This window comes from Pelmatolapia mariae, linkage group LG5, assembly GCF_036321145.2.
Source record: "Pelmatolapia mariae isolate MD_Pm_ZW linkage group LG5, Pm_UMD_F_2, whole genome shotgun sequence".
Lineage (NCBI taxonomy): Eukaryota > Metazoa > Chordata > Actinopteri > Cichliformes > Cichlidae > Pelmatolapia > Pelmatolapia mariae.
In genome coordinates this window covers 3,974,541-4,046,629 of record NC_086231.1, presented here as the reverse complement: position 1 = coordinate 4,046,629, position 72,089 = coordinate 3,974,541, and the positions used below count along the sequence as shown (strand labels likewise).

General features: G+C 39.8%; 1 protein-coding gene and 1 long non-coding RNA gene across 2 annotated transcripts; both read left to right on the top strand.

Annotated features, from left to right (window-relative positions):
• Positions 1-38,763: 38,763 nt before the first annotated feature.
• LOC135933077 (granzyme B-like) lies at positions 38,764-41,164 on the top strand. Its single transcript, XM_065470981.1, has 5 exons — positions 38,764-38,821; positions 38,907-39,054; positions 40,276-40,408; positions 40,618-40,872; positions 40,988-41,164. Exons 1-5 carry the CDS (start codon positions 38,764-38,766, stop codon positions 41,162-41,164), a joined length of 771 nt encoding a protein of 256 aa, XP_065327053.1.
• Positions 41,165-49,044: 7,880 nt separating this feature from the next.
• Positions 49,045-55,102, top strand: LOC134626894 (uncharacterized). Its single transcript, XR_010573679.1, has 7 exons — positions 49,045-49,406; positions 51,857-51,999; positions 52,275-52,485; positions 52,602-52,735; positions 52,842-53,007; positions 53,197-53,490; positions 53,787-55,102. It is a non-coding gene; the product is annotated as an uncharacterized LOC134626894 (long non-coding RNA).
• The last annotated feature ends 16,987 nt before the right edge of the window (positions 55,103-72,089 follow it).

Here is a 72,089-nt window from a genome sequence, read left to right as displayed (position 1 = left end):
TTACGGTGAAAGAATGATTTTGATGCTCCTTATAGATTTAGAGTTACCAAACGTTGTTTGAGGGCAGGTCAAGGCAGTTTTGCTTTGCCTCTACTCAGTTACAGTGTATTACAAGTCATATATCTTCAATAATTTATATTTTATCTCTGAATTATGAAGACCTGCTGATTCCCCCATCTCTTCTGAACAAAACGGTGTCAGAATGAGCGTTCTAGCCCCTACGGTTAGGAAATTATGGCCATTTGTTCAAGGGGAATCCTGAATGTGAGAAATACACTGCAGAAAACTTATACTTCTCTGTGTGTCTGTGTGTGTAAGGGCTGATTACAGCAGGTGCAGCTAATTTAGCTGACCTAGATATACCAAGCCCAGACTCTTAACAGCCCTGTACACTTTGCTCTATGTGTATGTGTGTGTGTGTGTATCAATATTTCTCCCATGTTAAAGTATTACTCCTCCATAATAGTATTTGTGCTAAATCAAAGTACTTCTACTACATCTTAATACTTCTGCTAAATCATGGTATTTCTGCTAAATCATAGTATTTTTGAAAAATCATGGTATTTGTGCCAAATCATGGTTTGGGGGCAAAACCATAATATTTATTTTATGTTATAGTATTACTACTAAGTGGAGGAATGTCTGTTATGTTATAGTATATTTGGTGAATACAGTATATCTGCCAAATTGTAGTATTTATCCCAAATCATGGTATTTATGCAAAATTACAGTATTTCTGCTAAAAAGCAGAAATAGTACCTTTTAGCAGAAATTTCTGTCAAAAGATATTATTTATGTTAAAACATAGTATTTCTGCTAAATCATAGTATTTTTGCCAAATCATAGTATTTATAGCAAATCATAGTATTTATACCCAAACATAGTATTTCTGCCAAATTGTAGTATTCCTTCAAAATCATAGTATTACTGCAATTTCACAGTATTTGAGCAAAATCGTAGTATTTGTGCAAAAACATACTATGTCTGCAAAATCACAGTATATCTGTTATGTTATAGTATTACTACTAAGGCATAGTATTTCTACCTAATCATAGTATTCCTTCAAAATCATAGTATTACTGCAATTTCACAGTATTTGAGCAAAATCGTAGTATATCTGTTATGTTATAGTATTACTACTAAGGCATGGTATTTCTACCTAATCATAGTATTCCTTCAAAATCATAGTATTACTGCAATTTCACAGTATTTGAGCAAAATCGTAGTATTTGTGCAAAAACATACTATGTCTTAAAAATCACAGTATATCTGTTATGTTATAGTATTACTACTAAGGCATAGTATTTCTACCTAATCATAGTATTCCTTCAAAATCATAGTATTACTGCAATTTCACAGTATTTGAGCAAAATCATAGTATTTGTGCAAAAACATACTATGTCTGCAAAATCACAGTATATCTGTTATGTTATAGTATTACTACTAAGGCATAGTATTTCTACCTAATCATAGTATTCCTTCAAAATCATAGTATTACTGCAATTTCACAGTATTTGAGCAAAATCGTAGTATTTGTGCAAAAACATACTATGTCTTAAAAATCACAGTATATCTGTTATGTTATAGTATTACTACTAAGGCATAGTATTTCTACCTAATCATAGTATTCCTTCAAAATCATAGTATTACTGCAATTTCACAGTATTTGAGCAAAATCATAGTATTTGTGCAAAAACATACTATGTCTGCAAAATCACAGTATATCTGTTATGTTATAGTATTACTACTAAGGCATGGTATTTCTACCTAATCATAGTATTCCTTCAAAATCATAGTATTACTGCAATTTCACAGTATTTGAGCAAAATCGTAGTATTTGTGCAAAAACATACTATGTCTGCAAAATCACAGTATATCTGTTATGTTATAGTATTACTACTAAGGCATAGTATTTCTACCTAATCATAGTATTCCTTCAATATCATAGTATTACTGCAATTTCACAGTATTTGAGCGAAATCGTAGTATTTGTGCAAAAACATACTATGTCTGCAAAATCACAGTATATCTGTTATGTTATAGTATTACTACTAAGGCATAGTATTTCTACCTAATCATAGTGTTCCGTCAAAATGATAGTATTACTGCAATTTCACAGTATTTGAGCAAAATCATATTATTTGTGCAAAAACATAATATGTCTGCAAAATCACAGTATATCTGTTATGTGATAGTATTACTACTAAGGCATAGTATTTCTACCAAATCATAGTATTCCTTCAAAATCATAGTATCACTGCAATTTCATAGTATTTGAGTGACATCGTAGTATTTGTGCAAAAACATACTATATCTGCTAAATCATAGTATATCTGTTATGTTATAGTATTACTACTAAGGCATGGTATTTCTACCAAATCATAGTATTCCTTCAAAATCATAGTATCACTGCAATTTTATAGTATTTGAGCGAAATCGTATTATTCGTGCAAAAACAGTTAAATCTGTTAAATCACAGTATATCTGTTATGTTAAAGTATTACTACTAAGTCACAGTATTTCTGCCAATTCGTAGTATTTGTACTAAATCATGGTACTTGTGCCAAATCATACTATTTTTTGCAATTCATCGTATTCGAACCAAAACATAGTATTTGTACGAAATCCTAGTATTTCTTCTAAATCATAGTATTTCAATCAAATCTTAGTAGTTGTGCTGAAATGCAGTATTATTGCCAAATCATAGTATTTGTACTGAAACATAGTATTTGTGCCAAAAGAGTATTTCTACTAAATCATAGTACTTGTACCAAATCATAGTATTTCTGCCACACTGTGCTAGTTGTGCAAAAACATAGACTGTCTGCAAAATCATAGTATATCTATTATGTTATAGTATTATTACTAAGTCGTAGACTCTCTATTTTGTTATAGTATATCTGCTGAATACAGTATATGTGCCAAATCATGGTATTTATAGGAAATCATAGTATTTGTGCTAAAACATAGTATTTCTGCCACATTATAGTATTTGTGTAAAACCAGAATGTCTGCAAAATCATCATATATTTGATATTTTATAGTATTACTACTAAGGCATAGTATTTCTGGAAAATCATAGTATTTCAACTAAATAATAGTATTTCTGCCAAATCATAGTATTTGTACAAAGTCATAATATCTTTTCTAAATCATAGTATTTCAATCAAATCTCAGTAGTTGTGCTAAAATGCAGTATTATTGCCAAATCATACTATTTCTGCCAAATCATAGTATTTGTACTAAATCATAGTACTTGTGTCAAATAATAGTACTTGTACCCAATCATAGTATTTGTGCCATATCATCGCATTTGTCAGTTCAACTTATTTAACTCTTCTCAACAGCCCAACACCTCTTCTTCACCCCGTTTCAGCAGAATTGTGTTTTTTCACTCCTTTTCAGCACAAATCCCAGATTTTTCAGGTGTTTTCAACAGAAATCTCTTTTTCAGCAGACATTCTGCTGATTCACCTGTTTTCAGTGCAACTACTTCTTTACCTCTTTTCAGTAGAAATTCTGCTGATTCACCTATTTTAAGCAGAATTTTCAGCCTTTCACCTCTTATCAGTACAAATCTCAGTATCTTCTGCTCATTTCAGAAGGAACCTTTTGACCTCTCCTCTTTTCAGTACAAATTTGAACTTCTTTATCCCTTTTAAGCAGAATCATTGCCTTTCCACCTCTTTTCAGCAAAAGTTTCTGTTTTTTCACCTGTATCTAGCAGAATTTTTCAGTTTCTTTCCTGCCATACAATTTTTGCAGCATTTCATCTTTTTCAGTCATTTTCAGCAGACAGCTTCAGCGTTCCGGCATCCACACAGCATTTTCGCAGGAAATGCAAATTTTTCTAGTTATTCTTCAGTTTCCGCCTGAAATTTTGCAGCGAATCTCGCCTCGCAGTTTTGAGACAAGCTTCATATATGTTACCTCATTTTGTGCGGCTGGATCAGGAATGGTGTGCTATGACTTTTGGTGTTTATGACTATTATAGTTTTTTAAATATTAATATTTTAGTGAAAATTTTCCCGCGCTTCTCTGCCAAACAGTTTTGACAATAGGGTTACATATGTTAGATCATTTTGTGCGGCTGGAGCTGGACTAGTATGGTATACACTTTTGGTGTTTATGACTTTTATAGTTTTTTAAATATTAATATTTTAGTGCAAATTTAGAAAGATTCTTCTTTTGGCGCCATAGAAACAGACTTCATTTGTGGTGTGTTGGCTCCATCTTTTGGTCCCACTGATACAAATTTCAAACTTCATTTGTGGTGTGTTGGCTCTCTCTAGTGGTATGCCGGGAGTAGTACGGCCTGTCTACCCTTATTTGGATTACCGTAATGATGACAATATCAACGGTGCGCACAGCGTCGCTGCTTTCAGGAGCCATTGGAATTTTTAAGGTTGCGCAAATCATTCAAAAGTTACGGTAATGCTTGGTGGAAAACTCAATATCCCACAATTCATAGCACGCCTCTGCCGAGTCAAACAATGGCGGCCATCACTTAGTTTTTATTTTCCTCTTAATACTGTTTCTAGGTCACAAAATAAACTTTTAAGATATTTTCAGGCGAGAATATAGGTGTGTAAACTTCAAATATCTGCTCGTTTTGTCAAAACATCCCATATTAGCGACAATGTTCTGACGATGTCGTTTCTGCTTGAGGCTAGCTGGCTAGTGTGGCTAGCGCGGCTTTGCTAACAAGCTACAGCCGGCCTGGATGACAGTGAGAGCGGCTTACTCTGGTTTCACACCCGGTCCTTCGTAAAGTCTCGTGGTCACAGCTGGACTTATTTTAAACTAGAAAAATTTGCATTTCCTGCGAAAATGCTATGTGGATGCCGGAACGCTGAAGCTGTCTGCTGAAAATGACTGAAAAAGATGAAAAGCTGCAAAAATTGTATGGCAGTAAAGAAACTGAAAAATTTTGCTGAAAACAGGTGAAAAAACAGAAACTTTTGCTGAAAAGAGGTGAAAAGGCAAAGATTCTGCTTAAAAGAGGTAAAGAAGTCCACATTTGTACTGAAAAGGGGTGAAAAGGTTTCTTCTGAAATGAGCAGAAGATACTGAGATTTGTACTGATAAGAGGTGAAAGGCTGAAAATTCTGCTTAAAATAGGTGAATCAGCAGAATTTCTACCGAAAAGAGGTAAAGAAGTAGAACGTTGCACTGAAAACAGGTGAATCAGCAGAATGTCTGCTAAAAAAAGAGATTTCTGTTGAAAACACCTGAAAAAGCTGGGATTTGTGCTGAAAAGGAGTGAAAAAACTCACAATTCTGCTGAAACGGGGTGAAGAAGAGGTGTTGGGCTGTTGAGAAGAGTTAAATAAGTTGAACTGACAAATGCGATGATATGGCACAAATACTATGATTGGGTACAAATACTATAATTTGGCAGAAATACTATGATTTGGCAATAATACTGCGTTTTAGCACAACTACTGAGATTTGATTGAAATACTATGATTTAGAAAAGATATTATGACTTTGTACAAATACAATGTTTTGGCACAAATACTATGATTTGGTTCAGATGCCATGATTTGAAACAAATACTATGATTTGGCAGAAATACTGTTATTTAGTTGAAATACTATGATTTTCCAGAAATATTATGCCTTAGTAGTAATACTATAACATAACAGATATATGATGATTTTGCAGACATTCTGGTTTTACACAAATACTATAATGTGGCAGAAATACTATGTTTTAGCACAAATACTATGATTTGCTATAAATACTATGATTTGGCACTACACTGTATTCAGCAGATATACTATAACAAAATAGAGAGTCTACGACTTAGTAATAATACTATAACATAATAGATATACTACGATTTTGCAGACAGTCTATGTTTTTGCACAACTAGCACAATGTGGCAGAAATACTGTGATTTGGCACAAGTACCATGATTTAGTAGAAATACTACTAATTGGCAGAAATACTGTGACTTAGTAGTAATACTTTAACATAACAGATATACTGTGATTTTGCAGAAATAGTATGTTTTTGCACATATACTATGATTTTGCTCAAATACTATGAAATTGCAGTAATACTATGATTTTGAAGGAATACTATGATTAGGTAGAAATACTATGCCTTATTAGTAATACTATAACATAACACATATACTGTGATTTAACAGACAATATGTTTTTCCACAAATACTACGATTTCGCTCAAATACTATGAAATTGCAGTAATACTATGATTTTGAAGGAATACTATGATTTGGTAGAAATACTAAGCCTTAGTAGTAATACTATAACATAACAGATATACTGTGATTTAGCAGACATAGTATGTTTTTGCACAAATACTACGATTTTGCTCAAATACTATGAAATTGCAGTAATACTATGATTTTGAAGGAATACTATTGGTAGAAATACTATGCCTTAGTAGTAATACTGTAACATAACAGATAAGCTGTGATTTTGCAGACATAGTATGTTTTTGCACTAATACTACGAGTTCGCTTAAATACTATGAAATTGCAGTAATACTATGATTTTGAAGGAATACTATGATTTGGTAGAAATGCTATGCCTTGGTAATACTATAACACAACAGATATACTATGAAACATAGTATGTTTTTGTACTAGTCATTTGTAATGAAAAAAATTAGCAATATAAATTACAGGTCTGTGATAGTGTATAAATTTGTAGCGAAAAAAACAAGTTGACCAAGGTGGGATTGAACCCACGACCTTTGAGCTGCAGAGCCATGTCATTACTGATTGCGCCACCTGGAAAGGGGGCGGGCGGCTGAAAAACAAAGACATCAGCAATCAGAAATAAAAGAGATTTCTGTTGAAAACACCTGAAAAAGCTGGAATTTGTGCTGAAAAGGGGTGAAAAAAATGAAAATTTTGCTGAAAAGGGGTGAAGAAGCTAAAGTATACCAAATCAAAGTATTTGTGCCAAAACATAGTATTTCTGCCATATTGTGGTATTTGTGCCACAAAAGTTACTACATTACAACATGAATACGGATTAAAGATGAAAGAAACTGGCAACAAATTCCTCCACTACAAACCAGTCTGATACCACTTCTTTGCAGTGTTCACGTTTACTAAGGCACTACCCAAAAGGTGCCACAAGAGGGCACTCCAACACAAGAGATGACCTATGTACACTGATGCACTTAGTAACAGTCAGCCTCCTTGAATTGGCAGAAATAATGTCATTTAGTAGTAATACTATAACATAACAGATATACTGTGATGTTGCAGACATAGTATGTTTTTGTACTACTCATTTGTAGTGAAAAAAATTAGCAATATAAATTACAGGTCTGTGATAGTGAAAAAATAATGTTGACCAAGGTGGGATTGAACCCACGACCTTTGAGCTGCAGAGCCGTGTCATTACTGATTGCGCCACCTGGAAAAGGGGGCGGGCAGCTGAAAAACAAAGACATCAGCAATTAGAAATAGGAGAGATTTCAGTTGAAAACACCTGAAATAGCTGGGATTTGTGCTGAAAAGGGGTGAAAAAACTCAATTCTGCTGAAACGGGGTGAAGAAGAGGTGTTGGACTGTTGAGAAGAGTTAAATAAGTTGAACAGATATGTTTGGGTACAAATACTATGATTTGGTAATAATACTGTGTTTTAGCACAACTCCTGAGATTTGACTGAAATAACATGATTTAGAAGAAATATTATGACTTTGTACAAATACAATGTTTTGGCCTTAATGTAATCCAGGGAGGACAGATTTCCACCCCTCAAACAAACGTAATTTATGGCTTAACAGTAAGATGACTGTAAAAACTGCTCTATGATTTACATGAAATACTTTGATTTAGAAGAAATTCTATAATATAGCAAAAAGCACTACAGCATAGCAGAAATTATATCACTGAGCAGAATTACTAGGATTTAGCACAAACACTATGATTTGGCTGAAAAATCTTTATTTTGCAGTTATATTATGATTTGGCAGAAATACTATGAGCAGTAATAATATAACAGTACATAATACTGTTATTTTGTGGAAATACAATGCTTTATCACAAATACCATGATATGGCAAAAATACTATGATTCAGCAGAAATACTATGATTGAGCAGAAGTACTAAGATGTAGTAAAAGTACTTTGATTTAGCACAAATACTATTATGGAGGAGTAATACTTTAACATGGGAGAAATATTGATACACACACACATACACAGAGAGCAAAGTGTACAGGGGCTGTTGAGAGTCTGGGCTTGGCATATCTAGGTCAGCTAAATTGGCTGCACCTGCTGTAATCAGCACTTACAAACACAGACACAGAGAGAGCTATGGGTTTTCTTCAGTGTATTTCTCACATTCAGGATTCCCCTCGAACAAATGGCCATAATTTCTTAACTGTAGGGGCTAGAACGCTCATTCTGACACCGTTTTGTTCAGAAGAGATGGGGGAATCTGCAGGTCTTCATAATCCAGAGAAAAGATATAAATTATTGAAGATATATGACTTGTAATACACTGTAACTGAGTAGAGGCAAAGCAAAACTGCCTTGACTTGCCCTCAAACAACGTTTTGTAACTCTAAATCTATATGGAGCATCAAAATCATTCTTTCACCGTAAGAAACAGCAGGCTTTGGTGAACAGTCATGGACATTTTCAGGTCTCTGTTGAAATCCATCAAAAAGATATGAAGAGAGAAAAAAGTGCCTCATTTCCAGAGTTTGAAATCTGAAGAGATCTGAGCGAGGCACGAATTTCCTACCCTCAAACAAATGTAATTCATGGCCAAACGGTAATAGGTGAGAAAACAATTCTTGAATTGTGAGCATCAGGGATGTCTGAAGATATATTGGCACAAGCGTCATGCCTCAACTTTGTTTCGTTAAGGAGATATGACGATTTGAAAATGCCTCTCATTAGAGAAATCCAGCGCTGATTTTGAACAAACTGTCCATTGACTCTCTATGGAAAGTTTTGAGACTTTATGTTACTCTGAGGAGATTTGCAAAACATCTATAAGTCCCACAACAATGATAGTGACATTTTCTGAAAGCCAGCAAAAATACCTACGTTTTAATGTATAATTTGTGGGGGTTGAGTGGAAATTGAGCGAGTAGCAAGAAGTTGTTCAGACATGAAGAGAAAATTCAGAATGGATGAGTGTACACTGTAAGTTAATTGCATAGCAACCATAGCAACGCATGTATTTTCTGAAAAATCACAATTTTGCAACTGAAAACTTAAAGAGGTAAAAGATTAAAATGGTAGAAGATCTGAAAAAACTGAATCATACAGGAATAGCCCAATAATCTGAGAACATTTTAAAGTTTGAATGGAGTTTCTAGGTGAAAGTATAAGGAAGTAGTTAAGTTTCAAAAACATGCAAGTTTTAGCCGAATTTCTGAAGATTTCCATTCATTTCAATGGGACAAAAAAAAGCATAAAAAGTGTAATATTTTAAAAAGTATAATAGTAATAAACACCAAAAGTCATAGCACACATTAGCAGAAATAGCAGAACAGTTTAGAGTTTGAACTGAGAAAATCGGCTGAAAACTGAGGAAGTAGTTAAGCGGCAAAAAACGTACGGAAACCCCCAAGAATAATAAAGAATAAAGAGAAACAGGAACTCAATAGTGTGGAAGCCCTTTGAGGGCATCCACACAATAAATAAATGATTTATTTATTTATTCATTTTAGTAACGGTATAAACAGTGAAAGGTGGTGGATTGGCCAGATGTAAACTTCAAATATCTGCTTGTGTTACCAAGACATCCCATATTAGCTCTGATGGTTTCGGTGCCTGCAAAGAGCTAGACAGCTAGCTAGCTAACTGGCTGTCTTTTTGACTCAGGGTCATAGCTGGACTTATTTTTCGTTTTTATGAGCTGATGAGGGGTTTTTTTTAGTAACGGTACAAACAGTGAAAGGCGGTGGATTGTCCAGATGCTGGTCGATGTGGAAAAAATAACTGAGTTGTTTGGTGGTCGCTGACACGGAGCTACAACCGAGGGCAGCTATCCACCGGTGTGTGTCAGACAGAGCATGCAGGGAACGAGACATAAGAGGCGGCGAGGCGACCGCCGATCGACCGGTGGTAGATCGTGGATCAGGGAAACCGAAGGCAGGAGAAGCAGGCGGCTGCCGGTCAGAGCGTGAGGTGAACTGAATTTCAGGTAAGAAGTTATGAACTGCACTCTATTTGGGTCAGATATAAACCGAGTTTAGGTGTAGTTTATTTTCGTTGTGCTGACTTTTTACAATCAGTTATAATAACTCGTACTGCGTGCTAGCTAGCACGACGGAGTTTCTATACAGCTGTGTGCGCGCTAAGTTACTGATGTTGAACTTTATGACAGCCTCCCCTGTCATTCTCTCGCCTGTTCAAACTTCAGTCATGAAACTGATCAATGATCGGCTTTTCTCTCTTGTTTGTTTATTGCGCTAAACAACAGCAGCACGTTTAAGCTTGATCAGCTGTTGTTAGAATTCATTTGATTTTAATTTCTAGTATCAGCTGATGTTTGCTGGAGCCACAGCTGTAGAAGCGGCTGGTGGAAACCAGGAGATGACCTTACCGAATCATTAGAGCTGAACTGGTGATGGAGAAACAGGTTTACCTTTTTTTTAGGTGACATGAATGAGTTGAAGGGAAGTTATGAACTATTTCTGAGAGAAATAAACACCAAGCTCCTTTTTTATTTAGCTGACAGCTGGTAACTGTGCAGGGGCGGATCTAGCAAAGCTTTTGCCAGGGGGCCAGGTAGGGCATCTTACAACCAAAGTTTGTATAATAATACACAAGATTGTCTGTAGACCATTGTTAATCATTCAGAACACTGTGTAAAAATAACAAAAAACAAAAAGTGAATGCAAAAGTGCATAAATATTTATTTTACGTGATTGATGTGTGTGGCGGGGCATGGTCTGCAGTGCCGCTGCAGGGGAGGTGGACCCACCTGAGCGGCATCTGCAATCACGCCTCTCTGGCGTAGTCTGTGCTCTCTCGGCTGTTTTTTGGGTGTGTGTCAGGCTGTGAGTTGAAAAGCTACAGCCGGCTGTGTGGGTACACCAACTATGTGTGAAAAGTGGTCCATAACGTAATGCTTCAAAGCGTGTTCATGCAAACATTGTCGGGTCTGCCGTGGTACAATGGGACTTCTGCTCATGAAACTATGTGCACAGCGTCTGCAAATCGGGGCTGTACAAAGTCACTTCATCTTTACCCAAAATTGTAAGCTGTCATCTGTGAGGTGCGAGCGGTGTTTGTTTTTACCATAGTTCATGGTGGAGAATGGCTGCTCTGCTGAGTTTTGCTCTCTGTAGCTGTATGAATGGCAAACTACACTGTTTACCAGCGGCATAGGCACACTTAAAATTTCTTCTGAAATTTTCGCTTTCTAGTTATTATTATTATTATTCTTCAGTTTCCGCCTGAAATTTTGCAGCGAATCTCGCCTCGCAGTTTTGAGACAAGCTTCATATATGTTACCTCATTTTGTGCGGCTGGATCAGGAATGGTGTGCTATGACTTTTGGTGTTTATGACTATTATAGTTTTTTAAATATTAATATTTTAGTGAAAATTTTCCCGCGCTTCTCTGCCAAACAGTTTTGACAATAGGGTTACATATGTTAGATCATTTTGTGCGGCTGGAGCTGGACTAGTATGGTATACACTTTTGGTGTTTATGACTTTTATAGTTTTTTAAATATTAATATTTTAGTGCAAATTTAGAAAGATTCTTCTTTTGGCGCCATAGAAACAGACTTCATTTGTGGTGTGTTGGCTCCATCTTTTGGTCCCACTGATACAAATTTCAAACTTCATTTGTGGTGTGTTGGCTCTCTCTAGTGGTATGCCGGGAGTAGTACGGCCCGTCTACCCTTATTTGGATTACCGTAATGATGACAATATCAACGGTGCGCACAGCGTCGCTGCTTTCAGGAGCCATTGGAATTTTTAAGGTTGCGCAAATCATTCAAAAGTTACGGTAATGCTTGGTGGAAAACTCAATATCCCACAATTCATAGCACGCCTCTGCCGAGTCAAGCAATGGCGGCCATCACTTAGTTTTTATTTTCCTCTTAATACTGTTTCTAGGTCACAAAATAAACTTTTAAGATATTTTCAGGCGAGAATATAGGTGTGTAAACTTCAAATATCTGCTCATTTTGTCAAAACATCCCATATTAGCGACAATGTTCTGACGATGTCGTTTCTGCTTGAGGCTAGCTGGCTAGTGTGGCTAGCGCGGCTTTGCTAACAAGCTACAGCCGGCCTGGATGACAGTGAGAGCGGCTTACTCTGGTTTCACACCCGGTCCTTCGTAAAGTCTCGTGGTCACAGCTGGACTTATTTTAAATAAATAAATGATTTATTTATTCATTTTAGTAACGGTATAAACAGTGAAAGGTGGTGGATTGGCCAGATGTAAACTTCAAATATGTGCTCGTGTTACCAAGACATCCCATATTAGCTCTGATGGTTTCGGTGCCTGCAAAGAGCTAGACAGCTAGCTAGCTAACTGGCTGTCTTTTTGACTCAGGGTCATAGCTGGACTTATTTTTCGTTTTTATGAGCCGATGAGGGGTTTTTTTTAGTAACGGTACAAACAGTGAAAGGCGGTGGATTGTCCAGATGCTGGTCGATGTGGAAAAAATAACTGAGTTGTTTGGTGGTCGCTGACGCGGAGCTACAACCGAGGGCAGCTATCCACCGGTGTGTGTCAGACAGAGCATGCAGGGAACGAGGCGGCGAGGCGACCGCCGATCAACCGGTGGTAGATCGTGGATCAGGGAAACCGAAGGCAGGAGAAGCAGGCGGCTGCCGGTCAGAGCGTGAGGTGAACTGAATTTCAGGTAAGAAGTTATGAACTGCACTCTATTTGGGTCAGATATAAACCGAGTTTAGGTGTAGTTTATTTTCGTTGTGCTGACTTTTTACAATCAGTTATAATAACTTGTACTGCGTGCTAGCTAGCACGACGGAGTTTCTATACAGCTGTGTGCGCTAAGTTACTGATGTTGAACTTTATGACAGCCTCCCCTGTCATTCTCTCGCCTGTTCAAACTTCAGTCATGAAACTGATCAATGATCGGCTTTTCTCTCTTGTTTGTTTATCGCGCTAAACAACAGCAGCACGTTTAAGCTTGATCAGCTGTTGTTAGAATTCATTTGATTTTAATTTCTAGTATCAGCTGATGTTTGCTGGAGCCACAGCTGTAGAAGCGGCTGGTGGAAACCAGGAGATGACCTTACCGAATCATCAGAGCTGAACTGGTGATGGAGAAACAGGTTTACCTTTTTTTTAGGTGACATGAATGAGTTGAAGGGAAGTTATGAACTGTTTCTGAGAGAAATAAACACCAAGCTCCTTTTTTATTTAGCTGACAGCTGGTAACTGTGCAGGGGCGGATCTAGCAAAGCTTTTGCCAGGGGGCCAGGTAGGGCATCTTACAACCAAAGTTTGTATAATAATACACAAGATTGTCTGTAGACCATTGTTAATCATTCAGAACACTGTGTAAAAATAACAAAAAACAAAAAGTGAATGCAAAAGTGCATAAATATTTATTTTACGTGATTGATGTGTGTGGCGGGGCGTGGTCTGCAGTGCCGCTGCAGGGGAGGTGGACCCACCTGAGCGGCATCTGCAATCACGCCTCTCTGGCGTAGTCTGTGCTCTCTCGGCTGTTTTTTGGGTGTGTGTCAGGCTGTGAGTTGAAAAGCTACAGCCGGCTGTGTGGGTACACCAACTATGTGTGAAAAGTGGTCCATAACGTAATGCTTCAAAGCGTGTTCATGCAAACATTGTCGGGTCTGCCGTGGTACAATGGGACTTCTGCTCATGAAACTATGTGCACAGCGTCTGCAAATCGGGGCTGTACAAAGTCACTTCATCTTTACCCAAAATTGTAAGCTGTCATCTGTGAGGTGCGAGCGGTGTTTGTTTTTACCATAGTTCATGGTGGAGAATGGCTGCTCTGCTGAGTTTTGCTCTCTGTAGCTGTATGAATGGCAAACTACACTGTTTACCAGCGGCATAGGCACACTTAAAATTTCTTCTGAAATTTTCGCTTTCTAGTTAGTTTTAACCTTTTAACTTTATGCACATTGCCTCAAGCAAAAATACTGCATACTCCAGCATATATAATAAAATAAGTTTTTCTGTTTACACTCACTCTTTCAAATAGATGCAAGTAAAACAAAGCGGAAAATAAATAAAATTAAAAACTCAGCGGCACTGAGTCCTGTCGCTCTTAAATCAATTTTCACCTGTTTAGCAGGAGTGGAGCAGGCGGAGGTTTGTCCGGTGCTGTAGCGGTCATGTCAGTGGGGGGGGGATCCGGGGGTTTCTCTGTGAATTTCACATACCCATGGCTGCGTGCTAGGAGCTTGCTCAGAGCAGGGGCGATTCTAGGATCAGAGCTTTGGTGGTGCTGAGCACCCAGAGAGCTGCCCAGCCAGGCAAGATAGACTTCACTTGTCACGATGAGACTTCTTCCCCATCTCTGTCAGTCCCTGCATCCTTAAATGTCTCCAGTTGTCCCGAGTTCTCTCTGACTGTCTCCTTGGTGCATTTAAACCCCTGTTCCTCCCTCTCCTCATCGTCTGTTGTCTTCATCTCCGTTATCAGTCATCATAATTTTACCATCTCTGTCCAAGTCTGCAAATTTCTTTATTAAATCATAAGATTCTTAAATTCATCAAGTCTCTCTCTGCCTGGGTCCTCATCACAAAACATGACATCACTGTTTTGTACATTTTAACACAATTTAATCCCCACATTTGTGAAAGAAAAGCAAAACACTTTGCAAGTCTGTAACAAAACCATCAAATCTGACAAAGGTTATTAAAATGCTGCAAAAGAAGAATGGATTGTACATAGTACATATCCTAACCTTAATTACTGGGGGAGAATAAAGAATAAGATAAGATAACCTTTATTAGTCCCACGCGTGGGAAATTTGTTAATGATGTTCATAGTGAGTAAAAAGTAAACAGTGCATTTTTTGGACAGAGATTCACTTTTAATGTGTATGTATAATAGAATACAGATACATAAAAAATAAACTCCAAAAATTGAAGCGTCCTTGAAATGTACAAAATATAATACATTTATACAATAATAAAAAAATTATAAAAACGGAGGCAACTTTGCCTATGGTACAATGTATAGATCTTTACTGCAAAGGGTCAGTTAGCTAGTTAGTACCTTGGGTTTAATATTGGCACATGTGACAAAATAACCAGCTTCTCTCATTCCATTTCAAACAGGACAGTGGTAACAACAGCAGGCTACAGACAATTTTAAGTTTTAGATTTTAAATAGGCTGTATAAATTTCAGTGGGTGTAATACGACGGTCAAATGCCACTGATTTTACAACAGAGTAGGACGGATTGTAGGGTTGCAAACATCGTAGGAAAACACGCAGGTTAGCTGGGTGTCATGTTTTTCAGCTAAAAAGAAAACATGGTCTGACTCCTATGTAACTATATAAAGAGTAACAAAAGGTTACATGCAGCTGAAATGTAATTCCACGCTTTTAACGCTGCACGGTCATACTCTCTCCCGCACTCTATATATTATCCATTGTTGATCTGCACTCATCTGTTACTGCGAACATCGCACGCGCTTACGTCATTGTCATGAGACACACTCTCAAACAAAATCACGGTTTAGTAATGCAGTAACACAGCGTGCTTACGGGAAAGTAACAGTAATCTAATTACTTATTTGCAGTAGTAATCCCTTACTTTACTCAATTTACGTTAATTTAAAAAGTAATTGGATTACAGTAATGCATTACTTGTAATTCGTTACTGGCCGTCACTGGTCTTGAGAGGTGAGCATTGTTATGCTGGATATGTCAGAGATTTAAGATTATCAGATGTTCATACCTATAGAAGAAGGCAAATTGCTCCCTGTGGGTGCTTCATCCTGCTGGGGCACTGAGATCCATCCTGTATAGACGAGTTTGGTTCCCCCAGTTGAAAAAAAAACAAAGAAGAGAAGCAGGGGGATGACAGCAGGAGCACTTTTACTGTCAGTTAGTCCCAGTGATTGTTAATGAGATTTTTTTAATTTGTTATGACTTACCTGTGTCTGTTGAGCTCTTTCAGAAATCTGTCCATTGCTCTGCCAGTGGGATCCCGCACTTCCATCAACACCACCACACTGTACCGAGACACAATCTACAAGAGACACATGAACCCACTCAGTAAAACCATAAATAAAGGAAAATATTCAATTCAAATCTGCCTGATGTTGCACTCTAGTCCCAACAAACTCTTATAATTAATTGTTTGACGCAGTGCTGCATAGAAGGACAAATAGTTCTGCTGCATTTATATGCAATTTATATTTTCTGAGGTTTGCGTGCTTTATTTATTTGAAGTTAACTAATAAGAATTTACAGTTTAGAAATTTCTCCCATTAAACAATTTTCAAAATATGTAAACAAAACATGACTTTGTAGTTTTCTTTATGCAAATAAGGGGGGGGATTTAGAATTTTTAACAAATAGGTCACCTGTAGGGAGTGGATGTCATTTTTGACTGCACAGAACAGGATGGAGTGAAGGTGACGTCACTCAATACAGCAAATCCATTTTTAGTTTAAAAAATGAAAAGCTAAGATAAGTTAATCAAGTTACAGTGCATGCGCAGTGCTTTCTTCCTCTGCTCATATACGTTGGTGTAGCTCAGGGGTGGGCAATTCCAGGCCCCGAGGGCCGGTGTCCTGCAGGTTTTAGATCTCACCTTGGGTCAACACACCTGAATCACATGATTAGTTCATTACCAGGCCTCTGGAGAACATCAGGACATGTTGAGGAGCTAATTTAGCCATTTAAATCAGCTGTGTTGGTTCAAGGATGCATGTAAAACCTGCAGGGACACCGGCCCTCGGGGCCTGGAATTGCCTACCCCTGGTGTAGCTCATTCTTTCTCTTGCTCTCAAAATAAGACTACTTAATTAAACTGTTGGAGTTTGGTATTTATGTGAATGGATAGCCTATATTAGTCTTCATAATCCACGGCAAAATCAATGATGGTTTTCTGTTAATCTATAACACAACTTATTGTTAAAAGATCGCAAGTTTAAAACTTCTGTAATTACAAGGCCCAGCCCAGATTACTTTCGCCCCTCCAAACGAGGAATTCTGGTGCTCACCAACCAATTATTCTAAAACAAAGTGTATGAAACAAAATGTTTTATAAAACACAGCTACAAGAATAGAAACAATACCATAAGCCAAAAAACCACATAAAACAAAGGTGAAATGGTAGTTTTATTTATACGTCACACTTCATTATGGGTTCATAAACTGAATCTGACAAATGAGGATAGAAACATCAAATTCATGTGTGGGTTTACAATAGCGAAACTTTCTGCTCTTTGTGAAAATAATAAAATTAAACTCCAGCAAAACAAGAAGCCAAACAAAAAAGTGAGTTGATTGTTTCCAGGGCTGACTTATTCTGGTTCTGTGGTGGGAAAAGGCTTCTGAATTTCCTGTCTCACATGTGGTCAGAGACCTGAACAATGGTGAGGTTGGTACTCCCAGTCACCGTAATAGGACATGGATCAAATCTAACACAGGGGCCATTGCAGTTAAGAAGATCCCCAAATTCTGATTTTGATTTGACAAAAAATCCTCCAACATATATTGATGCAACTGGGATTCCAAGGGGTGTGCCTGATGAGTATTAACAAAACCAACTGCAAATGGGTTTGAATCCATTCTTATTCTGGGTGTCACCTAATAAAAATGTTAATTGTTTCAATTATGTACATTATAATGTTCAAAGATTGGCCAATTTAACTAGAGATGCTATTGCCAGGCTCTCTGAGCAATTAGCTTCTACATCACGTGTCAAACTCAAGGCCCGCGGGACACATCCGGCCCAGCGTACATTTATATCCGGCCCAACATCATATTATATAGATTTATTATTATTGTTATGCATGGCCCGGCGATGTGAGGCGCTAATAACACACAAAGAACAGATCCCATAATGCAGCACTGCAGCCTCCATGCCGAACGCTAGGCTAACTGGGAACATTCCCGCGTCAATCAAGTCAAACTTCTGTTATTGCAAAGCTAGCTCCTCACAATGGTGGAGAGAAAAGTTGATTATGAAAACAGAGCCTTTCAGCACCGGTGGAAGACTGAATATATGTTTACAGACATTGCTGGTAAACCCGTGTGTCTTATTAGTGGAGCTAATGTGGCTGTAATTAAGGAATTTAATTTAAGACGGCACTACGAGACAAAACGTCAGGATAAGCTGAAAAACCTAAATGCAGACCAGAAAATACAAAAGGTAGAAGAGCTAAAGAAGAATCTGACATTTCAGCAGACTTTTTTCACCAGAGCAAAATCACAAAGTGAAGCTGTTGTGAAAGCAAATTTTATTGTAGCAGAGGAGATAACCAAATCAGCCCAGTACCACTCTGAAGAGCTGTATGATGAAGGTGTGCAACGTCTTGTGTCCAGACAAAATGCAGATTTTGGCAAATGTGAGCCTGAGGAGAAATACGATTGCTGATCAGGTTTGTGAGATGGCCACTGATTTAAGAACACAGTTGTGTGAAAGCAAACACTTTATTGTATACTCTCTTGCTGTGGATGAAAGTATAGACATGATGGACATTGCACAGCTGGCCATCTTCATCCTTGGAGAGGAAATATTGAACATTAAATCGATGCACGGAACAAAGTTTTGAAAACGTATGTCAAAGTGTAACCGACATGAAACTGCCCTGGGACAAACTTGTTGGACTTACAACAGATGGAGCGCCGGTGTTGTGCGGTGAAAAAAAGTGGACTAGTTGGCAGGATGCGAGTAAAGATGCAGGAGGAGAACCGGTGAGTTAACAGCCTATCACTCACTGATCATACACCGGGAAACGCTGTGTGGTGAAGTCCTAAAAATGGAGCATGTAATGATCACTGTAACGCAAACCGTAAATTTTAACTGAGCTAAAAGTTTAAATCACCGTCAATTTCAGTCTTTTATGTGGGAAATAGATTCAGAGTTTGCTGACATTCCTTATCATACAGAGGTCCGTTGGCTGAGTTGATGAAACGTTCTCAATAGAGTTTTTGAGCTTAGCAAGGGAATCTGTCAGTTCATGGACATGGCATGTATGATGCGGTGAACCCATATGGAAAAGATATAAATAAATCTTATAAAGTTTGTATCTGTCTTGTGTGAAACTTGTATGAAAAGCATACAAGAGTGAAAACAGATATAAGATCCCTTGAAAAATTATATAAATGAAACTTGTATGTTTTGGATACTTACTAAAACAATATATGAAAGTAATGAGAAAGTGGCCACTTTCATGAGTAAATCATATAAGTTTTTACTATTTCTTTTCCATATAGGAAGGCATTTCAAGTGAAGCTGTCACAAATGCACCAGTGCAACTTGCCTCACTTTACCTGTTGCCAAGTAATGTTGAACCAAGTCGGTGCAACAGTGTTCCCAAATGCGCACTTTGCTGATAAACTGAGCGCACTGCGCACTGTGTACGCCCGGCACTTTGGTGACTTTGAAGCACAAAAAGAGAATTTCGAGCTGCTTCGTAACCTATTTACGTGGAAACTGCACCTGTGCAGATTCAGATGGAGCTGCAGTGTAATGATACACTCAAGGCAAATTACCACACTGAATGGCCCGCACAGTTTATTAGTTCCATTCCTGAAGCAATGTCCCAGCTCCGTCTATATGCGGCTCCAACCTTGTGTATGCTTTCATTTTTTTTTCTGGGGTTTTTGGCAGCATGTTCATATTTCTAACTTGCATAATTTTGACAGGATATATTTTTATGAAGAGCTAAATATTTAAAGTTAAAGGTTTTTTTAAGATTATTTATTCTGGAATAATATTCCTGTCTGTTTTTATTCATATTTATGTTTTTAAAAAATTGTTTTAGTGTGTTCAATAAATGTTTATCTTGTTTGGCCCATGACCTAAAGTGTGCAATTGAGTTTGACACCCCTGCTCTAAATGATTGATGGCAGTCCAGAATAGAATGTCTTTAGACATGCTCCTGGCAGAAAGAGGAGGTGTGTGTTCAATGTTTGGTTCTACCTGTTGTACTTTATTCCTAACAACACAGCTCCAGATGGCTTAGTTACCAGGACTTTAGAAAGTCCTTGAACACTATCAAATGAGTTGAAGGAACATTCTGGAGCGGCTGACTCGTTGGGTGACTAGTTGACCAAAACGTTTGGGAAGTATAAGTATCTCACAACTACCCTCACCAATTAGCATCACACATTTGTTTTATACTTTTACTCCACACAGTTAAGTATTGTAGAGTAGTTTTAGAATTAGAATGCTTGTAGATGTGCCCCGACCCCTTTTCTCTTTCTCACTATCTGTTTATGCAGGTGTGACCAGAGGGTCAGGTGGTTGCCACGGTGATGGGTGAGGTGGCATCTCCACATAATGAGATGCCCCGAAAACTGCAGAAGAGGAAATGTGAGCTGAAGTGCTGGATCTCAGCCAAATAAGGAGAACTGTGGCTTTCATCCAATTTTTTAACAATCACCTTAGTGTCCTGTTTATCACACATAATAAAAAGCATTTACAGTCTGGGTATGGTACTCTTTGTTCTTTTAGGTCATCTACGGGGCAAAGAGATTTTTAATTCAAACCTTTCATAGCTTGAATAAAGAAAAGATAAAGTCATATTTAGTCTGGATCGTCTTCTCTCATAAAAGAACCAACACATGTCCTCTGTGTATAGTTCCTCAGTCATGTCTGTGTATGGCCTCCCTCTGTGTCCATGATTGCTCTCTCCCCCTCAGTGTCTCTCACTCCCTCGTTCTCCAGGTCCTAATCATGTCCTTATGTTTTGTCTCCCTTTTCTGTTCACATGTTCCCCTCCTTGTGTTTCATTCCATGTCTCCGCTGTCTGTCATGTGCATTCTCCCCAGTCCATCATGCTTCTTGCCCTCTCTATCTCTTCTGTCTGTCTCGTCCCCATGTCTGTTTCTTTCCTCTTGCCCCGTGTCAAGCCGAGCGTCTAGGTGTGCTTTATGTTTTAGTTTAGCTAGCTAATGCTAGCTCCATTTCTGCAAATGCACAGATTGTAACTGATTGGAGGATAACTGCACTCATGGACATTACATTTTATTTATACATCATATCTCTATTTATACTATAATGCAACCAACCTTCCTACCTCTGTAAACTGTATTTATTATAATAGCAACAGCACCACCCACCCCCCACTCAATGTGCAATATCACTGATCACACACTGCACCTCACAATGCACCTGCTCCACAGATGGCATGCATGGGTATGTGTATATATGTGTAAGTGTGAAATATGTGTGTGTATGTACGTACGCATGCATATATGTATGTATGTATGTGCATGTATGCAGAGATGGGCAGTAATCCAATTACTTTTTTCAAGTAACGAGTACAGTAAGGGATTACTATTACAAAAAAGGTAATTTGATAACTGTTACTTTCACCTAAGCACGCTGCGTTACTGCGATACTAAAAACGTGATTTTTTGCGAGAGTGTCTCATGACAGTGACGTAAGCGAGTGCGACGTTCGTGGCAACAGCTGTGTGCAGATCAGCAATGGATAATATATCGAGTGCGAGAGAGTATGACCGTGCAGCGTTTAAAGCGTGGAAGTACTGACCTTACTTTGAGTTTGATTCCGTAAAAAGTGAAAAAAAAATTAGCGTCTGCTGCTCACTGCGTGGGAAGAAAACCCCCCCCCTAAACTTCTGAGCACGCATCAAATACGCTGCCACGGGAATGTGAAATTCACAGAGAAACTCCCAGATCCTTCCACTGACCGCTACGACACACCTGCACCAGGGCAAACCTTCGCCTGCCCCACTCCTGCTATACAGGTGAAAATAGAGCAACAGGACCGCTGAGTCTTTGATTTTATTTATTTTCTGCTGTGTTTTACGTGCATTTATTTGAAAGAGTGAGTGTAAACACAAAAAACTATTTTATTTTATATGCTGGAATATGCAGAAAATAGGTTTAAATGTTAAACAAATTTCTTCCAGTCAGAGAATGTTGCATATAATTTAATGTTTGCTTCATGCGCAAAGTTAAAAGATTAAAACTAATAAAACTAGTTTCAAAAAGAAACTTTTTCATTTGATTACATTTTATATGATGGATTATGCAGAAAAAATAGAATTGGGCTGAAAGATCTATTGCTTTATTACCTATTCAGGTTTTAAATCTTTTTTTTAAGTAACTAAGTAGCTAATTACTTTTGAAAATAAGTAATCAGTAAAGTAATGGGATTACTTTTTGGAGGAAGTAATCAGTAATTAGTTACTGATCACTTTTTTCAAGTAACTTGACCAACACTGTATGTATGTATGGGTGTATCTGTATGTATGCAGGTGTATGACTAAGTTGTACATATCTTTCTTGTGTAAATGTAAATCTGTCTGTGTTATTATGTAAATACTTACTTACGCTATTGTGTATTTCACACGGAGAGATGCCAAACTGCCTTTCATTGTTCTTGTAACAGTGACAATAAAGAGTTATTCTATTCTATTCTATTCTAATTTCAAAGCATTTCTTGTTCAGTCCTCTGGGCTCACAGAGAGCATAAAAACATCTGGAAGCAAACCATAGCTTATAAATGAACTAAATAACTTACAGGCTGGAAAAAATAAAGTCCCATCAACTTTGCTTTTGCTGCTGGCTTCCAGAATGTCGCCATCATCAACACTGTTGCTGACCTTCTGCCTGGCTACTGGCCTCCAACACAGATGTAACTGACACTTTCCTGCTGACTTGATGGGCTCAGTCATTTTTCTTATCTTTTTTTTTTGTGGTCACATTGAATAAATGAAGTTTATTTCATACAACTTTGTCATAGAATGTGCAAGAAAGGAGGATTATCAGTGTTAAGCTCATTTGCTAATCGACAAGTCAAGCAAACAGTTTCACTGTCAGCTCGAGATCTTCTCATCAGGTCTGTTTTTTTTTTTTTGTTCTTTTTGCATCCAGGATGGTGAAGGTGATAATCTTGAAATTTCAAAAAAAGATTTCAGAAACTTGTGGTAGTTACATCGGCTTTTCTTGCTGTCTGTGTTTAGCACAATGGTTTCCTGTCAGTTTTTCATCAGACCAGAGATGTTTTCACAATGCATCTGTGCAAAAACCCTAAAAAAAAAAAAAAAAAAAAAGCTAGACTATAAGCCTGACAAGCTTCAACATCCTAACTTCCTTTACAGGCATCTTTAATTCCTTTCTTTAATTCAACAACCCTCCGTAAAGCTAGAACATCTTATTAATTATCACTGAAGAAAATAAGAACAACCCCAGGTTTCTATTCAGCACTGTAGGCAGGCTGACAAAAAGTCAAAACACTGTTGAGCCTTCCTTTAACGTTAACTAGTAATGACTTCTTGAATTTCTTCACAAATATAATTTTAACCATTAGAGGAAAAAAATACTCATAATTGTGTCTCACAGACGTGACATTAAGGACAGCTATTTTCAGTACCATTGCAGTGGTTTTTATCATATCTATCTAATAAATTCCAATTTGTTCATGCAAATGGAGAGTTTTCTTTACACTATAAATTTCTAATTATGGAGCTCCACAGGGTTCCTTGCTAGGACCAGTTCTACACCATTTTACATTATACATGCTTTCCTTAAGCAGTATCATTCAGAAGACATAGCATACATTTTCACTGCTATGCAGATTACACCCAACTTTATCAATCCATAAAGCCAGATAACACACACCAATTATTTAAACTGCAGGAATGTTTTAAAGACATAAAGACCTGGATGACGTCTAACTTTCTGCTTCTTAATTAATAAACCTCTCTGCATTGAATCATACATCATTAATTACCGCTGGCACTCTTCCACAGCATGTAAAGTAAGTAAGTAAAGTAAGTATGTCTTTTGTCCTGTCTTCCTCCTCTCACTCCAACTGGTCACGGGAGATGACCACCCCTCCCTGAGCCTGGTTGTGCTGGAGGTTTCTTCTATTAAAGGGAATTTTTCCTTCCAATTGTTTCCAAAGTGTTTGCTCACAGGGGGTCATGTGATTGGTCGGTTTTGTCTGTATGTTTTATTGTTGGGGGCGCCTTACAAGTGCTTTGAGAAGACTGTTGTGATTTGACGCTAATTTAAATAAAATGTAAGTGAATTGAATTGAATCAGTGGTGTGTGGTGACTTTTACAGAAAGACAAGCAGAGAAGATGGAGTCCTCATGGATCTCCCTGCACTCTGCATGGACATCTTCACCTTTCTGCTCTCCTTCCTGGCTGAAGACCTGTCTAACATTATGTGAGTAGTAATCATCAAAATAGTAACTTTTAGCATACAGTAATAGGTGTTGGAGGAATGGTTTTTATAATTGCTCCTTTTTGTGAAAGCAGAAATACAACACTAAGAAAACATCTAAAATTCACAGAAAAAATGTATAATTGCACTTAATTGTATTTAAAGTAGGTTACAGTAACATACTGCTAAACTGTCACGGTGCTGGGTAGGGATGGGTATCGTTTAGGTTTTATCCGATACCAGTACCAAACCGGTACTTTTGAAATGGTGCCGGTGCTTAAACAGTGCTTGAACCGGTGCTTAAAGAATGGAGAACACAAAATTGGTCCAAAAACCTCTCATGTTCAGCTGTTTTTTTGTAAAAAGATAACAATGTTAGCCTTTTCTGCAGCTATAGGGCATATATGGTATCACTCTTGGCTGGAAGCAGTGCTTAAACAATGGAAAAACACAAACTTTGTCCAAAAACCTCTCATGTTTAGCTGTTTTCCACTTTTTCTTTGGTCATTTTAGCCTTTTTGGCCAGGGTGAAGGGAGTATCTGCCATCAAACAAGAAGACAGCCGCATGTAACTACGAGGGTGTTTGCTAGTTCACCTTACATGCGTTAATTTAATAACGTGGTTAGCCTACTCAACGTAAATTACACACGAACAACATTAAGCTACTCACGCAGAGAAGAACGGCTGCTGCTGCCATCATCATCCTCATCATTTCTGCTACACTGGCAGGGCTAGGGGCCAGGACTCTACTCTTCGGGTTTTTGGGGGATGTTGCTAACTCCGGGTCCGATAACAGGCACCACACCCGCAGTAGATGTGCTCGGTGTGAGGTCTCGCAGCAAGCTATCAAATACGCCGCATTTCTCGGCTTTTAAAAAAACGCTATGCGTCGCCAGGTGTTTCATCGGATTCGAGGTGTTACCTCTTTTGCACAGTATCACCTTAAAGCACTTGTTGCAGGCTGCTGAGTTTGCATCTTTTGCTGTGAAGTACAGCCAGACTTTTGACCACTTCGTCTTGGGCATTTTTAATCTGTAGCGCTGCTCTAAAAGAACGTATGTACCTGGGCCCGCCTACTATCCTCAGAAACGTAAAATGATTGGCTAGAATCTAAAGTGTATCACATCTCAGGGAAAAAAAAAAGCACCGAAATAAAGCACCGAAATGTGCGCTGCTTTTCGGTCTGGTTACTACCGTTTATGTCAGAACCGGTGCCATCATGGCACCGGATACCGGTACCCATCCCTAGTGCTGGGTCTGTGACCCAGGGTTTTATGTTTGTTGGTTAATTTATATTCTTTGATTATTGTTACTTCCGTTCTCTTTATTGTGTTCCGCTTGTGTTATTATTAGTTCCTAGGATTTAGGTTTCTGTTACTTTGCCTTCCCTGTGTTCCTCGTGTAGTCACTTGTCTGTTCCCTCTGTCCCCCCAGTCAGTTATGTCTCTATGTCTCAGTGTCAAGTCGGCGTCTTTGTGAATGTCTCTTGTTTCCTCTTTTTCTTTGATAGTCTGTGTTCTGTGTCCTGTGTTCAGAGTTTTAAGTGTTGCTTCCCCTTTGTCTTGTCATGTTTGATTAGTCCCAGCTGTGCTCTCCTCCTGTTTCCCATCCCCTCGTTACCCCCTGGTATGTTTAAGCCCTGTGTTTTCCTCACATTGTACCTCCTCATGTGTTGTAAATCTGGTTGTGTTTCTGGTTTCCAAGTGGTTTAGTTTAGATTTCATGTTCAGGGTCTTAGTTTGTTTCTATGAAAGATTCTCCCATTTTAAGTTCACTCTTTGTGTTCGAGTCCTGCGTATAATAATGAATTATATTCTAAAATGGTTGGTTTTTAGTGGCTTTCTTGTGAGGACCATATATCTTTAAAAAAAATAGCTTTTATTGAATTCAGAAAAACAAGTCTACAAATATAATAACAAAAAGAACGATGAAAGCTGAATTAAAAGGTTAGAGCACATGGTTTGAAGTGAATCTTCAGGAGAATAAATATATTAATGGAAAAAATCAAGGTGGTGCTTGTAATTAATTTCCATTCACTTCTGTTTATGTAGTACCAAATCACAACAATAAAATATTGTAATATAAAACCCCCGAAACCTTATAAAAAATAGAAGCTAATCAATAAACAATCCCTTGGTGACAGTGGGAAGGAAAAACTCCCCGTTAACAAGAAGAAACCTCCATCGGAGCCTGGATGAGGAAGAGCTAATTATTTGCTGTGAGCAGCTGAGAGATAAGAAGAAAGTGAAAAGAAAGAAAGCACAGGGAGATTGGATAATCTGTTTAGCTTACCTGTTTTATTAAAATTGACATAGCAGGATTTGACTCTTATTAAAGCTTTCCTCTAAATTGGTTGTTAAAGGTTTCTTCATTTGTCACTCTAGGATGTACCTACTGAGTACTGAGTAACACTTTCCTGCTGAGTGGATGGACCCAGTCACTTTTTTGTGATCACATTGACAAACACATGAAGTTTATTTGATAAAACTTTGTCATAAAATGTATAAGAAAGGAGGATTATCAGTGTTGAGCTCATTGGCATGACTTGTAATTGACAAGTTGAGCAAACTGTCACTGTCAAACCCAGACCACCTCATCATGACTATTTTTTTTTGTTTGTTTCCTTTTTTTTTTTTTTTTTTTGCAACCAGGATGGTGACAGTGATCATGTTGAAATTTCAAAAGAAGATTTCAGAAAACTGTGGTAGTTACATCCACTTTTTATGCCATCTGTTTTATCACAATGGTTCCATGTCAGTTATTCATCAGGCCAGAGATGTATCCACAATGCATCTGTGCAAAAACCCTAAAAAAAACATCCATCCTTAACGTCCTTCACACCCACCTTAAATCAATTTGATGTGGCTCCATGTATAGCAGTATGCATGAAAAAATTTGAAAACAGAAAAAAATTCAATAGCAAAAACTCTAAATGCCCATTCCCTTTTCCAGCAAAAGTCACTATTTCCACACCCCACTCAAAAAAATAATTCATTGGATGAACGTAATTTTATCTTGCCACTTATATTCCATCTAAACAAATCATGTTATATTAATCCATCTTGAATGTGTTGTTTCAACCCGATATATGTTTGTAGGTTTAACATACTAGTAAGGATGATCTGATATCGTCGTGTTGGTGTTGTTCCCACATCATCATGAAAATGTTGTTCCAGGTTCAACATTGCAAGTGACCAATCACATTGTTGTGACGTTATTCTTTTGCGCGCCAAGCCATTCATGCATTTATGAAATTCCAATGTTGCAAGGACAATATCAGTTCTGCTTACCATTTATTAAAGGGTTAGGGTCCGTTGATCGGCGGACAGAGGCGGTTTCTTGCAGCTTAAGTACAGTTTTTTGTTTTACGGCGGTTTTTTCCAAAGGCGCAAAAGTATGACGTCACAACAATGTGATTGGTCACTTGCAATGTTGATCCTGGAACAACATTTAGTATGATGATCTGGGAACAACACCAACATGACGATATCAGATCGTGCTAATAGTAACATTAACATTCAATTAAGTTGACTTTTATTCAATCAACATCTTTGTACCAAGTTAGTCTAATTAAATTTATTTAAATTCATGTTATAGTGTTTAAACACTTTGGCACATCAAAAGTCAGTCTTGTTACATGACCTAGTAAAATATTTGTTTGTTACACCAATGATAATCTTGTTGAATGAACAAATGGAACTTATGTCTGTAGTACATGTTGTATTCATATTACATAATGTTCAACAAAAATTCAACAGATTTACAGCAACTTCCAGTCCACCCATCTTCTTATCTATCTGGGCTCCGGAAGTGATAGGGTAAGAGGGGCAGGGTACATGCTGGAGAGGTCGCCAGTCTACCATATAGAGTCAAACAACCATTTGCACTTTAACACCTTTGGATAATTTAGAATCACCAGTTACACTTACCCTAATATCGTGGCTCAAAGAGTTGGCAGTTCATCTTGTAACCGGAAGGTTGCCGGTTCGAGCCCCGGCTCGGACAGTCTCGGTTGTTGTGTCCTTGGGCAAGACACTTCACCTACCACCTACTGGTGATGAGGGGCCGATGGTGCGATATGCCCCAGGACAGCTGCGGCTACAACTGTAGCTTGCCTCCACCAGTGTGTGAATGTGAGAGTGAACGAATAGTGGAATTGTAAAGCGCTTTAAGGGCCCCGAAAAGCGCTATATAAATGCAATCCATTATTATTAATATCTGCATGACTTTTAACTGTGGAGGAAACCAGAGTACGCAGAGAGAACCCATTGCAAACTTGGCCAGATTGTGGATTTGAACCCAGGACCTTCTTGCTCTGAAGCAACAGCACGACCCACCATGACACTGAGCTGTTAATACAGACTTAACAAAAGTAGGAAACCTATGCTTGATGCAGAATTTTCTTCATGTTTTTGTCCTTAACAAGTTAAACCATAATAAATAGTAACAGCATACACGTGGTGTGTGTGTGGTTGTCTTTAATTAAGTGCTTTAGCCCACAACTACAATGAAAATTAAAAGAAATCTTGTTTATGACCTGTGTAGTATGTTAACACTATTGGAAGTAAAAATAACTTGAACTTCAATTTAGAAAACACAATTTTCTTTTTTTCTTTTTATAAAGCTCTGACTTGTATTATGAGTATGAGTCTGTGGTCTGGGAGAGAGTCCTGTAACTCTCTGTCTGCAAAATACAGTATATAAAGACCAATGTTGGGCAATTAATTATATAGTTACTTCTTAAAAAAAGTAACTGAGTTATGCAAACAACAAAGTTTTTGCAGCTGTTTACCTAAAAATGCAGCCAAGGGTATTTTTTAAATAAACATTTCAAACTATTTACAGAACAATCAGCTGTTCTGCATCAAATCTGAAGCCACACAAATTATTTGTGCCACTCCAAAAAATAATTTCTGTCCACTATGAGATAAAGGAGAACAACAGCCTGATACCTGCAGGCCTGACAACAGGAGATGTATCACTCCTGTAACACCTGTAACACTCAGCAGTCGCCTCATTGTTCTGACACACACAACAAAACTATTGACTACACTACACACTAACTACACAAGATTTGCGCTAAACGTCGCAAATCTTTCACATCTCAAAACACCGCCGTCACTCCTAAAACTTCCCCTCTTCCTAAACCACTAAGTGCGATGTTGCCATATCATTTTTTGATTGGTCGACATGGTACATTTTTCCACCAATAGGAAAGGGTGGGGTTTTTTGGTTTTGGTTTTGCTCACAGGCGGAGAGCGCTTGGAGCGTTTTCCTTATAAAACGCCGTTATTCGCGTTTCTTCCCGCAGTAAATATAAACAACGATAGTATTCAGGAAGAAAACCAAACATTGCAGATATTTTTTATCATAACTCTGGTTTTACGTGGCCTATCAACACAATTTAAAAACTGGTATAAAGTCCACACTTTTCCCGTCAATTGTTCCATCAGTCCTGCTCACATCGCTAATGGTTGTACACGTTGTCATTAACGTGGCTTCACTCCACATCAGCCACGCCGCTTTGCTAGCTAAAACAGCGGTGTCGGCACATAAGGACGCTGTCATAGCCAGTCGACGTTGATTAGCTGCATATATACGAATGTGAATCGCATTACTGGCTGGACTATGAGATAAGGTGGCATCGTTCTAATCCCATACGGGAGCAGCCAGTTACTTACTGACTAACACTGCAAAACAGAATTGCTAAAGTATTAATTTTAATTTCAATTCAGGTTAGATTTTTTTTTGTGCGCAGATTTTCTGTGCGCAGAGACCGTGCCAGCAGTGCGCAATTGCGCATGCGCGCAGCTTAGAGGGAACATTGTATGTAGCACCCTGTAAGCTAAACATAGCTTTTTATCGATCTAAATAGTTTACAGGCTAGAAAAAAATAAAGCCCCATCGATTTTGCTGTTGCTGCTAGCTCCCAGAAGATTGCCCCCATCCACATTGTTACCAGCTTTCTGCCTGGCAGGACTCCAGCTTAGTTGCTGGCCTCCAACCCTCCGCCTGCCACACAGATTTACCTAACACTTTCCTGCTGAGTGGATGGACTCAGTCCCATTTATCTGATCATATTGAAAAAAACATGAAGTTTATTTGATAAAACTTTGTCATAAAGTGTATAAGAAAGAAGGATTGTCACTGTTGAGCTCATTGGCATGACTTGTAATTGACAAGTTGAGTAACCAGTTTCACTCCTCGTTGCAACCCTTTTTTCTTTATTCTTTGTTTTGTTTGCAACCAGGATGGTGACAGTGATCATGTTGAAATTTCAAAAGAAGATTTCAGAAAACTGTGGTAGTTACATTCACTTTTTATGCCATCTGTTTTACCACAATGGTTCCATGTCAGTTATTCATCAGACCAGAGATGTATCCACAATGCATCTGTGCAAAAACCCTAAAAAAAACCATCCATCCTTAAATCAATTTGATGTGGCTCCATGTATAGCAGTATGCATGAAAAATTTGAACACAGAGAAAATTCAATAGCAAAAACTCTAAATGCCCATTCCCTTTTCCAGCAACACTCACTATTTCCACACCCCACTTATCAGAAGATACCAGTGAGATCATGTGGCATTCAACTCACATTGATCAGTTTGTTCACACTGTTATCATAATGTTTCATGCACCACTCTGTATCTGTGTATGTTTATTAAGTGTCAAAGTTTGATGCTGATCTGATGCCCTGTGTCGATGAGCTCTTGGAGCAACATTTTGTCTCTAAACTTGATTTAACCAAGGGCTACTGGCAGACTCCCAAGAGTCTTCTTCACAACGTACGGTGTTTACGAATTTATCACACTTCTGTTCGGCTTGCTCAGAGCACCAGCCACCTTCCAACGCCACATGGAATGGGTACTGCATGTACACGTGGCTTATGCTGCTTTATTAGGATGACGTTATAATCCACAGCGACACCTGGGTGTGGCATTTGCAGCGAGTAGCCGTACTACTGGAGTCCCTGGGCCAGGCTGGAGTTAAACCTGGCACAGGTGGGGCGATCGTGGCTCAAGAATTGGCAGTTTGTCTTGTAATCGGAAGGTTGCCGGTTCGAGCCCTGGCTCCAACAGTCTCGGTCATTGTGTCCTTGGGCAAGACACTTCACCCGTTGCCTACTGGTGGTGGTCAGAGGGCCCAGTGGCGCCAGTGTCCGGTAGCCTCGCCTCTGTCACTGCGCCCCAGGGCAGCTGTGGCTACAATGTAGCATGCCATCACCAGTGTGTGAATGTGTGTGTGAATGACTGAATGTAGTGTAAAGCGCTTTGGGGTCCATAGGGACTAAGTAACGCGCTATAGTCCTCACACCTGTGGATGAAAAGTTTTTTAAATGTAAGAATATAACTATTAGGATTCAAATAATATTGATGTGACAGTGTTCAAAAAGTGTTGGGTGACAGTGCTGGGTGTAGTATGTTAGAGTGACACACTACTGTAATCACATTTCATTTTTCAGTAGTTTGATGTGTTATTGTACTAATTTCAGTCATTGAGAAACAGGTCTGGTGGTGGAATGAGGAGGTACAAAAAGCAATAAAAGCAAAGAAGCTGGCCTATAAGACTTGGTGGCGATCGCGAGCGCATGAAGATCTCACCCAATACGGCTCGCTGAAATCGGCAGCAAAGAGGGCAGTGGCCTCCGTGAAAAGACGACACTACCAAGATCTTTATGACCAGCTCCAAACCCCAGAGGGGGCCAATAACATCTACCGACTTGCCAAAGCCCGCCACCGCGTGAAGCAGGACTTTGATACGAACCATGTTGTCCAAATCAAGGGAGCCGATGGGCAGGTTCTGCGAGACCCCCGAGACATCCTTCAGCGCTGGTCAGATTACTTCGCTGGAATCAGCAATGAAAAATTTACACATCCGCCTATCCCGCCCGCGGACGCCAGACTCCGTGTCAACACAGCATGGATGAAGTGGCATCAGGTGAGTGGAGTCTTATGTGACAAGAGAATGCCAATCTATCTTAAGGCGAAAGTCTATAAGTCGATTGTGCGCCCACTGGCACTCTACGGGTCAGAGTGCTGGCCAGCGACGACCAAACACGAACAAGCTCTTCACACCATGGAGATGAAGATGCTGAGGTGGCCTCTGGGTCTCACACGACTTGACCGAGCGAGGAACGAAGATGTCAGGAAACAATGGGGAGTGACACCGATCACAGACAAGATGCGAGAGGCGAGGCTCCGATTGTACGGCCATGTTGTCCGTAGCAATAAAAATTCCATCGCAAAGACAGCCCAGCAATTAGATCTGGATGGAAACAGGCCACAATGAAGACCAAAAAAGCGCTGGATGGACCGAATCAAGGATGATATGAAGGCTGTGAATGTTACACCAGAAGACGCCCTTGATAGGAAGAAGTGGAGGAAGGCATGCAAGATAGCGGACCCTGCGTCGCGGGATATAAACCGCTAGGAAGAAGAAGACTGTACTAATTTCAGTAAGTACATTACAGCTATAATTATACCATAATTTACTTTACAACGCTTCAGTTATTGACATGGCAGAAAAAAAAACGAAAGAAAAATTGTCATGGAAACACCCTTTTTTCTCCCTGCGCTACAATCAGCTGATTTCAGTTTATGTACCGGAGATGGGTGGTGGATAGGTTTCAGGAGAAGATGGAGGAGATATGGACATTCCTTTTATTTTATTACACAAAAGGACAACAGTGAGATGGTAAAGTGGAACCTGCATCCAGGATAGAAACAACTGCATTACCATGCTAAAACGACAAGCATCTGCACAAACCGCATGCTAATGCAAAGCTAGCCAAGAACCCAGGCAGATGATAATCTCCTAATACCCAGCAAATCATTTTTGTCCTCTGTTAAGGACATGAGTCTGAGCCCTCTATATCAAGCACTATATATGCAATTTCTATGACTCCTGCTGTACTGTCAAGGATCATCCTGGGCTTTCTATTGATGCCACATTTATGAGGGCTGGGTTAATTGCAGTTTCCATATTTTATGGCCACTAGGAAGGTTATGTGATACATTTATTTTAGTAGACATTGTGATTCTGTTGCTTTAATTGAAATTGAAAAAAAAGTAAACAATACTTTTGTCCTGAATACTAGTGTCACTTTTGTGTGAAAGAAACATTTTTTAAAAAGCATTTCCTAATGACACCATGAAAAACAGTAAAGAAAGAAAAGAAAAAAGCCACCTCTTTCCTATTGGCGGAAAAATGTACCATGTCAACCAATAAAAAAATGGCAACAGATCAACATCCAAGATCTCTGTCCAGAAGAGCCCAGTCCTAGACATCTAAGATACTGCACAGGACCCTCAAGCTCCCAGACCTCTAGTAAAAAAAAACAAAAAAACAGCCAGAGTTTGAAGGATAAAGACCACCTGCAGTGGAGAGAGGGGAATTTTATTTTATTTTTTTATATACGATATCTTCTACGTGACCTGTTGTCCTAGCTCCCCCTTGCCATACTATTTGTGTTCTACCTCTTTGATCTCCAGTTCCTAGCTGTTCCTTCTTCTGATAGGTGGTACACTGTTATTTCGCTGTCAGTGTGGATGCTGGGAATCAGAGATTCCATAGGTCCCACATCCTTTTCATGTAGCCCCTTCCTTTGGGGTTACTTGCATAGTACCAAGTAATCCTAGTGTAGTAGTTAGTTGCTCAGTGGTCACGGTCGGTATGGCTTCAGGTATCTGTGTTTCGCTCATCCAAGGTAGGCTTGGTATATCGAGGGGCAGTGCGAGGCTGGCTGGCAGGGCAGCTGCTGCCACTCAGTAATCAGACGCTCCATATTTCACTGACGCAGTGGCTTGAGAAAGGAGCTGAGTGTGGAGTGGAGAAGCAGCTGAAAAGCAGCTGGTCCTGCCTCGTCTCCTGCGCCTGCCACGCCGCCATCGGGTCCTGCTCAGTTTGCACGTCCACGTCCTGTGACAGCACCTCGTCGGCACTGGCCACTTTCCAGGCCATTAGCTGGGCTTCTTTGCCATCATGGGCGGCCTTCTGAACTGTTTCGCTGCTGCCAGACCCGTGGCAGACCTCCCGAAGGATGTTGCCAGCATCACCACCCGCCGGGTCGGCCTCCAGAGCTGCTCCGTCACCACCGCTGGCATTGGGGTCGGCCTCCTGAACTGTTTCCACGCCACCACTGGATTTGCGTTGCCTGCACCGCCACTGCCTTCCGCTTGGTCGGCCTCTAGAACTGTATCCATGCCACTGCTACTTTCCGCACGGGTGGCTCCCTGATCTGTTGAGTCACCGCCACTTTCTGCAAGGCCGGCCCTCTGAACTGTTTCACCCTGGGCTCCTGGCTGCCGACATCTTGGTCAGCCACCTGAACTATATGGACTTCTGTGCTGTCGGACCCCGGCCCTCCCCCCTGAACTATGTTTTGAACAGTAATGGACATCTTGTTTGACTCCTAGGGCCCTGGTTTTGCTTTGGTCTGGAATCAGTCCTTTCTCACAACACCATACAGCTTGCCCCGCAAACCATGACAGTATGAGTCCTTTTCTGCCTCTCTTCAGTTTGGTGTCCCGCAGGGCTCAATTCTAGGGCCTCTGCTTTTTTCATTATCTTTACAGCCCTTGGGAACCATCCTTAGAAGGAATGGAATATCTTTTCATTGTTATGCTGACAATTGCCAGATTTATCTGCCTTTTGAAGCAGAAAGCCTTCTCTATTAAACCACTTCTAGCATGTCTGGAAGACATTAGAACATTAGAGAGGCCCTTTCATCATCCACTTTTAAAACATGTCCTAAAACCCATTTTTGCTCTTTGGCTTATGACACAGTTTGACCATGATTTTATTGTTTTAATGTAATCTAATGTGCTGATTTTATTGTTTTCAATGTAATTTTAATTATCATTTTATAATTTTTATTTTATTTTTATATTTTTACTTATTCAGAGTATCGTTTTTGGCATGTTGAGTGTACAGCACTTTGTTTTCAGCTGGGAGTTGTCTCAAATTGCTGTTTAAATAAACTGCTTTCTTGCTTGCTTGTATATTAACAACAACAATATCACTTGTTTACTCTTTCTCCAAGATCACAGCTCTGTAAACATGACTCTTGATTTAAAAAAAAAGAAAAAGAAAATATAACAAACAAATGTGAAAATCTTCAAGCACTCAGCAGAACTCCCATCCTGAAGCAGTGCACATTATAGCGGAGGACTTCAACCATACTGACTTAAGGTCAGTATTCCCCAGATCTGAACAGCATATTAAATGTGCAACAAGGGGGAAAAACACAATGGATAAAACCCACAGCAACATCCAAAAAGGCTACAGAGCAACCCCTCTACCACATCTAGGTTTGTCAGACCACATGTCCATGCTCCTGATCCCTGCATACACTCCTGTTAGGAGGAGAGCCCCCCCCCCCCAGCCACAAAGACTGTGAAAACCAGGCCAGAAGGTGCATCACATCAGCTGCAGGACTGTTTTGAAAACACAGACTGGAGTGTGTTTGAACACCAGGACCTCGAAGAGCACACAATATCAGTGCTCAGCCATATTAACTTCTGTGTCAACAGTGTAACTGTGGACAAATGTCTCTGTGTGTTTTCCAATCAGAAAACTTGGATGACTAAAGAGGTCCAGGTCCTGCTGAAGCAACGTGACGCCGCTTTCAGATCCGGTGATGGTATGCATTACAGTGCAGCCAGATCTGAGCTGAAAAGAGGTATCAGAGACACCAAGGCACCGTACCAGAGGAGGATTGAAGACCACGTCAGCAACAACAGCTCACAACAGGTATGGCAGGGAGTTCAGCACTTAACCAACTACAAACTTGGCAATACCACATTGACTGAGGGCAATGTTGTGTTTGTGGAGGAGCTGAACGACTTCTTTGCTGTACTCTTGCTGCAAAATGCTGCAGCAAGAGTCCTGACAGGGACTAGTAAGAGAGAGCAGATTTCTCCTGTTTTGGCTTCCCTTCATTGGCTTCCTGTTAAATCCAGAATTGAATTCAAAATCCTGCTCCTCACATACAAGGTCTTAAATAATCAGGCCCCATCTTATCTTAATGACCTTGTAGTACCATATCACCCTATTAGAGCACTTCGCTCTCGCACTGCAGGCTTACTTGTTGTTCCTAGAGTATTTAAAAGTAGAATGTTTTCAGGCCCCTCTTCTGTGGAATCAGCTTCCAGTTTGGATTCGGGAGACAGACACTATCTCTACTTTCAAGGTTAGGCTTAAAACTTTCCTTTTTGCTAAAGCATATAGTTAGGGCTGGACCAGGTGACCCTGAATCCTCCCTTAGTTATGCTGCAATAGACATAGGCTGCTGGGGATTCCCATGATGCATTGAGTTTTTCCTTTCCAGTAACCTTTCTTACTCCCTGAGCCTGGTTCTGCTGGAGGTTTCTTCCTGTTAAAAGGGAGTTTTTCCTTCCCACTGTCGCCAAAGTGCTTGCTCATAGGGGGTCATATGATTGTTGGGTTTTTCTCTGTATTTATTATTGTACGATCTACTGCACAATATAAAGCACCTTGAGGCGACTGTTGTTGTGATTTGGCGCTATATAAATAAAATTGAATTGAATTGAATTGAATTGCATGCTTTGAGGTGAAGAGACCAGAGGCAGCAGCAGCTAAAACATCGGAGGGCAGTTGTAGCCTAAGCCTCGTGGAGCAGGAATCTGAGGTGAGGCACACCCTGAGGGCAGTGAACCCCAGGAAGGCCACCGTTCCAGATGGGGTGACCGGAAGGGCTATAAAAGGTTGGCTGGATGTGGCCCCAGCCTCCGTCGGGCGGTGGGGGTGTGTAGCAGGGGTGTGGTCTCTGGCTCCGCTGCAGTGGAGGGGTGGTGCAGCGGGTTCGAGGGGCAGTGCCAAGGTGGCTAACAGGACAGCTGCTGCCACTTAGTAATCAGACTCTCCATATTTCAGTGAAGCAAAAAAACTAACATGAAACATAAAAACCAGAAAACACTACCCACAACCAAATAGGTGGTGCTCTGATTACAACAAAGAGAAACCTGGTTTTAGAAAGAAAATACGCACACAAATAAGAAAGAGATGGTCATTTCAGCATTTGTAACTGAACACAATCTGGAACCAAAGCATTTTTCAGCATATTTGTGATATTCTAAGATCGAAATTTACTATTTTCTATTCATAGTCAATTCAATAAGCTGAAAGAAGATTAGTCAGTACATGAAAGGACCAAATGTCACTGATATCAGTGGCAACAGGTCTGATGGAGTCATGAATCCAAATTTGAAATCTTTGGTTTAAATCATCCTCAATATAGCCAGAGGAGGGAGGTAAAATAAAGAGTGTCTACATCCATCCATAAGAAATGGTGGTACATTTCAGCCAGTGGTGTTTTTATTCATCTTGCACTACCATCTGGAAATCATCTGATTTACTCTTTCTCCAAGATCACAGCATGACAACATGACTCTTGATAATGAATAAAGCCTTTATTTGTCACTTGCAGTTGCCTGTAGTGAAAATGGACACCTTCCAACCATACATATATTACACAAACATCACATTGGTAAGACAGGTCAGAATAGGTAGCATTTTGGAAAAACAACGAAAATACACAACATCTGGGACAGGAGGAGAAAAAAAAAGGACTCTACTCAGACTGGGCTCCACTAGGAGAGCAAAAAAAAACCACCTCAGCACATAAAGCACATTAATCTAAACATTTTACACCATCAAAAGACATGACAAGCAACAGGGTGGGAGTATGGAGTGAGCCGGTGTAGACAAACAGCCATCCCGTCCTGCTGCCATCATACTGCGCTGGTCCAGACCTGTCACCTATGTCAGCTGGGAGAAGCGTCTGGGTTTTTTTGTGGGGTTTTTTTTTTTTTTGGGGGGGGGGGTCTGTGTCAATTACATGCATATGTGTGTGTATCCCGTGTTCAGCTGAGAGAAGAGGTCAACAAGTCTCCAGTGAGCCCAGCTGGCCGTGAAGAAGGGACAACGATCTCCAACAACAGTCTTGTTATCAGGGAACAATTGTTGTTGTTCCAGTCAGCTTCGACCTTGGCAGGCCTCCAGCTGATGCCACTGGGAGCACCATGAGTGAAGATGGTGGTTGTTTGGGTTTAGTGCGAACAACTGCAAAATAAAATAAAAAAAATTTTAAAAAAGTGAAAATTTTCAAGTATCTATTTGAGCCCTTCAGTTTGATTTTAGTTTTTCTAGTTCCAAGCTAAAGCATCTTGTCCACCTAAAGAAAAACAAAGGGAGCATTTCTGAGTAAGCAGAAGATTTAGCTGTAATTCGTTTGAAATTCAATACTGTTAATGAGAAAGGGGTGCACATATAACAGATTGTGATTGAAAGTGATAGTGAAGTATTTGCTGTGGAAAATTTCAAAAACACATTACTCACAGGAAGTGGTTAAAAGTCAGATGTTAGTTGGTACAAACTGCTTAAAAGGACTGACCCATCGGTCTCAACATAACAGATCGAGCATTTCACCACCGAGATGTTTGCTCTGCAACAAATTGTGGTTGTTCATGTGCTGACATTCCTCGGGCAAAATGGTAAGTTGCACCATGAATAATAGTGTGGAATATTAATATTTTTTAAATATTTTTTATTAATTTTGTTTCCTCCTAATGCAATTAGTCCTTGGAAGTAAAATTATAAATGGGAAAATAGCCCCAGACAACGAAATGCTGTATATGGCATCAGTGCAGGATCACGGAGGCAACCATGTTTGTGGAGGATTTCTTGTTTCTGAGGACTTTGTAATGACTGCTGCACACTGTGACGTGTAAGTAATCATTCCTCCAAGGAAATTTCTTATTTATTTCTCATATATATATATATATTAGGGGTGCAACAATACTCGTATCGATATTGAACCGTTCGATACAGTGCTTTCGGTTCGGTACGCATGTGTATCAAACAATACAAAATTTTTAATTTATTTTATCAACTTTTCTTCTGACGATGCTGTCTGCGTTGAGCGCTCAGTGGATCTGCGTTCGTCCACTCCGCCTAGGCTGCACTGTTGAGCGCAGATCCACTGAGCGCAGAGCGCAAGCTAGCAAGACAGAAGCTAAGCTCGTTGCAACATGGCAACTGCCTCAACGCTACCCGAAATTGAACCTCCCCCACCCTCATTCAGATCTGGCATTTGGAACTATTTTGGTTTTCATGTGAAGCATGACCCTGATGGTAAGCGCGTCATGGACAAAAGTAAAACAGTGTGTCGGATGTGCATACTGTGGCCAATGCTCAATTGGTGGGAAATAGTGCGTTAGCGCAGTTAGCTTGTTAACGTGTTGACGCCGTCCAGCCCCACGCACGGGGTGATCCGCGGTAGCTCTTTAACGGAGATTTGCCGCGTTGTGGCGTTAACGTCATTTCAACGAGATTAACGCTGACAGCACTAGTGGGAACACAACGAATATGACTGCACATTTACTCCGACATCATCCTAATGCAAAGACAAGTGGAAGCAGACAAAAACAACAAGCACACATGCTACAAACTTTACCCGAGTCATTTAGACAGCCGTTAGCACATGATTCTCCTTATGGGGACCTGATATGTTTAATATGCTGCTGAGAATATAGCCCAGAAGAAGCGTATAGTATAGCTTTTATTTTGCAAAGAGCCATTTCTCCAAACCGTGAATTTTGTGTATCGTTGCACCCCTACTATATATATATATATATATATATATATATATATATATATATATATATATATGTATATATATATATATATATATATATACATAAATTCTCCCTCTATATAATAGATATATGACATATATATACATGACATGTATATTTAGTACTGTATAATGTAATAATAATAATAATTGAAGTTCTTTAGTTACAAACTAAAACCATAAAAATTTTTGAATAAATTCAGTGAATACATAAAATTGACTTTAACTATAAAAATGTATTAATATTTTCATCATGTTGTTTATGTAACTGCAGAAAATCTACTGATGATCTTAGAATTATATTTTATTCAGGTATCCTAGATACGTAGTCCTTGGTAACCACCATCTGAGGAGGGCTGATAAGCTCGTGATACAGATTGCCGAGAAATACAAGCACCCATCTTATCGGGATGTTGGCCTTGGATACGACATCATGCTTTTAAAAGTAAGGTTTATCATTTTTGTTTTCTCACATCACACAGGAAGTTTTATATTTTGGAGTGTTTGAATTTACAATATGCTGATTGAAAAACAAATTTCTAGTTGAGGTAAAAAGTGCTTACTTAAAAAAAAGATAAATGATAGATGTTCTGTAACACTGCTTAATGGTTTTCACTTATTTTAAATCTTTACTCTTTAATTCTGTGCCTCTAGCTGTCTGCACCTGTCCGACCAAGCAAAACAATTCAATTCACTCGACTTCCCTTCCGTGAAATGACATTAAATGAAAATGAGAAGTGCCAAGTGGCTGGATGGGGTAAGATAAACACTCGTGGTAATGTTGTTGATGACCTGAGAGTGGTGGATGTCTCAGTCATCAGTCCACAAGTCTGCAGGGAAGAATGGGGTCATCTTCCTGCCAGTGTTATCTGTGCAGGTGGATACAACACACCAAAAGGAGTCTGTCAGGTATCTTTTCTCTCCTTCCCTTGAAAAGTCATTGCTAACTGCTCTGTTGTTGAGAAATATATGAGCACCCTGGATTAAGTATCACATGAACAAAATAAATTCTTCCTTCATACAGGGTGATTCTGGTGGTCCTCTGGTCTGCAAGGGAATGGCTGTCGGTATTGTTTCTTTCAACAGGAAGATTGATGAAAACTTGGGACAGTGTGACTATCCGGATCGTCCCAATGTCTATACGGATATCTCAAAGCACCTTAACTGGATCAGGAAGATTCTCCAGGGGAAAAAAAGTTAAATCTTACACAAAGCTTTGCATCAGCACACTGTAAGTGTGGAAGCTGTGCCTCTGTCAGCGTTTGCTCTGAATGCAGAATAAAGAAAATGTTTCAAATATTGTTTTCTTACACAAAGCTTTGCTTCAAACACACTGTAAGTGTTTACAGGAAACTGTGCCTCTGTCAGCGTTTGCTCTGAATGCAGAATAAAGAAAATGTTTCAAATATTGTTTTCTTACACAAAGCTTTGCTTCAAACACACTGTAAGTGTTTACAGGAAGCTGTGCCTCTGTCAGCATTTGCTCTGAATGCAGAATAAAGAAAATGTTTCAAATATTGTTTCTGTGCACGAATAATATTTTATTATGACTTTAAAACCTATCATCTATCTATCTATCTATCTATCTATCTATCTGATGTGGTTTTCAGTTAAATCTCGAATAAGTCAAAAAACTGAAGCTTTGACATTTTAATACTAGAAACAGCTCTAACTACAGTAACTCTACTTTTTAAATTTAATAGTAAGATCATGAACATTGAAGACCCTGACGTCTTCTCTTGGTTGTAGTGTTGGATGCCTGCCCTTGCTTCCTTTTTCCTCCCACATTCTTCTTCTTCTGTTGTATGTCTTTGGTGACCCTGCCAGTTTGGTCTTCTTCTGTTTCCCTGTTGTTTAATATTAGAAGGTGGATATTTAAAATCTGCTCTCAGAAGCACCCATAGAATACAACACTGCAGAACATGTTTGGTATAAATTTGTTACTGTTAGTGTATATCAGTTAAAATGAGATATGTCACATAACTTTGATTCCTAAATAAACAGCAACTCTACATAATTAATTAGAATGTAACTAAACTGAGATCAGCCCTGAGATTCATGAGGTATTTGCTCCTTTATAAAATAACTAAAATCGTACTGAAAAACATTTTTATTAAACTGTCTCAGACACCTTTCTTCTGAGACTGTTCTTCCCCAGATGTCATCTCTGTCCCGTCAGGCACAGCCATCCTTTTCTGTCTTCCTGCTCTGGTCTTCAGCTCCACCTCCACAGGGTAATGGTCACTGATGCTGAGTGCCTTACAGAGTAAATAAAGTTGAATGACAACACCGATGCTGTCCTTTACAATAAAATAGTCAAATCATTTCTATCTTTGAGCTCAGAAAACACATAAGTGAGTCTCACCTCCTCATCCATCAGCTTAAACTCTTGCTGAAAGTTGAAAGACTTGGCCGAGTTGGGGACGATGGCATTCGACATTGTCTCTCCATACACCACACTTCTGTTTGACAAAGAGGAGACACATAAAAAAAGTTATGAAGTACTTTTTTTACACTTTACAGTGTGAAGCCGCGATAATTTTATCCCTTCATTTTTCTCTCAATTTTAAATTCCTTCATGTCCCTAACATTAGACGTTAGCTGTGAGAGGCACTCTAAAAAAAAAAACGTAATCTTCCTGAAAAATAATAAAGAACACTTTGGCCATGTTGCAGAGGCTTTGTGATGGCTCAGCTCACAAAAAGACCCATCAGCACACTGCCACCAGTGCTCATCATTTACAAACAGTCCTTCACCACAAAGTAAAAATTGTACAAACGTTTCACATAAATCAGTGATTCATGAACATTTTCCTATGTGAATTAGTTTATCTGTTTCTTTGTGGGGATAGGTTAATTGATTAGTCTAAATTGCCCATAGGTGTGAATGTGGGAGTGAATGTGAGTGCAAATGGTTGTCTGTCTCTGTGTGTTAGCCCTGCGACAGACTGGCGACCTGTCCAGGGTGTACCCCGCCTCTCGCCCTATGACAGCTGGGATAGGCTCCAGCACCCCCCGCGACCCTGAAAAAGGACAAGCGGAAGCGAATGGATGGATGGATGTTTCTTTCTCCTGTTTTTTGTTTCAGTGGTGATTATGCAGATTGTATGAAGAATAATATTTTTACTCAACTTTATTTATACAATTATTTGTACAAGTATCTTCCTCTTTTTGAGCTCTCATTCAATTCAATTTCATTTATACAGCGCCGAATCACAACAAAAGTCCCCTTAAGGCACTTTATATTGTAAGGTAGACCCCTACAATAATGCATACAGATTTACATAGCAGAATTAACGAGAAGGGTCTGGCTGCAGCCACTGGGGAGCGCCATATTGTGACCTCCACAGTAGGCGGAAATACGTTCCCTGCATGGATACAGTGGAAACCTTGCAAGTGGATTGTAAGGTTGAGACAGAGTCTTTCATATATAATTTTGCCATTAATAATTTCATAATTCTAGGAGTCACCTAGTTTGCTTACACTAATTACGTTGCCACTTTGTTGGCGTTACAACAACGGTCATACCCCCGAGGTATCTAAACTTTAGTAAGGAATGTGTGTACTTTTGACACCTCTGGCTAGCATTTAGTGGTCAGTTTCAAAAGTATTTGTTTTTTGCTTGTTATTGAACAAATACACTTCACTACTTTTCACTATCTGTAACATCAATGCACATTTTGATGCATTCTCAATCATCCAGGAAAGTAAATCTCCAAAAGTTGAATCTGTTCATCTGGACGTAGCGTTTTGTGGGAGAAACGTTTCGTCACTCATCCAAGTGACTTCTTCAGTCTCAGCTGACTGCAGGTTTCCCCAATCTTATAAACAGTACATTTGCATAATGACTGAAACCAGCCCAGTGAAGGAACAATGGGCTGTGAGGTCAGTTCCTTAATCATAATTATGCAAATTCCTATGACCATTGATCAACAATCACTGACCAAAACCCACTGATCAAAGAACACTGATCAATGGCCATGAGTACCATTCACAGAGAGTTGGGGAATGGCTGCAATCACAGCATTGTAAGATGGCGAAAGATGTACCCTTAGGCCCCCTCCTCGATTCAGAGATGGTCTTTCCCTCTTCACGTAAATGGCCTCCTTGACTCCGCGCTCAAACCAGCGTTCCTCCCTGTCCAGGATGTGTACATCCTCATTGTTGAAAGAGTGTCCACTGGCCTGTAGGTGTAAATAAACTGCAGAGTCCTGGCCTGATGAGGTAGCTCTTCTGTGTTGTGCCATCCGCTTCGCTAGAGGTTGTTTGGTTTCCCCGATGTATAAATCCTGGCAATCCTCCTGGCACTTAACAGCGTACACTATGTTACTCTGTTTGTGTCGGGGGACCCGATCCTTGGGGTGGACCAGTTTTTGGCGCAGCGTGTTTTGGGGTTTAAAAGCCACAGAGACACGGTGTTTAGAAAAAATGCGTCTCAACTGTTCCGATACTCCTGACACATATGGGATCACTACAGGTTTTCGCCTGGGCAGCGGTTGTCCTTCTCTCCTGGATCGACTGGAGCTTTCTTTAGGTGCCTTTCCCGCTTTGACAAAAGTCCAGCTGGGATAACCACATTTACTCAGGGCCTTCTTGATGTGATGTTCTTCTGCTTGCCTGGCCGCTGTGTCAGTGGGGATGGTGTTCGCTCTGTGTTGTAGCGTCCTGATGACACCCAGTTTGTGCTCCAGTGGATGATGAGAGTCAAACCTTAGATACTGATCCGTATGTGTAGGTTTACGGTACACGTCAGCCTTTAGATGTCCCCCATTACTGATGGAAATCTCACAGTCTAAGAAGGCTAACCTGCCACTTTTCATATCCTCCCTGGTGAATTTGATGTGTCGGTCCACCGAGTTAATGTGATCCGTGAAATGTAGTACGTCCTGAGATTTGATTTTCACCCAGGTGTCATCCACATATCTGAACCAATGGCTTGGTGGTGTTCCAGGGTAGGATAGCAAAGCCCTCTTTTCCACTTCTTCCATGTACAAATTGGCCACGATGGGTGAAACTGGGGAGCCCATGGCACACCCATGTTTCTGCCTGTAGAACTGACCCTTGTATGTGAAGTAGGTGGAATGAAGACACAGTTCCAAAAGCAAACACACTTGGTCGATGCTGAGAGTGGTCCTGTTGCTGAGGTTGGTGTCATCCTGTAATCTCTTACGGACTACCTCCAATGCTTCCTTGACTGGGATGCAAGTGAAGAGAGATGTAACGTCGTACGAGACCATGGTTTCATCTGCCTCCATAATGACATCTCTCACCTTCTCAACAAAATCCAGGGTGTTCTGGATGTGGTGTTCAGAGCTGCCCACCAGCGGGTTGAGGATCGAAGCCAGAAACTTGGAGATGTTATAGGTGACCGAGTTGATAATGCAGACAATAGGTCTCAAAGGTGCACCCTGCTTATGTATTTTCGGTAAACCATACACACTTGGTGTAGACTCCCCTGGGTATAGCCTGTGGTATGAGGTCCATTGTTCCTTCAGTGGGCTGGTTTCAGTCATTATACAAATGTACTGTTTATAAGATTGGGGAAACCTGCAGTCAGCTGAGACTGAAGAAGTCACTTGGATGAGTGACGAAACGTTTCTCCCACAAAACGCTACGTCCAGATGAACAGATTCAACTTTTGGAGATCAATGCACATTGTTCCATTTACTGCATATTGCACTTCATGTCTTTCATTCCACCTGCATCAACGTTGTAAAGTTCGTCACAAAGAGATTTATATATTTATAAATACTAATATTCTCTATTCCATTCTGTTCTGCTTTGTTATTGCCCAGATTTTAGTTAGCCTTTGTTAATTTGTCTGTTATATGTCAATAAATACGTAGGTCACAAATAAAAGTGTCTTGTAAATTGTGTTTTTGTAAAGAATATTCCCCCCAAATCTCTTACATGCTAACTGTAACATGTTATTTCTGCTGAACTTAAATGTGTATATGGTGTTTATCTGTTTTTCTCTCTGTTTTAGATGCACATATCAAATTTGAATTCTGCCTCCAAGCCAGAATTGCAGGAATGCACAACATGTTGCAGAAGACTCTTTCACTGTCCTCTGTGCCCCACTTTCAGCCCTGCTGTCAGGGCAAAGATTGAGGAGCATATAAATGGACACATTAAAAATGCTTTGCCTTTCAAAGGTATGTTGGTATTAAATATACCTCATAGTTAAAGTTATAAATATGGACTTCTTTTCAGCACCTCTGCAGTCTCTTTGTTGACTTAAAAGTTGCTATTCACATTGTACAGTTCAGTGCATTCATCAGCAAGAGAAAAAAGTGTGTTTTCATTAAAAGAAATTTCCTGTTCACCACATTTCTTGACAGCTCTTGTGATCCATACCATTTTGCTTTCATTATTGAGGATGGCTTGGATGTTTTTGTTAATATGTACAATCTGATTGTTAGATAAACTGATTGCATTCAATACAACTACATTTAAATTACATGTGGGGGGGGGGGTTTCTCTCCTACAGACAAAATGATATGCTGGTGCAGGCTGCCATGTAGGACGACAGGACACTTTCCCTGCCCTGTCTGTAGCATGACAATCATACAGCGTGGGGATATGGCAAGGCATTTACTGTCATGTCACCACTATCAGGACTGCTCCCCACTGAACTCTCCAAGGAGCCTCGTCATCCTCCCGCTGCACTCTCCGTGGAGCCCCATCTCCCTTTCGATGTCTTGTCTTCAGCATCTAAACCAATTTCTGAATCTTCAGTAGAATATTCATATGCTCTACACTCTGTGCTAAATGAAACTGTGGCTGTTGGAAAGCCCATGAAAATGAAACGCCCTCACTGTGGTCTTCTTCTTTAAAAAAAACAACTTCAAGGCTCACATGATGAGGAGGCATTCAAACAGATCAATAGATGTTTGCCTGGCCTGTCATCTGCAGTGTGTTTGTGTAGAGGGACTTCTTCCTCTTTGTTTTTCAGTTTGCAGAGGACATGGAGTTCTTTTTAAAAGCATGTGGTGATGAGCAGGGACTACGGGTCGATGTGAAGTTTGACATTTAATGGACAGATGAAGGCACTGGCTGTTTGTTTGTGTTTTTTATGTGTTGTTGGGTTTTTTTTTTCCAGTGTACAGAATTCCAATTAAACTTATTTCAAAATGTTGTTCACTTGTTTCCATGTCCATACTTATAGTAAAAAAATTAAGTCTAAATGTAACCGCATTGTTTATACTTGTAACTTCAAAATAAAAAGCTTACAGTTGCTATTAACATTAATGTATTACCCTGTAATCAATAATATTTTCATACATTTTATAGATTATATTTATGTAAATTTGACAAGCTAAACACATTCTGTACTGTACAGCAGCGGTCCCCAACCTTTTTTGCACCACGGACCACTTTAATGTCAGACAATATTTTCAGGGAACAACCTTTAAGGTGTCGCAGATAAATACAACGAAAGACTAAAAAAGAAACTGTGGTATTTTGTAAATATAATAATAAACGTGAATTGAGCTGTGCGCCAACAACAATGACAGTGACATCCTCCTCTCTGCTTCTTAATGCACTCTGGTCGCTATGGTAACGCATAAATAGTTCTTTCAAAATAAGACACACAACTACAACCATACATTTCACACCGGAGCCTCAACTCTCACGGAACGGTACCAAAGGACTCACGGACCGGTACCGGTCCGTGGGCCTATTAGGGACCGCTCCTGTACAGGAGACACTGGACTAGATTGATTGACAATGGTCTACAGCAATCAGAACGCACAACACGATGTGCTGTAAAAAATAAAATAAAAATCAGCGAAACAGCGAGTGTCGCGGAAGGTGCGCCGCGTTATAGCGAGAGACCACTGTACACTTTTGGCCACGAACAATTTAGGGGATGGTGAATTTTTTTTGAACAAACCCAGAGTGTTAAAAAACCCACTTAGAACCATTTTTATTTCTCAGCAGCATCAATAGTAACAAAAACGCAGCGGGAGAGCTGCAGCCGTTGAATGTACTGTCACAGCACCCGTGTGATTACTGTAAGGGTGGACAGCGCGCGGCTCGGGGTGAGCCGGAGGCTAGCGCGCCAGCGGGACCTGCCAAAATGGCAAGCCATTAGTGCCAAAAATCGCCACTTTTCTAACCCGTTTGGTTAAGAAATGGCGTAAAAAACGCCGTTTAATTTTTCAAAACGCCGAAAAAAACGGCGTTCTGTTTCGACAAACGCCGTTTTTTCCGACTCTCACATGGCACCCTGAACGCACCATCCGAGTGACGTAAAAAGCGGCGTTCAAAGACAGACGGAAACGCCGTTTTTTACGCTACTCGGCAGAAAACGCCGTTCAAAGATGCATAAAAACGGCGTTTTTTACGGCGTTCTGTGCCAGCTGTAACAGCGTTTAAAACGCCGTTTTATTGAAATTATGCAGGGCACTCCCCATGGTTCCCTCATCCAATTACTTTCAACTTATTTCACCCAATCAAAGAAGAGGAAGTGCAGACCACACTAATGTATCACCGATTCACCTTGCTGCTAAGTGATTGCCTATTCGGTACCAGTGCTTGTTACCCACTATGCATTTTGATATGTTTAAAGCATAATCAAACAAGCAAACGACGGAATGCTTTTTCTGAAACAAGACCTTAACTTTGTGGCGCATGGGTCGCTTGTTTACTTGAGGGATCAACTATTAGTGCTGCGCTACCGCAGTGTAGCATTATGATGCTAACGGAGTCCTGGCTAACACCGCAAACTCCGGACATGAGTGTGGAGCTGCCCGGTTTCCAGATGCTGCGGGCGGACAGGACGAGAGACAGCGGTGAGAGGAAAGGAGGGGGACTGGGCAGTGTTTGTTAAAGACAGTTGTGGGACCCCTGGGCACATTGCTGTGAAAGAACAACTCTGCAACAGAGACATTGAGCTATTAGCCGTTAGCATCCGTGGAGGGACCTCTAATATCAGGGGACTTTAATCATGTCTCGCTGGACTCCACACTGCCCACCTTCACCCAGTATGTGACCTGTCCCACCGTAGGCAATAAAACATTGTACTTAATGTATGCCAATGAAAAAGTGGCATACAGTTCATCACCTCCCCCTGCACAGGGAAGATCTGATCGTAACCTAGTGCGCCTTGTCTCTGTGTGCAGCACTTAGTGTGCACGGAGCCCCTAATCACCCACGCAGTGCAGAGATGGTTCGCGGAGGGCATAATCAAGCAAATAAATGACAGAATGCTTTTTATTTCATGTTGACGTGCAATTTATGTATAGTTGACCGGGAAATTAAAGCAGTGATCACTTGGACTATTCCGTAGCACCCCTCTCACAGTGGTACATCCCTCCAGGTAACCATTCACAAGTCTTGTACAGTAGAGCGGGACATTACGTTTACTCTCAGCGGAATTCACCCGAGAAGGCATATAAGTTCCTGCACTGCACTGGCCTCCACCACGATTAGTATAAGGTAAGAATGAATCAATTTTATTCTATTCTTATTTCCAGTACAGTAAAAAACTCATTAATTTACAGTTTCTGACAAAATGTAGGAGCCTGAAATTGTGTCTACTTTCATCTTACAGTCCAGCAACAAAGAACACATTTTCGTTTCATACTTTTGTTATATTCCGTTACAAAGCTAGCCTTAGCCTTGCCGTCGCCTCGGCCACCATTGATTACGTGGCTCTAATATTAGAGCCACGTAATTGCGCATTGATTTTGCGGTATGGTTGTGTGTAAGTGCTGCATATAATACAATATGTTCAATGGGAGAAACTTAGTCATTTAACTCGACAGCCGAGTAATTATCCCAATAGCCTTTTTCCAGTAAGCAGGATTAACAGACTGTCAAACCATGAAGTCATAGTGCAACACCAAGTTGCAATTTCAGTAAACTCATCTGAATTAGATCGTGACAGATGTTCCGAATTTTCAGCTTTTGATGTTCATCCTTATAAGCACGCATGTGCCTTTTTAAACGCATGTATAGTTGTATCTACAATACCAGGATTTAGTAATACAGTGGGGTATACAAAGAGCCACATGAGACTGTTAAGCAGTCAGTAAACCCGACACTGTAGACTGAAAGACAAAATCCATGAACTGAAAACTGACCTTAAATATGAGTGCGAGAAATCCGCAGTGAAGACAGATAATAATATTGATTAGGGAGAGAGGACACAGCTGGGAGAAACAAGACACAGGTGAATTGAATCAAACAAGTATGACCAGTGGAAGCAAAAGCAAGTGCACAAAAGACTAGAGGTCAACAATATAAAGCAGTAACCAACTAAAGATAGGACACAGAAATGCAGACTTTGCACTAGGAACACAGAATGGCAGGAGAACAGCCTCAAAGAGTAAAGAAATGAATAAACAACAGTATATGCAGAAAATAAAGAATAAAGTTAAAAGACAGCGTGGTCTTCAAGAACCCAGAGTACGATACAAAAATGTCGTTTTATTCAAGTGAACAAAACAATGTAGACCATGATCATTTTTTTAATAAGTTGGAAAAAAATAAAAACTAATGACAGCATTTAAAATAAACAAAGATGAATAACATAGATGGGAACATTTAACAATGGAATTGTAACATTATCAAAACTGATTTTTCAGATATGCAGAGTAGAAGATGTGGAGATTCAAATTTTTAACTTGGGTGTGTGTTTGAAATATGAAAATATTGGTTGACATCGTTGACATACTGTTATTAAAGATAGGAATATGTATGAAGAGTAGATTCAAAAGCTCTATTAACAGAACTATAACCTGTTAGAATCTGACATTTATTTCAGATGTATTCTGTAACTGTTCACAGTCTCAATACTTACAGTGATGACAGATTGTTTCCAAAAGTGCTCAGTCACAATTTTCATAAGACTAACATGGAATTTTTGATTTATTTAAATATATAAACCTGTTGAAAGTAATAATTTAAATTTTTGTCTTTGTAGGATCACAGTAATGTATAGATTTCTAATATAGTCCAAGTTTGTCTATGAAAAAACACCAGCAAGCAGGGTATGTCCTACAACTATCGTATCACTGTCAATGACTAAGACTATAATCGAACTCTCTCCCTTAAACAACAAAAACATGAAGTGTACTCAGGAGCAGATTCGAGCACAGGCTCAGAGTGAAGTTAACAGAAAACTTTCTTTACATCATCATCATCATCATCATCATTTATTTATATATCACTTTACAAACACACCTGTTAGACCAAAGTGCTGTACAATAGAAATATAAATATAGTAATAAAATATAAAAAACCAGACAAGTACGTGTATGTGATGCAAAAGGTAAAATTAAAAACAAGGCTAGAATGCATGAATGTTAACTTTGAGTTCTACAACTAGGAGCAAAATGCTATGAACATGGACTATGGTAGTTCATACTCGAGGGAACAGTAACATGATCTGTGGCTGCCGGAGCTTGGCAAGTGAAACAGTGGTGTGAGAGTTGATGGTGGAGCGGCACTGTGGGGCCCATTTTTGTGTTGTTACCTTATGTGTGCCGCTACGGGTCACCTTTTGCGTTTTTACGTATGGTGTATTTATGGAAATGTATTTAAGATAAACGTAACTCAAGCCAGGTGTTTTTGGTCAGAACAAGCAGTTTGTAAACTCTGCGCTGTTATGATAAATGACATTGGATAAAGAGAAGCAAATAAAAATGATGAATACAAAACCAATCTTAACCGTACAAGACAAGTATAGCTTGAGTTGGGCTGTCACAAGTTTAATTCATAACAGTTACATTGCCTCACCCCTGCCATCAAACACTTCAGTGGCTTCAAGTGTAGGCATAGCCTCTACAGGTACTGCAAGAGAGGGAGAGCAGAGTCAGGAGGGTCTTGGAAGAAGTTCAGAAAAGATCCAAATAGGCAGTCTGAACAGTCTTACTTGTTTGCAGGTGGAGTAATGCACGAATGGATAAAAAAGAGTGAGAGGTTATCAGCTGTTGAGGAGCAAATGGAGATCCGTGTCCAGGGGAGTGAGGCTATTGCGAGTGTGAAAGGTTGTCCAGGAAGTAACTAAGACGACATGAACAGAGAGGTAAGTACTAGAGTACTAAACTTACTCTTTAAGTGTGCGTGCGTGTGTGCGTGTGTGTGTGTGTGTGGGAGGGTGGGTGGGTGGGGTGGGCTGCTTTTAACCATGTAAAGCACTTTGTGCTACATTTTTTTGTATGAAAAGTGCTTTATAAATAAAGATTGATTGATAGAGCTTTGAGCAACGTGAGGCCAATAACTAACATAGGTTAACAGGTAATATGGCAAAGACTGGTTGTGAACGGTGGTCTTAAATACAGCTGGCTTGATTTGTCTCAGGTGGTGATCCTCAGAGGAGCGATGAAGTAGAGCAGCCAGCACCCCAAGTAGAGCAGGCACTGTGGAAAAATAGTTGTGACTCAACCAGTCCATTACAAAGTATGGCCTGGAGGATTTTCATCTCAAGGTGCAAGAACATTCTTAATGACTGAACACGGCGGCTGCTGATGGACGATGTTGGGCCAGATGTGCTACAGTTAGCGTTAAGGAGGTATGATCAAAACAAGATCGAAAACATTTAACATTTAAACTTGCATAAAATGTTGTAGGGGAATATGGCCTGAGAATATAACATGAATTAAGAAGTCATATTTTGATATCTTTGAGGTTGGAGACAATGCAGAGAAGCCTTCGGTGGGCAAGAGGAAGACTGATCAATGTAACTGCGGCAGATCAACTTCTGCGTGACTTGGCTGAATTGATTCAGGAGGTCGAACTGTCTACTCAGCATGGCCAACAAGGTAAGCACATATTGTGTTGATTCCTTGACTCATCAAAAGTGTGAAATAAATTATGACTCTGTCTTAACCTATTTTCCAAATACACCAAACGCTTATATATTTTCAGGCTGTTTTGGATACCAGGCACCAGTGGTTTTCAACAGAGGTAGAGGAAGATCCCTTTACCGTATCACTCGGGAACAGCTTTCATTCCTGAAGTCATGTGGATTCACTGCACCTCAGATGGCTGATATTTTGAATGTTTCACTTCGTACAATTCGAAGACGTCTGCGGTCATTGACTTTTGAAACCATTGTGACTTTCAGTTCTTTGTGACACACACTCACTGTTTATTCAAATTAAATGGTATTGTGAATTTGTAAAAATAAGTTTATTTGAATGTGCACCACTAGTCAAGTAATGAAGTGTGTTGTTATGGTAGTGATTAAAATAATCATGGTTTTTTTTTTGTCTGATTTCAGACAGTATCATTTCACCCGTGCATCAATGTATGCGGAACAGACTGACAGTGCCTTGGATGAACATGTGCAGGACATTGTTGCTGGCAATGAACAAATTGGTCCTGAGGCTGTCAGAGCCTCCCTGCGAGTACGTGGACTACGTGTACAGCGAAGGAGGGTTCGAGCAAGCATGTTACGGATGAATCCTGGAGCAGCTGCCCTAAGAGCAGTTTTGCGGAGACCAGAACGAAGAACATATCAGGTTGCAGGTCCAAACTCATTGTGGCACATTGATGGAAATCACAAGCTGATACGGTAACCAACCACACTGATTTGTTGAACACCTATTTTGACCAAAGTGAAATTCAGCATTACATCAAATATAATTGTTGAACAGTAAGACGTCCAGTAGAGCCAGGCCCTGGGATGGGCAGTCCTCTAACACAACTGGTTATGTTTAAAGGGGAAGATGAGAGAACACAGACAGCGCAAGCAACATACAGAGAAAAATTCAAACTTGACATGTAATAGTGCCATGTAAATCAATTAAGAGTGTGTTTTCCATTGTTTCAATAACAAAGCATAAATAATATTTTTCTTCATTTGGACAGCGGTTTTAGGTGGAGGATAGTCATTCATGGTGCTATTGATGGATACAGTCGTCTTGTGGTCTTCCTTCATGCCTCAAACAACAACCGTAGCAGTACCATTTTATCAAGTTTCATCAGAGCCGTGGTATCCTAAGGTGTACCCTCGAGGGTCCGGACAGACAGAGGTGGGGAAAACAATGCTGTCTGCCTGATGATGAACATTTTCAGAGGCTTTGATCGTGGAAGTGCCCTACGAGGAAGGAGTACCCATAATCAGAGAATTGAGAGGCTCTGAGGTGATCTGTGGCGAGGAATGACCAATGTCTACTGTGATTTATTTCACCACCTGGAGGAGGAAGGCATCATTGACAATGACAATGAAATGCACCTTTGGGCTCTCCATTACATCTATCTCCCAAGGATCAACAGAGATTTGAAAGACTTCACTCAACAGTGGAACAATCATGGCTTGCGGACAGAGAGACACTTGAGCCCATTACAGATTTTTGTCCAAGGCAGCCTCCAGCAACAGGGCTGAGCCTCAACTGCCATGCAGGACATCTTTCAGACTAGAGCAGCTGCTGCTGATGGGACTATTGGTGGGACAGCTGATGGTAGTGTGACAGCCACTGAGAGTGAGATCACTGCTGCTCAGGGCTTAGGTACTGATTCTGGTGGTGGTGGTGGTGCTCATGGTACAGATGAGCTGGGACTGCTGGTCGACTGGCCTGAGAGGATTACTGTGCCAGACATTGAATTTACTCTGGACGGACCGATGATGGAGCAAGTGGTAGAACTATTTAATCCACTAACTGGCACCAGAGGGAGTCATGGTATTGAACTCATCTCTGGCTTAATATACTTTCTGGACTCCACATATCACTGAGACAGTTCAATTAATGACTGAAACATAATAGCAGCAAGTGGAAAGACTTCAAAATATCTAGGTGACTGGATACATATAATGTGAAAAGTTATAATACGTGTTTACTATGTACCATTGAGTAGTGGAGATACAAGAACGAGCTGTGTGACACTGAAAATAAAAAATGTTGAGTGATTTTTAAAGTGTATAAGATGGAAGTTGTGAAATGGAAAGTATACAACTGAAGCTGAATCTCGATAAAGTCAACTTGATTAATCTAAAAGTTACAGCTGTTGATATTGATAAATACAACTATAAAGCAGTGACAGTAAATAATTAAAAAATAAAAAACTGTATAGTAGGTCTTGAAGTGGCTCAGTATAGTGTAGTAGATATAAAGTGGTTTAGCGTGTGTTTGATGTTGTGACAGTTCACAGCGAGCAGATTATGTTTTGCTTTGTACAGATTATGCTTTGTACAAACATAGTTCTGAAAATACTGGACTCCAGTGTAAAATGTGAATAAAAAAGAGCAAGCAGTGATTTGCAAATGTCAAAGGCAAAGTTTGTTCACAGTAGAACATAGAAAACATGTCAAATGTTTACACCGAGACTATGTCGTTAAAAATAAGTCCATTTTAATTTGATGACAGCAATATGTTTCAAAACAGTTGGGATGGGGCAAGAGAAGGCTGGAAAAAGTGGTACTAAAAAGAAACAGCTGCAGGGATACTTTTTAAAAGTAACAGGTCAGTTACATGATTAGCTATTAAAAGATCATCTTAGAGAAGCAGAGTTGCTCTGGAGGAAATATGGGCAGAGGTTGATCAATCTGCAAAAAAACTCCATTAACAAATTGTGCAATTTCAGAATAATGTTCCCAAGTGTAAAGTTGTAAAGACTTAAAATATTCCATCCTTTAGAGGCATAAAAATATATTTTATCAAAAGATTCAGTGACTGGAGAAATCTCTTTGCAGAAACAATGAGGCTAAAAGCCATGATGTCAGTGATCTTCAAACGCTCACAGGAAAGTTATCATCATGGAGCATTAAACAGACACGATTCTGTCATGGAAATCAGTGCATTTCCTGTATCCTTTGGGGCAACAGACCTGAGTCACACTTTCAGAGGGGTACCTGGTGAGGTGGATTGAGAGGAATATCCATGATTCATGGCAGTTTGTTCACTCACTTCCTCTCCACCACAGCTTCCGGAGCGCGGCCAATCACAGAGCTTGCTTTCCTCCAAGAAGAACACATCAAAGTGCACTGCACTCACCTGAACTGACAGAACACCTGTCATTAACATTTTGGTGCACACACAAGCTTGCTCACAAAAAAACAGCCTGCCCATCCACTGCTTGTGTACAGCCTCTGTTTTGATCTTCCAGTTCAGAAAATGTATATATGTGTGTGTCCAGGTATTTGTATTCCTCCACCACATCATATCAGCGGGTTCGGTATCTTATACTTTTGTCAAGATAATGCACACTGCAGCCGATTTGTATCTACAGTTATTAGAAAGAAGCCATAACCAAGTTACATGGATTCTTTTTTTTAATTCATGTCATACAGGTAAACTAGTTATGTTATGTGCAACGCTGTCATGTGCCACTCTCTGTTTCAAATTTATGTAAGACATCCAGAGTACTCTGATGACATTGACAAGGACATCTCCAGTTTACATGGGAAACAATTATTTCATGTTCTTCAGATTATTTATTTACATCACTTTTCAGAAAACGTACATACAGGTCTGATTCAAAACTGCATATCTATTTTTTAATGCATGTTGATGGGGCAAAAATATTCCTGAGATACTGTTAACATTATTACATTTGAAGGCTATTATACAGTGGTATTACTTTAAACTGAGTAAAACGTTATTTTGATAAAAGTTAAGGTCTCCGTTTGTTTCAGAAAAAGCATTCTGTCATTTATTTGCTTTTATTATTTATTTATATGCCCTCCGCGGACCATCTCTGCACTGCGTGGGTGATTAGTGGCTCCATGCACAAGTGCTGCACACAGGGACAAGGCGCACTAGGTTACGATCAGATCTTCCCTGGGCAGGAAGGTGATGAGCTGTATGCAGTAGCGGTTTTTGATACGGGCGACACGGGCGGTTGCCCGGGGCGGCATTGTGGTGGGGGGCGGCATCACAGGCATCGGCAAAAAAAAAAAGTTGCTCGCACTCATGCTGCCCCGACATCAGCCAGCGTATTCTGGAGATGGGATAGGCACCGATCGGTTTTCTACCGCCCATTTGCTGGGAGTAAGGGCGCCCTCCGTTTGCTAGGTGAGCCTGCTGCTTGCGGCACAGGGAGGAGAGGGCGGGGCAGCGGGGGATTCTCTGACTGGCTGGAGCAGCATCTAATAACCAACTCGCAAAATAAAACAAAATAAAAACAAACCAACAAACACGAAAACACCAGACATCATGATACAGACTTATAATTTGCACCGATGTTTTTTCGAAATTCTGTAAGCGAAAAGTGAGCGCGAGAGCCCTCGGTGCGCCTGCTTGCTGCTGTGCTGAAGTCAAAGTAAACTTTATTGTCATCTCCGCTATACAGTCCAGTATATAGAGACACCAGACGACGAGGCTCCAGTTACAGCAGTGCAAGTAAACAAACAATATATATAAGAAGAGTAAGAAAATAAATATACACTTTAGGACCAGGGGTAAAGGGATCAATAACAATTTAAAATTTATAATTTACAGTTTGATGATTTAAAGTCACACACAATCTGTCGAAAGGGGGCCGGCTGCTTCCAAATAGAGCACATTTCATTCATAATGTTGTAAATCCAAGCCCATTATGTATTCATGATTTGAATCCTGGGTTGTGCGAAATCCCAGAAATAAACCCTAGACAAAGTGAATCTGTGAACTAAGGTGTAGGTCTATTAGGTTATGTTGTTGTGATCCTCGAGTTGGGGGATGGGTGTTCATACTGGAGTGCAAAATTAAAACCAATGGAAGATGGACAAGAAAAGTTCAAAGCCATCAGGTGCTCAGTTTAGAAAAAAGAGGAGGAGAAACGAGCAAAAGATACAGGTAAGCAGATGTGTCATTGGATAATGGCAGGTCATGTATCCTGAAACGATCAGAATCAGAATACTTTATTAATCTCTAAGGAAATTATGTGGGTTACAGTTGCTCCAAGAAGAAATGGTAAAAATAGTAACAGTAACAGACTAAACTCCAAACAATACATTATGTTACAGATTTTAATATTAATTAGTCATTGTCAATTGTTGATTTGTCCTGTTCTCATTGTATGACGTGTTTGGTAGCCGTTGGCATACTATGCATACTCTCTCTCTTCATATGTGTGTGTGTGTGTATGTTTCTCTGGTGAAATTCAGTATGGTTTCGACAACAGTTTTATGTTAATGTACAATCCTTAATAAGTTTTGTGTGTGTGTGTGTGTGTGTGTGTGTGTGTGTGGGCGCCAGAGGGAGTGTTCGCCCAGGGCGCCAAACAGGCTAGGACCGCCACTGACTGTATGCCACTTTTTCATTGGCATACATTAAGTACAATGTTTTATTGCCTACGGTGGGGCAGGTCACATACTGGGTGAAGGTGGGCAGTGTGGAGTCCAGCAAGACACGATTAAAGTCCCCTGATATTAGAAGAAGAGCTCTCGGAGATTGCGTTTGCAGTCTGCGGACCACAGAGAGTCACAGGCTGCCTCCATGGATGCTAACGGCTAATAGCTCAATGTCTCTGTTGCAGAGTTGTTCTTTCACAGCAATGTGCCCAGGGATACCACAACTGTCTTTAACAAACACTGCCAGCCAGCCCCCCCTCCCCCTTTCCTCTCACCGCTGAGTCTCGTCTTGTCCGGCCGCAGCAGCTGGAAGCCGAGCAGCCTACTCACAGAGGGAGTACCGGGCAGCTGCAGGGCGCAGCGCTAACAGCTGATCCCTAACGTAAACAAAGTAGCTGTGCGCGAGTGTCCAAATACGGGTGAAAAAAGTGGAGACAAAAGAAGAGAAAAGTCAACATAACTAGCACGAAGCGGTAATGCATGATGGCAGAATGGATGGCTAAGACATAAGTTAAAGGTTAAGAGAAGTAAAGAGGAAAATAAGAAAGAAGCTCAGAAATGAGCAGAGCTGCCATAACAGGTAACAAAGTTATGGTTTCAGAAAAAGCATTCTGTCGTTTGTTTGCTTGATCATGCCTTAAACACATCAAAATGCATAGTGGGATTATAATACAAGTCAATACTGTGACAAGCACTGGTACTGAATAAGCAATCACTTAGCAGCAAGGTGAATCGGTGATGCATTAGTGTGGTCTGCACTTCCTCTTCTTTGATTGGGTGAAATGAGTTGAAAGTAATTGGATGAGGGAACCATGGGGAGTGCCCTGCATAATTTCAATAAAACGGCGTTTTAAACGCCATTACAGCTGGCACAGAACGCAGTAAAAAACGCCGTTTTTATGCATCTTTGAACGGCGTTTTCTGCCGAGTAGCGTAAAAAACGGCGTTTCCGTCTGTCTTTGAACGCCGCTTTTTACGTCACTCGGATGGTGCGTTCAGGGTGCCATGTGAGAGTCGGAAAAAACGGCGTTTGTCGAAACAGAACGCCGTTTTTTTCGGCGTTTTGAAAAATTAAACGGCGTTTTTTACGCCATTTCTTAACCAAACGGGTTAGAAAAGTGGCGATTTTTGGCACTAATGGCTTGCCATAGAATGACTCCCGGCCTAAAGCGGGCGATGGGGGTATGTGGCGGGGCGTGTTCTGCGATGCCGCTGCAGGTGTGGTGGTGGCAGTGACGGAGCGGGGGGGCTGGCTTACTGGGCTTAAGCCCGGGTTGTTTTTTCAGAAGCCCGGGGTCTTTTGGAGTGTAATTTTTTGCACATAGTGCACACTGTGGGACTTTACGACTGTGCGTAAATCCCCCCTAATATTGGTATGATCCGAGCTCAGGCACTAAGCGGGGCGGGGCAGCTGCTGCCTGCCAGTGCGCTGTTGGGGAAACGGAGCGAGGCAGACAGACGAGAACTGAAGTTCGACCAGGTACCAAATCAAATCATTCATACTGTACAAATTATGTAAATATGACGGTGTATCACGAAAGATTGATGTCAAACTGATCACTTGACCCATATTACATTACTTGCTCTTCAAGTGAATCAACAAACGGCGAAATGAAAAGCCGAACAACAACAATGCTGTTTCTTTAGAGAGTCTTAGCTTACATGTGTGTTTATTTCATATTTTCAGTTGTTACCCTCCACAGCTAATAAATTGGTTTCAGTAATGTACTGATACAAGCATGGACATAAGGGGCTTCTTTCAAAGAAAAAACTCTGGTAGATGTATGTTGTTCAGTATATTCCTATGCAAAACAAGAGGAATTTCGATACACAGCAGTATATTCACAGTTGAAACCAGATATTTACATACACTTTATGGAAAACACAAGAACATTTTTTTTACTGTACAACATCAATTTAGAGTAAACTTGTTTTGTTTTGGATAAATAAATATTGAATACATATACACTAAGTTTATTGTGCATTAATAAGAAAACTCCAGACGATTCCATTCTGAGCTGAAAAAGCTTGTGATAGGTTAGTAGAGTCCATGTGAGTAAATTGGTGGCACACCTGTGGATGCATATAAGGCAAAACACAGAGCCTGTTTCTTTGAAATGGGAAAATCAAGAGATGTCAACAAAACACCAGGAAAAGAATTGTGGAGCTCAGGGGCGATTCTAGGATCAGAGCTTTGGGGGTGCTGAGCACCCAGAGAGCTGCCCAGCCAGGCAAGACAAACTTTACACGTCACAATGAGACTTCTTCCCTGTCTCTGTGCGTCCATGCATCCTTAAATGTCTCCAGTTGTCCCGAGTTCCCTCTGACTGTCTCCTTGGTGCATTTAAACCCCTGTTCCTCCCTGTCCTCATCGTCTGTTGTCTTCATCTCCGTTATCAGTCATCATAATTGTACCCTCTCTGTGCAAGTCTGCAAATTTCTTTATTAAATCATAAGATTCTTAAATTCATCAAGTCTCTCTGTGCCTGGGTCCTCGTCACAAAACATGACATCACTGTTTTTGTCACTGTACATTTTAACACAATTTAATCCTCAAATTTTGAAAAGTCTGTAACAAAACCATCAAATCTGATAAAGTTTATTTAAATGCTGCTAAAGAAGAATGGATTGGAATAAAAAAAATACATATCCTAACCTTAATTACTGGGGGAGAATAATGAATGATGCTCATAGTGAGTAAAAAGTAATCTGAGTGCATTTTTTGGACAGAGATTCACTTTTAATGAGTATGTATAATATAATACAGATACATAAAAAATACTCCCAAAACAGAATAGGTTATTACAAATAAATTATTACAAAATATTAAATAAAAAATATAAAAATGGAGGCAACTTTGCCTGTGGTAGAATGTATACAATGTATGAAAAAATCTTTACTGCAGATACTAATTTGACCAATTTAATAATACTAATTTTGTGTTGTAAGATTTATGAGTTTCATGCTTGGTACTTGGGAGAGCTTGACATTTTCTCAGGTGGTACACACTGTAAAAAGTCTGAGAAACACTGATAAGGTAAGTGTATGTGTGCTTTTGGAAAACATATAAAGCTGCAGTACAGAATCTTTGAAACAAGCTACCTTAAAACAGTTTTAGAATATAAACAGAGCACTCTGCTTCTCTTTACAGCTCCTCACTCCACCAGGGCTGTTTGGCACTTTCTGATAGTGTGCAAATGTGGTGCACGTACTGCAGCAGACATACAGACAACTGGACGGTCCAAAAGTTGGCCTACCTATTACTGGCTGAGGTTTTAGTAGAGTTGTGGCTGAACCACATAAAAATATATCATTAATTTTAATCTCCCCAATCAATGATAATGTTATGTTGGATTGTTGTTAAAGAGGGTCAAAAATGTTTCAACCCAGTTTGTTTTGCAGATTCTGTAAAGCAGCTTTAATATAGGGAGGACACAACTTCCAGACTGTATGAGTAAAATCAGGTTTTTTCTCTTTGTCAGTTTAATAGTTTCTGTTCTGCCTGTCACTGTTCCTTGTCTGTTTTCTTACCTGGTTCTTCCTGACCTTGTACTTTCTCCTCACGTTCCCCTCTTTCCTCGCTCCCTCTTTGGACTGACAATCATACACAAATAGATTGTATTCAATTAGATGAAAAATTGCATTAATATGAAAAAGAAAAAAACTATTAAGATCACTAATAAAAAACTCCTCTCTCAGTCTACTTTCAACCGAAAGGCAAATAACCAAACCACATGAACATCTAATAAAAGATATAAAATATTGAAACACTGATCCAACATTATCATTTATTGATCGATCATTTGTTCTTACACTTTTACCTGAATGTGGCTCCTTCTTTTGAAAAAAAAAACAACAACTTATATCCATTATGAACCTGGCTGTCTCTCTATACACAAACACACACACACACACACACACACATACAACAGGAGTTATAAGGTTAATGCGCATCCAGTCAGTTAGCTAGTTAGTATCCATTTCAAACAGGACAGTGGTAACAACAGCAGGCTACGGACAATTTTAAGTTTTAGATTTTAAATAGGCTGTATACATTTCAATGGGAGCAACAGGACGGTCAAATGTCGCTGATTTTACTACAGAGCAGGACGGATTGTAGGGTAGCAAACATCGTCGGAAAACAAGTTTTCAACACTGCAGGTTACCTGGTGTAATGTTTTTCAGCTAAAAAGAAACATGGCCTGACTCCTACCGAACTATATAAAGAGTAACTGAAGGTTACCACCAAGTACTGTATGCTTTTTATCTTTTTAGTAGTGTGTCACAAAAACAGCAAATGTTGTCAAAAAAGTAAGAAATCTTTGGGGGTGCTTTGATTCATTTTGGGGGTGCTGAAGCACCCCCAAAAATGGGCTAAAATCGCCCCTGGTGGAGCTCCATAAGTGTGGCTCAATTTTAAATACAATTTGGTGCCATTTACAATTAAGAAATACAGATAGTTTCTCTCTTTACTCTTAAAGTTAACAAATATGTTTTTTATATTTATCAATCTAAAAAAATAAACATTTAGTCTGATTTGATGTTACAATTAAAAAAGTGTTTGTGTTTTTATCTGAAGAGTGTGTAAATATCTGGTTTCAACTGTGTATTTGATGACTGTCAGCACAAAGAGGGAGAGAGAGGAGAACGAGGCCAGAACAGAGATGGAACAAGAGCAGGTGAGACAGACATGTTAGTCAAATGGTTGTTTACCAAAAGTATCACCGTATCATAGGTACTCATGTATCTTGTACCTAGTGTTTCTTTTTAGGTTTGTTATTTTTCAAGTTATATATTTATTAAGTTATGCAGGCTTGTTTGCACAACAAGGCTAAATAATTATATAAACTTTTCTGAATCTATATAGTGTACTTTGGTAGAATTAAAAAATAAGTGTAGTGCAGGTCTATGATGATTTTTAGTGCTACTATCATCTAGTTCTGATTCATGTTCTGTTTTGGTTGAGTCCTAAGTAGTCCTGATTTTGAACTGTTGTAGTCCTGTTTTTAATTCCGGATCAGTTCTGGGTCTGGTTGAATTGGGGTTTAGTCCTCGTGTCTTGATCCAGCCCTGATTTTGTTCTGCCTTGCTGCTTAATTAAAAAACTAGTTTAAGGTGTCCTGCATATGTGATATATATTTTTCCCTATATGAAGTCATTCTTTTTTGAACAAAACTCAAAACAGAGCCTATTAATCTTTCAGTCATTTAACCCCCCCCCCCCCCTTTAGGGCTAAGCCCCGGGTGTTTCAAATGTCTGGCTCCGCCTCTGGGTGGTGGTGATGTGTGCGGCTGGCAGCGGGAGAGCTGCAGCCGTTGAATGTACTGTTACAGCAACCGTGTGATTATTATAAGAATAAATGATGCTGCGAAGCATGAAAATGCCATCGGATCTGGCGATCTTTTTTTTTTTTTACTTTTTTGAAAAATCCTAAGTGCACGCAAACCAGTAAACAAATTAAAACAAATACTCTTGATAAACTGTAATACAAAAATTACAATTAAAATTCTCAACAACAAAAACAACTGGTAAAAATATGATTAATATGTAAACAACTTTAAAAAACCCAGTGTCTAAGTCACGTGACGTGATGTGACACCGAAACATAAGAGTGGGGGAGAGGGAGCAAAGTGTGCCTGCTCTTCGCTGACACAGGAACAGCGAGTCCAGCGATCTGGCTGTTTCATCTTTGCCGAAAGCACAGCGTTGTAAATGAGCAGAACTCAAAGTAAAGAATCGATCTCACCAGGCTAGAATCGATCCGATACCGATGCCGACTTGGTATTGATACTAGACTTCAAAAACACACTTCCGGTATGATGGCGCCTGTGTTTGGCTTTGCCGCTGCCGGCTGTGGTTTCTCTGTGCTGTTTTTTTCGGCCTTCTTGCTTTCGCTTTTTGTCACTAATGTGTTGGCTGCCCTTGTCTATGATCGCCTGACGCTATTATCCATCCGATCCTCTATGATAAGTCAAGATGCCTCATCCTCCTGCGGTATTTTCCATCCTCCGCTGCCGACACCGGTGTCTGAATCTTCGTTAGGCGTCATCAGTGGCGCCTTTCTGTGTCCGCGCAAGTCATGGAGGAGGAGAGGAAAAAGAGCAGGTGTCCAGGTAAAACTCAGACTGTTCTGGAAGCGGGGACTAACTGTGCCTGGATCTATGAGACGGCGCTACCTCAGGAGTGTTCATCCAGACTCTCCTGTTGTTTGGCCTTCCATCCCCGCGGTGAGTGGAATTTATGAACGTCGCGATCAAACTCTTTGTTTCTTCGTCCCCTAAGTCGGGCCGCTTCTGTTAATAATATGTCTTCTACTTCGCTGAGAGTGGCGCTTTTTAATGCTCGATCAATGACTAATAAAACGTTCCTGCTTATTTCTAACCGAAACCTGGCAGCGTGATGGTGACTTTTCATCCTTCATCGAACTCTGCCCGAGTGGGTACTCCTTCATCAGCCAGCCTCGGACGTCGGGTCGAGGAGGAGGTGTCGCTGCGGTGTTTGGAAGCCGGTTTTACTGTCGCGCAGTGTTGGTCGGACATTTTTCATCCTTTGAACTACAGCTGGTTAGAACTGGAAATAAAGATCCATTTTACTGCGCTGTAGTGTATCATCCACCTGGCCTAAACAGTATGTTTTTAAAGGAGTTCAGTGACTTTATCCTCGAATTTGAAGCTGTCCAGACTGGTTATAGTCGGGGATTTTAATATACACGTTGATGATGACTCTGACCTCTTTGCCAGAGGTTTCCTTAGCGTCATGGATTCTTTTCATTTCACTCAGCATGTGTCTGGTCCCACACACACCAAAGGACACACACTGGACCTTGTTTTTACTTTAGGTTTAAACATTGATTTTATTTGTACTGAGGACATTTTTATTTCGGATCATCATTGTGTTCTTTTTAATCTGTCTTTTCATTTGTCCCTCTCTCCTATTCGACATGTGGTTAGCTCTCGCATCTTAACTTCCTCTACTGCTGTTAAATTTTCCGATGCTTTTAATTTAGTTTTATCTCCTTATAAAGATGTTCATTTTTTAACAAATCTTTTTAATAATCATTGTCTTTCTATTTTAGACAATGTTTGTCCTGTCAAAACTAGACTAGCTAGTTTCAAAGTCGTCTCCCTGGATAAATGACAGCATTCGCTTCTTAAAGCGTTGCTGCTGTAAGGTTGAGCGTTTATGGAGGAAAACGCGTTTGCATGTCCATCTCCTTCATTTAAAGGACCTTTTAGTCTCTTTTAACACTTCAGTTCGAGATGTGAGGGCTGCCTATTTCTCAGACTTAGTGTCTAAGAGCAGAGGTAACCCCAAGGTACTATTCGACACCATTAGTGATATTGTTGCTCCTGCTCCACCTGCTGTCCCAATTTCATCAAATGAAGATTGTGAAAAATTTATTTCTTTCTTCGTTGAAAAAGTCAGTAACGTGAGGAACAATATCTCTCCTGTGTCTCTCTTGTCTGCTCCAACTCAAGCTAGGCCTGTAATTTTAGAAAGATTTTTACCTGTGTCCTTACCTGAGCTGGTCAAGTTAGTTAATTCAATGAAAGCATCCTCCTGCTCTCTTGATATTTTACCTGGATCTTTGTTTAAAAATGTCTTTCAGTCTATTGGTCCCTGTGTGCTCACAATTATCAATACCTCACTGGTTTCTGGTCAGGTCCCTGTTTATTGTAAGAATGCTGTTATTCACCCACTGTTAAAAAAAACCCCAAGCTTGATGCTTCTCTTCTCAGTAGCTACAGACCAATTTCAAAATTACCGTTCATTGCTAAGATTTTAGAAAAGGTGGTGGCTAAGCAGCTTAAAGCTGTTCTAGATGAATACAGCATTCTGGATAAATTCCAATCTGGCTTTCGTAGAGCTCACTCTACTGAAACTACACTTCTTAGAGTCTCCAACGACATTTTGATGAGATGTGATGCAGGAGAATGCTCCGTTCTGTTGATGTTGGACCTGACCTCCGCCTTTGATACTGTGGACCATCATATTCTGCTAGATAGGCTGAGATACTGGGTGGGTATACACTGTAAAATGTAATATTGTGTTTAATTAAAAATATTAAATAGGCTGAACTCAATTTTTATCAATTTGTTATTAGAAACCAATTTAAATAAGTTACCAGTACTTTTTATGCAAAAACGCTGATAAACTCAATTTATTTGAGTTGTCCTAACTTAGAAAAACTAAGTAAGCTGGACGTTTTGCTTCTCAGTGCACAGCTGGCCATCTTCATCCATGGAGAGGAAATATTGGCCATTAAATCGATGCACGGGACAGAGTTTTGAAAACGTATGTCAAAGTGTAACCGACATGAAACTGCCCTGGGACAAACTTGTTGGACTTACAACAGATGGAGCGCCGGTGTTGTGCGGTGAAAAAAAGTGGACTAGTTGGCAGGATGCGAGTAAAGATGCAGGAGGAGAACCGGTGAGTTAACAGCATATCACTCACTGATCATACACCGGGAAACGCTGTGTGGTGAAGTCCTAAAAATGGAGCATGTAATGATCACTGTAACGCAAACCGTAAATTTTAACTGAGCTAAAAGTTTAAATCACCGTCAATTTCAGTCTTTTATGTGGGAAATAGATTCAGAGTTTGCTGACATTCCTTATCATACAGAGGTCTGTTGGCTGAGTTGATGAAACGTTCTCAATAGAGTTTTTGAGCTTAGCAAGGAAATCTGTCAGTTCATGGACATGGCATGTATGATGCGGTGAACCCATATGGAAAAGATATAAATAAATCTTATAAAGTTTGTATCTGTCTTGTGTGAAACTTGTATGAAAAGCATACAAGAGTGAAAACAGATATAAGATCCCTTGAAAAATTATATAAATGAAACTTGTATGTTTTGGATACTTACTAAAACAATATATGAAAGTAATGAGAAAGTGGCCACTTTCATGAGTAAATCATATAAGTTTTTACTATTTCTTTTCCATATAGGAAGGCATTTCAAGTGAAGCTGTCACAAATGCACCAGTGCAACTTGCCTCACTTTACCTGTTGCCAAGTAATGTTGAACCAAGTCGGTGCAACAGTGTTCCCAAATGCGCACTTTGCTGATAAACTGAGCGCACTGCGCACTGTGTACGCCCGGCACTTTGGTGACTTTGAAGCACAAAAAGAGAATTTCGAGCTGCTTCGTAACCTATTTACGTGGAAACTGCACCTGTGCAGATTCAGATGGAGCTGCAGTGTAATGATACACTCAAGGCAAATTACCACACTGAATGGCCCGCACAGTTTATTAGTTCCATTCCTGAAGCAATGTCCCAGCTCCGTCTATATGCGGCTCCAACCTTGTGTATGCTTTCATTTTTTTTTCTGGGGTTTTTGGCAGCATGTTCATATTTCTAACTTGCATAATTTTGACAGGATATATTTTTATGAAGAGCTAAATATTTAAAGTTAAAGGTTTTTTTAAGATTATTTATTCTGGAATAATATTCCTGTCTGTTTTTATTCATATTTATGTTTTTAAAAAATTGTTTTAGTGTGTTCAATAAATGTTTATCTTGTTTGGCCCATGACCTAAAGTGTGCAATTGAGTTTGACACCCCTGCTCTAAATGATTGATGGCAGTCCAGAATAGAATGTCTTTAGACATGCTCCTGGCAGAAAGAGGAGGTGTGTGTTCAATGTTTGGTTCTACCTGTTGTACTTTATTCCTAACAACACAGCTCCAGATGGCTTAGTTACCAGGACTTTAGAAAGTCCTTGAACACTATCAAATGAGTTGAAGGAACATTCTGGAGCGGCTGACTCGTTGGGTGACTAGTTGACCAAAACGTTTGGGAAGTATAAGTATCTCACAACTACCCTCACCAATTAGCATCACACATTTGTTTTATACTTTTACTCCACACAGTTAAGTATTGTAGAGTAGTTTTAGAATTAGAATGCTTGTAAATGTGCCCCGACCCCTTTTCTCTTTCTCACTATCTGTTTATGCAGGTGTGACCAGAGGGTCAGGTGGTTGCCACGGTGATGGGTGAGGTGGCATCTCCACATAATGAGATGCCCCGAAAACTGCAGAAGAGGAAATGTGAGCTGAAGTGCTGGATCTCAGCCAAATAAGGAGAACTGTGGCTTTCATCCAATTTTTTAACAATCACCTTAGTGTCCTGTTTATCACACATAATAAAAAGCATTTACAGTCTGGGTATGGTACTCTTTGTTCTTTTAGGTCATCTACGGGGCAAAGAGATTTTTAATTCAAACCTTTCATAGCTTGAATAAAGAAAAGATAAAGTCATATTTAGTCTGGATCGTCTTCTCTCATAAAAGAACCAACACATGTCCTCTGTGTATAGTTCCTCAGTCATGTCTGTGTATGGTCTCCCTCTGTGTCCATGATTGCTCTCTCCCCCTCAGTGTCTCTCACTCCCTCGTTCTCCAGGTCCTAATCATGTCCTTATGTTTTGTCTCCCTTTTCTGTTCACATGTTCCCCTCCTTGTGTTTCATTCCATGTCTCCGCTGTCTGTCATGTGCATTCTCCCCAGTCCATCATGCTTCTTGCCCTCTCTATCTCTTCTGTCTGTCTCGTCCCCATGTCTGTTTCTTTCCTCTTGCCCCGTGTCAAGCCGAGCGTCTAGGTGTGCTTTATGTTTTAGTTTAGCTAGCTAATGCTAGCTCCATTTCTGCAAATGCACAGATTGTAACTAATTGGAGGATTGGAGGATAACTGCACTCATGGACATTACATTTTATTTATACATCATATCTCTATTTATACTATAATGCAACCAACCTTCCTACCTCTGTAAACTGTATTTATTATAATAGCAACAGCACCCCCCACCCCCCACTCAATGTGCAATATCACTGATCACACACTGCACCTCACAATGCACCTGCTCCTCAGATGGCATGCATGGGTATGTATATATATGTATATATAAGTGTGAAATATGTGTGTGTATGTGCATGTATGCAGAGATGGGCAGTAATCCAATTACTTTTTTCAAGTAACGAGTACAGTAAGGGATTACTATTACAAAAAAGGTAATTTGATAACTGTTACTTTCACCTAAGCACGCTGCGTTACTGCGATACTAAAAACGTGATTTTTTGCGAGAGTGTCTCATGACAGTGACGTAAGCGAGTGCGACGTTCGTGGCAACAGCTGTGTGCAGATCAGCAATGGATAATATATCGAGTGCGAGAGAGTATGACCGTGCAGCGTTTAAAGCGTGGAAGTACTGACCTTACTTTGAGTTTGATTCCGTAAAAAGTGAAAAAAAAATTAGCGTCTGCTGCTCACTGCGTGGGAAGAAAACCCCCCCCCTAAACTTCTGAGCACGCATCAAATACGCTGCCACGGGAATGTGAAATTCACAGAGAAACTCCCAGATCCTTCCACTGACCGCTACGACACACCTGCACCAGGGCAAACCTTCGCCTGCCCCACTCCTGCTATACAGGTGAAAATAGAGCAACAGGACCGCTGAGTCTTTGATTTTATTTATTTTCTGCTGTGTTTTACGTGCATTTATTTGAAAGAGTGAGTGTAAACACAAAAAACTATTTTATTTTATATGCTGGAATGTGCAGAAAATAGGTTTAAATGTTAAACAAATTTCTTCCAGTCAGAGAATGTTGCATATAATTTAATGTTTGCTTCATGCGCAAAGTTAAAAGATTAAAACTAATAAAACTACTTTCAAAAAGAAACTTTTTCATTTGATTACATTTTATATGATGGATTTTGCAGAAAAATAGAATTGGGCTGAAAGATCTATTGCTTTATTACCTATTCAGGTTTTAAATCTTTTTTTTAAGTAACTAAGTAACTAATTACTTTTGAAAATAAGTAATCAGTAAAGTAATGGGATTACTTTTTGGAGGACGTAATCAGTAATTAGTTACTGATCACTTTTTTCAAGTAACTTGACCAACACTGTATGTATGTATGGGTGTATCTGTATGTATGCAGGTGTATGACTAAGTTGTACATATCTTTCTTGTGTAAATGTAAATCTGTCTGTGTTATTATGTAAATACTTACTTACGCTATTGTGTATTTCACACGGAGAGATGCCAAACTGCCTTTCATTGTTCTTGTAACAGTGACAATAAAGAGTTATTCTATTCTATTCTATTCTATTCTAATTTCAAAGCATTTCTTGTTCAGTCCTCTGGGCTCACAGAGAGCATAAAAACATCTGTCACAGCCTGGAAGCAAAACATAGCTTATAAATGAACTAAATAACTTACAGGCTGGAAAAAATAAAGTCCCATCAACTTTGCTTTTGCTGCTGGCTTCCAGAATGTCGCCATCATCAACACTGTTGCTGACCTTCTGCCTGGCTACTGGCCTCCAACACAGATGTAACTGACACTTTCCTGCTGACTTGATGGGCTCAGTCATTTTTCTTTTCTTTTTTTTTTGTGGTCACATTGAATAAATGAAGTTTATTTCATACAACTTTGTCATAGAATGTGCAAGAAAGGAGGATTATCAGTGTTAAGCTCATTTGCTAATCGACAAGTCAAGCAAACAGTTTCACTGTCAGCTCGAGATCTTCTCATCAAGTCTGTGTTTTTTTTGTTCTTTTTGCATCCAGGATGGTGAAGGTGATAATCTTGAAATTTCAAAAAAAGATTTCAGAAACTTGTGGTAGTTACATCGGCTTTTCTTGCTGTCTGTGTTTAGCACAATGGTTTCCTGTCAGTTTTTCATCAGACCAGAGATGTTTTCACAATGCATCTGTGCAAAAACCCTAAAAAAAAAAAAAAAAAAAAAAGCTAGACTATAAGCCTGACAAGCTTCAACTTCCTTTACAGGCATCTTTAATTCCTTTCTTTAATTCAACAACCCTCCGTAAAGCTAGAACATCTTATTAATTATCACTGAAGAAAATAAGAACAACCCCAGGTTTCTATTCAGCACTGTAGGCAGGCTGACAAAAAGTCAAAACACTGTTGAGCCTTCCTTTAACGTTAACTAGTAATGACTTCTTGAATTTCTTCACAAATATAATTTTAACCATTAGAGGAAAAAAATACTCATAATTGTGTCTCACTGACGTGACATTAAGGACAGCTATTTTCAGTACCATTGCAGTGGTTTTTATCATATCTATCTAATAAATTCCAATTTGTTCATGCAAATGGAGAGTTTTCTTTACACTATAAATTTCTAATTATGGAGCTCCACAGGGCTCCTTGCTAGGACCAGTTCTACACCATTTTACATTATACATGCTTTCCTTAAGCAGTATCATTCAGAAGACATAGCATACATTTTCACTGCTATGCAGATTACACCCAACTTTATCAATCCATAAAGCCAGATAACACACACCAATTATTTAAACTGCAGGAATGTTTTAAAGACATAAAGACCTGGATGACGTCTAACTTTCTGCTTCTTAATTAATAAACCTCTCTGCATTGAATCATACATCATTAATTACCGCTGGCACTCTTCCACAGCATGTAAAGTAAGTAAGTAAAGTAAGTATGTCTTTTGTCCTGTCTTCCTCCTCTCACTCCAACTGGTCACGGGAGATGACCACCCCTCCCTGAGCCTGGTTGTGCTGGAGGTTTCTTCTATTAAAGGGAATTTTTCCTTCCAATTGTTTCCAAAGTGTTTGCTCACAGGGGGTCATGTGATTGGTCGGTTTTGTCTGTATGTATTATTGTTGGGGGCGCCTTACAAGTGCTTTGAGAAGACTGTTGTGATTTGACGCTAATTTAAATAAAATGTAAGTGAATTGAATTGAATCAGTGGTGTGTGGTGACTTTTACAGAAAGACAAGCAGAGAAGATGGAGTCCTCATGGATCTCCCTGCACTCTGCATGGACATCTTCACCTTTCTGCACTGAAAAAAATGCAATAGGCTGGTTGTTGAATTTGCATATAAGGATTTCATATATCCAGCTT

Excerpts from the sequence above, each read along its gene's own strand:
- LOC135933077 (XM_065470981.1), top strand. The coding sequence starts at position 38,764 with ATGTTTGCTCTGCAACAAATTGTGGTTGTTCATGTGCTGACATTCCTC. Across the intron at positions 38,822-38,906 it reads GACATTCCTCGGGCAAAATG|TCCTTGGAAGTAAAATTATA; the intron begins GTAAGTTGCACC and ends TAATGCAATTAG. Across the intron at positions 39,055-40,275 it reads ACTGCTGCACACTGTGACGT|GTATCCTAGATACGTAGTCC; the intron begins GTAAGTAATCAT and ends TATTTTATTCAG.